Consider the following 72,089-nt stretch of genomic DNA (forward strand, 5'->3'; position numbering starts at 1 on the left):
TATTAAACACTGGGAAAGAAAAGGAAATTTTTCAAAGAAGCCGATAAAACATTTGAAAAAACAACAAACATTAAAAAGACAAAACATTTGGAAATCAAATGAGACATTAGAAAAGAAAAGTGAGAAAAGAGCAAAACTAAACATTTAAGAAGAATCAAACTAAAGACAAAACATTTGAAAAGGCACCAGTTAAACTTTAGAAGATCAAATTAAACAGAAGAGACAATAAAACGATCAAAAAGCAAAAACAGATGAAGGGCTTAAAGCGTTTTCTAGTCTGAAATGAAAACATCAAGTTGTTTCTTCAAACATTTCCTCTTGATATGTTCTTGCTTTGATTGTGATCAGATTTACTAAGAACTCATTTCAGAAAACTGCTTTCCAGATAAAGTCTACTAGTAGTTGAAGGCATTGATCAAACTAATGTTACCTTCTGATCTCCACAAACTGTACTGTTCATTGAAGAGAATCAAAGTTTGTTCAGGATTTCTAAAACACCCACAGGTTAAGGTCTGAGAAGAACTCAGATGGATGATCTAAATGTGAAATCAAGACTCATGGTCACAAGTTTTAAGGCTTCTGTTAACCATAAAGTTCAAACTAACAGAGAAGTACTGAGAAACTTTTAAAACTTCAGTCCTCAGACTGTCTGAAGGTTCAAACTAACAGAGAACTACTCAGGAACTGAGAAGATTTCAGTCCTTGGACTGTCCGAAAGTTAAATCTAACAGAGAACTACTTTGGGACTGAGAAAATTTCAGCCCTCAGACTGTCTGAAGGTTCAAAATAACAGAGAACTACTCAGGAACTTAGAAGATATCAGTCCTTGGACTGTCTGAAAGTTCAATCTAACAGAGAACTACTGTGGGACTTAGAAAATTTCAGACCTCAGACTGTCTGAAAGCTCAGGTCCTAAGGACTCGGGAGGTGTGGAGTCTTTGGAAAGTCTTGGAACTGAGGGTTCAACCCTCCAGAACAAAGGCTGAAGTCCAACCTCCTGAGAAAAACGGTCGAGTCGAGACTCGAGTTAAAAAAAAACTCGAACATGACAAAAAATAGATGATAAATGCGCAAAAAAAAGAAGAATTAGTATCTGAGCGAGTAGCTCAGGAGGATAAGAAGAAGACTACCAAGTGGAAGGTCGCAGGTTCGAGACCCGCCACTGGCAGTTTTCTTTCTTTGTCTTTGTCAGGATTTTGATAAAACTTAAGAAGGGTCTGGTCTTGAACCGGCGACCTGCAGCTCCATAGGCAAATCCTTAACTCACTGAGCTACAGATCAGATGAAAAGAAATAAATTCGTCGTCCCTTTGACATCGTAGTTACTGAGGTGACCACATGGGCTGGGCCAAGGCGGAGTCTGGGTGGAGTCAGGGCGGAGAGTAGGCGGGGAGGTGGGTGGCGGCGTCCCCCCTCTACTCCCCCACCTCCCACCACCACCCACCACACCTTCCCCCGCCCCACGAGTTCTTCGAGTCTCCACGAGTTCTTCGAGTCGCCACAGGTTTTCCCCAGTTTCTGGAGTTTCCACCAGGTCGGAGGCAGAACAAGTTGTCATGAAGAGGTGTTGAAGTCGGCCAGGATGGACTGACTTTTTACATTGACTAGAAGGAAGACGACTAGAAGAGCAGGTCTTTAACCACCATCCATAAAATCCATGGATTCGGCTCCAGAGAAATGAAGGGAGGTCAACTTTTATCAACCTCCATCCAGATGTTCAACTTCATATATTTACTTGGAGATTTTTAGCACCACAAACCTTTAGTATCACACTTTATTATCATTTATTAGGACTTTAATGGAATCCACCAGCGGATTTAGACTTTGTTGACAAACTTTAGTCTTGTCAGTGTGGGACTGCAGTATTTAAAACTCTTCCATCTATTTGACCTCATGTTTATTAGTTTTAGTGGAGAAAGTTATTTTAATTGTCGATTAGTCTCTTAAAAACCAATTAATAAATTGGATTAGTCAGAGGTTTAAATTTCTTACTTTGTCATATTTTAAATATGACAAAAAATATAAAAATAAAGCGTTTTGAGACAATCTGACCTGTAATTGGTATTATATAAATAAAATTGAATTAAAATTGTATGTATCTTGTAATGGTGGAGTAATTCAGCCATATATGTTGGAAAACACATTTTCTTTGTCCATTAATCTGTTGATTGTTTTCTCCAGTAATTCATTTCTTGTTTTGGACCATAAAATGTCAAACCCAAATATATTCAGTTTACTGTCATAAAAAACAAAAAGATTTACATTCATGATGCAGGAATCAGGCAGTTTTTCACTTTTTATCTTAGTTTAGTCAGAAAGATTGTTGATAATGTGTGAATTGTTGCAGCTTGTGAGCTGTAGAAGGTTTTAATCTTTGGGGCCGAGTGTCAGAAAACATTTAGAAACCAACATCAACAAAGCACTCAACAAAGATTTGAACATCATTAAAGGGAAATCCAACTTTTGCATGACAATGTCTAATTAAAGGACATTTATTTCCAACATAAATGTGTGATATTCATCCTCTGGAGCTTTCTCTTCACATCGTCTTCCACCTGGACTGGTTTGGTCGGGAGCATGTGCAACAAACATTTGAAAAACTGCACTTTAACATCAATGAATGACACTGAAGTTTAATCTCTACATAAATGAGACTGAGTCTGGATGTGCTGCTCTGTCATTAACTTCTAAATTTAGGGAAAGTTCAAACAAAAGAGGACAGTTCAGATAAGACGAGATAAAAGAATGAGCTTATTTTGAACAAACATCTCAGACTTTCTGAGCTTCAGCACCTCTAGCAAGATATTTTAACAACAAGCAACTCAAGAGATCCAGAAGTTGGAGAGAGTTAGCTTTAGCTGAGCCAAAGAACATGTGGGATGCTAACCTAGCAAACATTTCAGACTTTTCTCTGTGAATTCTGAGAAATAATTTCCTATTTAATGACAGAGCTACACATCTTAACTCAGACTCAGTAAAACAGACTCTAATTCAGTGTCATCCATCCATATTAAAGTGCAGTTACCCAAAATGTTTGTTGCATGAGCTCCAACAAAACCTGTCCAGGTCGAAAGCCACTTTGACAAACAGGAAGTGGAAGATTCCAAGCAGATTTATAGAAGGGGGAACCAGACTGTACTAAGTGTGGTCGAGTATAGAGGGGTGTTTTGTTGGTTTTTAAGGCTGACAATGATTATGAGTGAGACATTTGGAGAAGATATTTATTTGCAGTAAATGAAAGTATTTAAAATCTTGGTGTTAAACTTAGAAGAACACAAACTTTAACAGAAAACTTTGTTGATACGTTTTTGTTTTGTTGACAGATGTTAAGTTAAAGGAGTTTTATTCGTGACGTATAACCAATCAAATCACTCCAGAAGACAGAGCGACCACAGGTAGATAAAGGTTCAGAGCCAAAGTAGCGCCATTTTTAAATGTATTTATTACCGTAAATCAGTAAAAAATAAAATACTGATAATCAGTAAATCAGTCAGCCCACAATTACTACAATTCTACAGTGTATGTCTCTTTACTTTGACTTGTTATTTATACAATATACTATGTATATTTTACACTATGCTACTATGTTTGTTTCCTCCTCCTCTGTTGTTTTCTGGATTGTACTCAGCTGCATGCCTTCGTCCACCCGGCCTCCGTTGACTCGTCCCGCCTGCCGTCTCTGGAGCTGAAGCTGGATTGGAACAGACCAAAGTACAGTCCAATCACGATGCCAGCTGCCTCTCAAAAGGCTCCTTCATCTGGCAGGTGGTGGCACTTCTTCTGAGGGGAAGCTGAGCTGGACCAGCAGAACTTTGGAGATGTGTTCCAGTGGTTGGTGGATGTGTGGGGAGATAGAGAGGGACCTTTGAATTGTTCAGAAAGGAAAACAGGGAACCCATTGTTAGTTTTAGTTTAGGTTGCTACTGCAGTTTGTTTTTGTGCTTGAAGAGGTGAACAGGAAGAGTTTCTTTTCGTATTGATTATTTTTTACTTTGTTCCTGGTTGGAATGCCCATCAATGTCAACATGAAGTTCACTTTTAGTTCTGTTTATTTATTTTATTTTTACTAACACCCATTTGCTTTTAACCTCCCCACATGTTGTGTTGTTGTAAACTGACTCTGTCAAATAAATAGTCGTCTAACCCTCTGGAAACAAGCGTTTGGACTGTTTTTGTGCTGCTCCTCACCTACTTCTGACAGCCGGGACATAACAACCTTTTGTGGACCAAAGGCTTTTCTACGACGTTTTTACAGCGACATGCTATACTATGACGTTTTTAAAGCGACATGCTATACTACGACGTTTTTTGAGCGACATGCTATACTATGACGTTTTTGGGCGACATGCTATACTATGACGTTTGTAGAGCAACATGCTATACTATGAAATTTTTAGAGCGAAATGCTATATTATGAAGTTTTTTGAGCGACATGCTATACCATGACGTTTTGTGAGCGACATGCTTTACTATGACGTTTTTAGAGCAACATGCTATACTATGACGCTTTTTGGGCGAAATACTATACTATGACGTTTTTAGAGCGACATGCTATACTATGAAGTTTTCTGAGCGACATGCTATACTATGACGTTTTTTGAGCGACATGCTATACTATGACGTTTTTTGAGCGACATGCTATACTATGACGTTTTTTGGGTGACGTGCTATACTATGACGTTTTCAGAGCGACATACTATACTATGACGTTTTTTGAGCGACATGCTATACTATGACATTTTTAGAGCGACATGCTATACAATGATGTTTTTTGAGCGACATGCTATACTATGACGTTTTTTGAGCGACATGCATCACTATGACGTTTTTAGAGCGACATGCTATACTACGACGTTTTTCGAGCGACATGCTATACTATGATGTTTTTCGGGCGACATGCTATACTATGACGTTTTCAGAGCGATATGCTATTCTATGACGTTTTTTGGGCGACATACTATACTATGACGTTTTTAGAGCGACATGCTATACTATGACATTTTTAGAGCGACATGCTATACAATGATGTTTTTCGAGCGACATGCTATACCATGACGTTTTTTGAGCGACATGCTATACTATGAAGTTTTCTGAGCGACATGCTATACTATGACGTTTTGTGAGCGACATGCTATACTATGACGTTTTTAGAGCGACGTGCTATACTATGAAGTTTTCTGAGCGACATGCTATACTATGACGTTTTGTGAGCGACATGCTATACAATGATGTTTTTCGAGCGACATGCTATTCTATGACGTTTTGTGAGCGACATGCTATACTGTGACGTTTTTAGAGCGACATGCTATACTATGATGTTTTTCGGGCGACATGCTATACTATGACGTTTTCAGAGCGACATGCTATACTATGATGTTTTTTGAGAGACATGCATCACTATGACGTTTTTAGAGCGACATGCTATACTATGACGTTTTTTGAGCGACATGCTATACTATGATGTTTTTCGGGCGACATGCTATACTATGACGTTTTCAGAGCGATATGCTATTCTATGACGTTTTTTGGGCGACATACTATACTATGACGTTTTTAGAGCGACATGCTATACTATGATGTTTTTCGGGTGACATGCTATACTATGATGTTTTTTGAGCGACATGCTATACTATGATGTTGTTTGGGTGACATGCTATACTATGACGTTTTCAGAGCGACATACTATACTATGATGTTTTTAGAGTGACATGCTATACTAACACATTTTTAGAGCGACATGCTATACTATGACGTTTTTGAGCGACATGCTATACTACGACGTTTTTTGAGCGGCATGCTATACTATGACGTTTTTAAAGCGACATGCTATACTATGACGTTTTTTGAGCGACATGCTGTACTATGACCTTCTTCGGGCGACATGGTATACTATGACGTTTTTAGAGCGACATGCTATACTATGACATTTTTAGAGCGACATGCTATACTATGACGTTTTTAGAGCGACATGCTATACTATGACATTTTTAGAGCGACATGCTATACTATGATGTTTTTAGAGCGACATGCTATACTATGACGTTTTTTGGGTGACATGCTATACTATAATGTTTTTAGAACGACATGCTATACCATGATGTTTTTAGAGCGACATGCTATACTATGATGTTTTTTGGACCAAAGGCCATGACGTTTTTAAAGCGACATGGTATGCTATGACGTTTGTTGGGCGACATGCTATACTACAGGCTTTTTAAATTGACACATTACTATGACGTTTTGTTTTTGCCATTTTTTAGCCACATATTATAAGAATTTGAACAGTTTTAAAAATTACTATACTTTTACTTGTGCAATGAAACATTACTCTATGGCATTTTTTAGACGACATACTCTGATGTTTTCTCGAATAACATACTATCTTGACAATATACTGCACTATCACATTTTTTGAACCACATATCATACATGACAATTTTAGGCAACATCCTATCATTTTGCACTTTTTGACGACATAATAATCTTTTTTTTTTGCCAAGCTATACTATGAACTACAGGCCATACTATGTTATTCTTGAAAAGTATACTATACTTTGACATTTTCTGAACTACATCCTATACTATGGCATTATACACAGAGTGCTTTGGTTACATGTTGATTTATAATCTAGATTTTTTTCTGTTTTGTTTTTTGACAGGATTACCACAGACCTAACCGTGAACACCGTTGACACCCACCTGAGGGAGATGCTGCCTAAGATCTCAAGGCTGCTTGTTCGTGGTCTTTCTGGTCCTGCTCCAGAACACCTTCATCAACTACGTCTTCTTTTGAAGAGGCCCTCAGATGCTGCAATCTCTGACCTTAAGGAGGAACTGCTACTTTCACTCTGTAACGAGATGGCGGTTATGTTAAAGACCCAGCTCCTGCAGCTCCTGGCGGCTTTGAGTGAAAATCTAACATCCATCAAAACGGAACTGCAGACAGTTAAATCTGAGCTGTCGGTCAGTATTTCAAACATCAAGTCCGACCTGGCTGCCCTAAAGCACGCTGTGGATGAAACGGAAACTTCACTCTCCACATCATCGTCACACTCCAAAGCAGAGCACCTGTCTGCTGAACTTTTAAAAGTGGACTATAAATGTGAAGAATGTGAGCAGCAGGAGACTGTGAGTAGCGGAACAGATGTGATCAGAAAGAAGTCAGTTTCTTTTTTCTTTTCTTTCTGGTTGACTTGATGCTGTCAGATGCAGATGTTGGAGCTGATTCTGATCTTTCAGGATAAAAAGCTGCTTTTCCTTCACAGACTTTTCAGGAAATTATTCTCTCAGGTTTTCTCTGCTATTTATATTTTTATTATCTGTGATTATTTCATTATTTCTTTATTGTAAAACAAAGTTTGAGGCATAAAGACTCAGTTATTTTATTCCTGAAATCTTTGACGTAGCAGAACTAAACTTCCATTTTCCTTCTTGTACTTCTGATACTAGAACTAAACGTATTTTCAACACGGATCATCTGGTTTTAATGAATCAGCAGCAACATCACAACAACAAATGAGACAATTTTCAACAAATTAATGAAACTGATGTCATTTAAAACTATCAGTCTGTTTTAGTGTCAAATTAAAACTGATTACTGACAACTAGAACATTTACGTTACTGTTTTAATCACATTTAAGTTTCCTGAACGTTACATTAATGTCAACCAGCCACAGTTTTATGAACTTAATGAACCACATTACAGGAACACAACACACTTCAGCTGTTTACATGAAACTCAACACATTAGCTTGATGCTACGTTAGCTTTAATCAGGCTACAACTGAGCAGCTAGCTCGGTTAGCATCGCTAACATTAAAGCTAATATTTACTATGCTAACTTTCTTCTCTGGTCAACACACACTGAAACAAACTCCACCAACATCTGGAGTGCATGGCACACATTACATCTAACACTAAAGCTGCATATAAAGTGCATTAAAAGCGGCACCGATACGAAAATAAACATTTACTTACCGAACTATCAGAGTCCTTTCAGTGTCTGCTGGTAGAATCAGCCGAAGGCAGAAAACTGGTTAATACAAGCCAACGGGCAGGAAAACTGTCTGTGGAAAATGTTCTGCTGCTTCACCGATAAATAAACCAACAGTTATTATATCAGAATTAATCCAAACGAGGAGAGCAGAGTCTCTGCTGCCTCCTCCATAGGACCTGTCAATCATTCCGGACCGGACTGTCAATCAAGTAGTCCCACCCCCTGGCTTCGCAAAACTTTAACGCTTTATAAAAAAATAAAAAAAAAAAAAAAAAAAAAAAAAAAAAAAAAAAAAAATATATATATATATATATATATATATATATATATATATATATATATATATATATATATATATATATATATATTTATTTTAAGATCGGCCACCTGATCTCTCATTTTGACCATGAAAACTAACGGGAAAAATTATATACAGTCTATGCACTGTACTCTGTTTGGCTCCACACTTGCTGATGACCACTTCCGGTCTCAGAAAATGAAAAAACGGACCTTTTTTCGTTTCTGTCTCTTACTGATTTTACTTTCTTGTTATAAAACGAAAATCAAAGCATTTAAAAAAAAAATCGTATATCCCTTTTTGATCATGAAAAGGAAAAACGCCTTGTATTTCAATTTTAATTTTTGTATTTTAAAACGAAAATCAAATAACCACTCGTTTTTTGTTTTTCAATACCCGTTTCAGAACGGAAAATCCAATTACCAGATGGACCCAGTATTTACACATAGAGTAGGATTCATTCAGTGTCATGATGAAAATGATAAGGGCATTAGTGATGCATTAATGTGCAGCCAATACAAATACTGCAACTCATTCAATCTGCAAATTAACTTAGGAAAGCTGACAGATGAAAGGAGTTAAAAATGAAATGTTCGCCTTTGAAAAGTAGTGACATAGAAGCATCAGGGTCATTCCCAAATTGGATGGCGTTTGGCCTTCAAAATTTTTGAAAACTGAACTTTGTCTTTTACAATTTTCTGCTCCATATTCATCAATAATAGGTGATAAACTATCAAAGGCTTGATTGGCTCAGCTTACACATCAATGGTACCATTTTTATTCAATGTTTTATTTGTTGTTTGCTAACCCTACTATAATCACAGTAACAGGGTTGCTAATCCATGCTAATGTGATCTTTTTCTCAGCAGTAGAAGCTAGATATTTAGCTGCTGTTACTGCTGACCAAAAGGACAAACTGACTGATGGAAAACAGTCAAAAGAATTAGTCTTTTCCTAATAATGTGAGGTAAAGTGAGACATTCAATCAAGCCTGACAATGTGAGGAAAATATGAAAAATAGAAGAGAGGACATAGCTTTGTTCTACCCATTCTTTAGAAAACTGTTTGATGATGTTAATTCCGGCGTTTCATGTGATTCATTGTTTTCTTCTTCTTCTTCCAGATAAAAAAGTTATGCTAACATAGTTGTGGGACACACATTCCATGCATAATAATTATTATTTAAAATATTATGTTGATTTGAAAAAAAATGTTCCCACAATAACAAGACACATTAATGAAAAAAATAATACCAAAAAAGGAGATTTAAATTCCATTCTAACCGTTTTATTTGAGATTCAATTTGATCATCAGGGAGGTGAGACAAGAGAAAAATGTCATTTCAAGGGGAACTCCAGAATTATTTGGTATTTAAAAAATATTTTCAAACATTCTTTTATCCTAGTTTGTTTAGATTTGGTCTCAGTACAAGTACATTTCCGCAACATCTACAAGTTTTAATATTTTGTACATGGATTATTTGAAATTTGATAGGTGCGACTTAAAATGTCCTCCAATTCTAGAATGACCCACAAAGTAGCACCAAATGAAAGCAGTCGACTGCAAATGCCTTAAGATTATACTTACAGTGTCTATAAAAATAATTCACCTCCAGCTGGCAGTTTTCAGCTCTTATGATTGTTCAGAGTTGAATCGTGGTCAATTAATTTGGCTTTTTTAGGCAAGAATTTACAAAAAGACTCTTTCGTGTCAAAGTGACAACTAGTTTCTACAAAGTAATGCCAAAAAATTAAAAATATAAACTGCAAAATGAATAATTGCACAAATGTTTACTCCATTTCATCTCACTCACCTAATTAATTTTCCATTTCATTTCATATTTTTAAATTAATTGACGCTACTTCATAGAAATTTGTTTTCACTTTGACATGAGTCTTTTTGGACCGTTTTTGTCAAACTAAAAGGAAATCAATTTCTCCATGATTCCGTGCTGAAAAAGCAGAAAACTTCCAAAGAGAATAAGTACTTTCTGTGAGCATTGTAAATACAGTACTTTGGTAAATGTTCTTAGTTATTTTCCACCATTGCCCTGGCTGGATGTTGCTATTTGAACTTCAAACCAAACAATATCAGTGCAAAGGGAGAACACAAGCACATTTTGTTGAAATAAATAGTAGTTAAGAACACAAGCCCTCATTAGTAAAACGAGATGGATGAGAGTTTATTGTGTTTGGAGAGGAAGCAGAACAAGATGTTTGGGTGCACTCAGTGGCTGCTTCATGAGTTTATTGGTAAAGCTTGATAAAAAAATCATTAAAATAGACTATGTTTCAAGTTGGATCTGTGGTATGTGTACATAAAGCTACCCTGCACTCAAAAAATGGATTCTTTGGATGAACTTAAAAAAAAACATGGAAAGAATTTCCACATGATTAAATGGCTTACTTTAAACAATAACCAATTCTTTTGTTCCAACTTAAGGCACTGAGGTTAGTTTAACTTCATTTATTAGGGTCCATTCAACTTGTTTGCAAAGTTTGGATCCAACTTAATTTACTTAGTATGGGTACATGCCTTTGAAATGGGTTGATCCAACTATTTTGAACTAGGGTACTTCAACCCGAGTGGATCAAGTTGGCCCAACAAAATTGCTTAATGCTGAAAGAGAGCTGTTTAATCATGTGGAAATTCTTTCCATGATTTAATTAAGGCAATTTTAAGTATTACATTTGAGTTTTACTCAAAAAGGTTATCTTTCAACAATGTCTACAGTCTACTTGGTCTAAAAGGTGTAAACATAACACATGACAAAGAGATGCTGTCATAAACTGTATTTAAATTGTAAAGGCAGTACAGTTGCTCATTTTTAATTAACTGAATAGAAGTCCTACATGCAGTTACAAACTGCTAGTACTGCTTGTAATACAAACCAAATTTAAAAAAACAATAATAACAATAAGTAAAACAATATTTTACACTTAAACAGCAAATGAAATGTATCACTTCTGAAAACAAATATTCAGCACTGTTCCCTCTAAATTTGTGGTCCTAAACTGGTGGATCGGAAAGTGTGTGGTTAAAAAATATATATATATATTAAGTGCTTAAAATATGTAACAGGTCCACATTGTTTTTACAAACATTGATATAAGAAAAATGTCCTTTAATCTTGGTCTGTTTTTATTCATTTTTTTAACATTTATTTTAATAATTATATTAATTATTTTAATTGTATTTTCATTACTGCCTTACATTTATTTTTGGTCAGTTTAGTTTTTTTTTTTGCCACATACTTGAAATTACCACAACTGACCAAAATAAATCTTATCTTATCTTAGAAAGTGACCAAAAATCTAAACTGAACAGAGTGAATTTAAAATAAATAAAAGGCAAAACTTACTTAAAGAGTACAGAAAAATTTGGAACCCAGTTGAGAACCGCTTTGTGTTTTAAATCACAATTACAAAGGATCTGAGTACTTGGTACAGAAGAAAAGCATTACAAAAGTCTTTGCTGATCTAAACTGAAGATGCTGTTTGGGACATGGGCTAATATACTATTTGAATTCTCAGCCCCCTTATAGAACTCAACATTAAATAATGGGAACTGCCCATTAAAATGTCAGGAGATTTAGTGTTGATAAAAAACCTTGCAAGTGAACTTAGAACATCTTAAAGGAAAACAAAAGGGTTTTCCCCCAGTTGAGCAAAAATTCTCAATGGGAAAGAACTGTCTTAAGGGCCTGAACTTTTGCAGACAGTCTGTTCCCATCAAGCTCTAGGATTATTTTCTGCAGAGCTTCGAATGTATATTTTAGCTCTGGGGGTAACTCAGGTTCAGAGTATACACAAAGGCAAGCAAGATGGACAGTGCAAATGGTACATTCCTCAATTCACTGAGTACCGTCACCCCCTCCAGAATGATTCCCACATCCTCTGGGGTATCACTGGGCTCTGCACCGCTGTGTCGAATGATGTAGATGCCATAGACGGTCTCTGCCATAGCTGCTGCGGTGTTTTCATCATCCGTCTGTGACAAAACAAATTTAAAAAAAAAATTCTAACTGGTATTCATTACATCCATCCTCATAATTTAAAAAAAAAAAAAACCTTCTAAAACAGCTGAAATTAGCACATATCAAACAATCAAAACAACTTATGACCAGCATTACATTTCAAAGGTCTTTAAAAGCCACCCAAAAAACCCACAAGGAATCCCTATTGATCATTTCCTAAAAAAGGTAAAGTAAATTAACATACCTTGTATTCTTTCACCAGCTTGTCTGGATCTTCGTTAAGGTAGACACACAGTCCCTTAAGAATGCATTCTCGTCTGGTATCGATCCCATTGTCCTACAGATCAGAGAATAAAAACATACACACATACATCTGAAACACAGTGTAAACAAACAAGGAGAACGGATTCACGTGTCTAATGAATTAATTATAATATTTATTATACTGAAAAGAATACTGAAAGCCATTTTTGGCAGATGTTTTGCTATTTTAAGGGATACCTTCAGGTAGCTTTTTTGTATTTTTGAACCTGGGCTGTATTTAGGTTTAGCCGGCAGTGCAACTGAATGATAGGAACCAAAAATAGAATGATCGGCGCTGTATTCACTAAGTTTCAGTTTTGCCTGAAAGCAAAAGTAAGTTTGAACGAGCATGTGTGGGCAATTTCTGTTTGTGTTAAATGTATGCCAATAAAAGTGTTTTGCTACCAACAGGCTCAGATTGTTATAATAACTATTATGGTGACGAGTAGTAATCTGAGTAGCAAAAATATCAGAAAAATCGCGGCAGCACAGCTCATCAACTCCCTGCCATTTTCAGCTCTCTGTCGCTGCAGTTTACTCCTCTTCGTCCATCTCATTGTGGATTCTTTGAATATCGTTATTGAATACTTACAATAACAATCTGAGTAATAAAAACAATGTCAGTCGAGAGGGGCAATGTAGCAGAACTTAACAAGAAGTGCAGTTCTTCTAAGAATTCATCAATTTTTTTGCCTGGCCCATGTACAAAATGCTCCAACTTGAGCAATGCAGCAGCAAAATGTTGCTTAATTACTTCAGGCAAGTTCTTATGTCCACTCACATCATGACTTGAACATCCACCGTCTGCTTCAACAACACTGTCATCTTGATTTTGTGCATCTTCCTCAGGATCATCAGGTGAGTCTTGTGAAACTTGAGTGGTTGGAACTACTCCTGGCTTGAAATCTTTCAAAGTATGTGGGTTGTGTTTTCTGTTCTTGTGACAGTGAAATGTTCCATATATGTTTGTTTGAAAACAGCAACCCTCAAACATGCAAGTAACAGTTTCATTACTCTTCAGATGAGGCCAATGTGTGTAAAATAATCCCTCTCTGTAGAAAGATCACAACAAGCACACAAATGACAACTGAATGTCGACAGTTCCAATAGCTCCTGAGTATTTTCTTTGGGATGGACTCTACTTAAATGAATGTACAAAGCATTCCATGTCTTAAAAGTACATGGGCAGTCGGTGTGTAGGCATGGGTAGCGGTGCCTATGACAGTGCTGTAGTCTAATATGTTTTAGTAGCTTGTATCTATTAGATAAAGATACACTGCATTCCTTACACCTCCACATCCAGAGCAAACTATACTTGCTGCAGCAAGACACAAAAAACTAGGGAACTAGGGAAATCTGGTTTAGCTGGAATCTTGGAACTGGTATCCCAAAAAGCAATAAAATGAAACATCCCAGAAGATGCCTTTAACCTGTAGTCACTGATGCAGTTGGACTTCAGACAGTTGTAGCTGGACAGAACACTTGCAGAAGGACAGCAAAGTAGAACACCTTGGCAGTAACCAATGACTGTAATAAATAGAACAGACATGAATTAATATCAGTGAATGTAAAACATTATCATTATCAAATTAATCTGCTTGTTGTATATAATTGAGCCTTTAATTGTATTTGTTTCTTTTACCAAAAAACTATTATTTTTTTAAAACGCTCATTTATGTCAAGGCCTGCAACACTTTAATTACCCTTAAAATAAATACAGGAAAATAATAAATCCATCTCATCCTATCAATTTAAAGTAATATGTGTACCAAGCAAATACTGATGACTAAACTTTGGATTTATAGAGACTGCTAGTGAAATTTCTGAACAATAATCTTGACAACTTCCTCTGTTCATCAATTTTATCCCCACCTCATCCCTCCTTCACAGTGTTTTCCTGTACATTCATTTAACAGTGGCGGGCCGTTTGGCTTCACTGTGACTACGGTGGGAGACGAGGAAAGACCGGTGTGTATTGTGTCTATGTTGGCAGCGGAGCAGACATCATGAAGCCAAATAAATTAAATAACCCTTTATTTACGAGCGTGTCGGCGCCGACACGACAGCACAACCGTCGGTAACCGTCGGTAACGTTACAGCCATGCGGCGGCAATGGCGGACGGTGTTTTTGACCGAATTAAACATTACATTTGGTCGAACAACAAACTATCGCGGGACAGTGTCGCTTAAGATGATGGCACGTTTATGCATAGCATTTGTTTGCATTTTGATCCATTTTAAAGGCAGATAAAGGATTCTTACCAGTCCATGAGCACGCTGACCTGACAAATTCCGCGCCACTTCCTGCAGGTATTCTCTTCTCGCGTGATGATCCCGTCACGTGTTCTCGCGATATCGGCCATAATTTTCCCGGAAGCGCCGGAGTACTCGATAGTCTCCTGTTATTTCGACATGGTTAAATAAAGTAAAAGCTAAGCAGTTCAGTTTCAAGTAAATCCTGCAGGATTTATTCACGTTCATTGTGTAAACATGAAATTGTATTGTATACAATGTATTTTACACTTAAGTAAGTGTAACAGCCAGCCATTTTCCATTTTTTGAGTGTGCTGCATCAAATGACGCAGAATAATTACAAATAATGTATCTGTATATATTTCACTCTGCATCTATCACAAGCTCCCTGAGAAGATTATTATGAATGCAGTGCTTTTACATAACATATCACTTGTCCTCTTCAAATGTCTGCTAAACTGACACCTTGTGACATGAGCACTTTACTATTATTATTACATCCAAAAAAAGTCATGTGGGCTGCATTCCATCCAGTAAAGTCAAATAAACCTAATAAATTTTGATCCTTCATTTCAAACTTCCTATGTGATCCATCCACAGATTTACAGCCGTTGCGGTTCAGCAGCTCTGACCTTTGACGTTTTAACTGCTCGTTGCATAAAACTGTTTATTCTTCCATCACATCCAATACATCAGTTAAACTGGAGGTCTAGATGTGAATGTATATCATGTTACTGTTGTGGTAAACCGTCACAGCAGGATGCAGTTTGGCTTTTTCCGCAAGTTTATGACTGATTCTAAACCTGTCACTGCTCACAGTAAAATAAAAACACACTAATGCTGGCTCCTCTACTACCAGACTATTTCTGTTTTGGATCACGGCACACAGTAAAGCTGCGATGAATTCACTGAATTATGCAGCTAAAGTTATTGTTTGAAATATAGAGGACATGCACTGCTAAGAAAACAGGGACCGCTTCAGTCCCAGACATGAATGTTTTCAATCTTTAGATAACTATTTAGATATTTTGGGGAATTTATTTTCTCGTTTCATGTCTTTCCAGTCAGGAAAACATCCACTATCCTAACCGATTCATGTGTTTAGTCATGGTTATATTGTGCTGGGTGTCATCCTGATGACCTAATGCCGTGATAATTACCAAACCAAGCTTTATGCTTATAAAAAAATGAAATACTGTGTGTTTTTGTGGTATAACTTGTCATACCTGGTCAATCAGTTATGAACATTGGAAAATAACTTTCTTTTCATTTTTGTAACCAAATATTTAATATTATAAAGTATTTTCTATGTATTTTTCCATAGTATTATGACATGAAACGTGGTTCAGAAAATATCACTAGTTGAATTTTGCATGATCAACTTTTTTGTTAATGTGTGCTCAGAGTGAAATTTTCATGATGTTCAATTTTTTTTTATACATACACTACTGTTCAAACGTTTACGACACCCAGACAATTTCATGTCTTCCATGAAAACTCACACTTTTATTCATGTACTAACATAACTGTACAAGGGTTTTCTAATCATCAGTTAGCCTTTCAACACCATTAGGTAACACAATGTAGCATTAGAACACAGGAGTGATGGTTGCTGGAAATGTTCCTCTGTACCTCTATGGAGATATTCCATTAAAAATCAGCTGTTTCCAGCTACAATAGTCATTTACCACATTAACAATGTCTAGACTGGATTTATCATTCATTTAATATTATCTTCATTGAAAAAACTCCTTTTCTTTCAAAAATAAGGACATTTCTAAGTGACCCCAAACTTTTGAACGGTTGTGTTTGACAGCAAATATGCTCAACTGGGAAACAAGTATTCTTTTTGATAGCTTATTTTTCCCACCATCAATTCCTGCTTAGTTTATCTTGCCTTGTATGTTACCGTGATTATCTTCTATTCATAAGCATTGTAATGATGAAGATTTTGTAATTTTGCTCAATTTTTTTCTAAATAGTTGATTGAAAGCTTTTGTCAGGTGTCAGGCCTCCTTTAAGGGAAACACAAGATGACCCAGAACAATATTTTCATCATGTAGTGCTGTTCAAGTGGCAGAAAGAGCTTGTATTGCCTTTGGCTCTGAGCCGACAGCTTCCTACTATCTTCCCACTTGGTAGCAATCACTCAGAAATAGTTGAACAACTTCCAGTAGAAACAGCTGAAGGACTATCTGTCTCTTCTCTTCACATCAGTTTCAGTGACAGGGAGACAAACTAATTTGGGTAAATTTAGCAGCATCTGCTGCTTTCATTATTCTTCTCTGTGTAGAGAGGACCAAAAAAAGATATTTTCCATAACTGGGCCTTTAGGATTATGCAGCAGTAAATAAAGCATATCAGAAATAGCACCAATGTGAAATGTGAACATGGCACAAATTGAATAAGGAGATAACTCACTATAATAGGAATAGGAGGTCATAGGAACTCACCACCTTTCTGCTTAGTTTATGTTGTTTTTTTCAGAGAGGTCGAAGGCTGTTGTATTCACACGATGAGGAGGGTCTCGTCCTTGAGTGTCAGCCAGCCTGGATTATTACTGTTTGGACCATGGAGCTTCAGCTTTGTATGATTGTTATGGGAAAATGACACTGGCACCAGGCTGCATGAGCTACAGAAGGCATGCTGGCTTGGCACAAAGCTGAAGGTTGTGTCTACAACATCAACATCATACTTGTAACCACTGTGGAACATGCACCAACATCATTAGAAATCCTCAGCTTTCCATCCAGAACGTGTAACACATGAGCAGCACCAGAATTATTTTCTTGCGGAGATGAGAGACTTCATCATTTATTGGTGCAAGTATGGAACGTGCAGCACACACAGCAATAAACAAGCCATTTATGTTACATTTTAAAGTCATTTTCAAGTTTCATGCCAACCGTAGACGCTTGACATATTCGAAGGACTGGTTGTTAAAAACCACCTGCAGACAGAAGGCTGGTAGAGGGAAAAGATGTGATGTGTTTTGGAAAATTTGCACAACAGACTAAAAACTGCATGCATAATAAGAGGAAATCTACACACTACACACCTCAGCACTCAAACAGCACTGACAGTGACCTTCAGAAGGTTGCATCTTTGGCTGCTTCTCTGAATGAAGCTCTTTGGCTGAATGTGGAATTTGTGCAGAATGTCTTAACATCATGTGAAGTAAGCAGCACAAAACAGATATTGTAGATTCACAGGAGATTCAAGCTGTAAAGATTGTTTTATCTGTAGCTTGAGTGGATCAGCTGGAAAACGAACATAATCACAGCTAAGTAAAGGAAATCAGACATCTAAATATGATATAAATGTAAAATATCTCTCTCAGTGTTTAGGACAGATGTCCTAAATAGGTCAAACAATACCTCTGACCTCTTTTGTTTTTCCTTCAGCACTGGGATTTTCTTCACTCCCAAAATAGGAATTGTGAGACAAAGAAGTCACTGAATCTTTAACAGCAAATGAAGTTATCCTAGACACACACACACGCGCACACACACACACACACACAGGTCAAAGAAGGAAGTGCGGCCATATTAGAACTTTTTCTTTTCACAAAAAACAGTCTCATACTGTAATTATTGTAATGGATGCTGTAATGAGATATGGCTAAAAGTGCTGTGTTGTTGTTTTCAGTCAGCTTCAAAAATATAGTTGAGATTTATACCTATCAGCCACAATATTAAAACCACACACAGATAAATTACATGAATCACCTTGTTACGGAGGGCTGCACAGTGGTGTAGTGGTTAGCACTTTCGCCTTGCAGCGAGAAGATCCCTGGTTCGCGTCCCGGCTTTCCCGGGATCTTTCTGCATGGAGTTTGCATGTTCTCCCTGTGCATGCGTGGGTTTTCTCTGGGTACTCCGGCTTCCTCCCACAGTCCAAAAATATGCTGAGGTTAATTGATCATTCTAAATTGCCCGTAGGTGTGAATGTGAGAGTGATTGTTTGTCTTTGTATGTAGCCCTGTGACAGACTGGTGACCTGTCCAGGTGTCCCCTGCCTTCACCCTAAGTCAGCTGGGATAGACTCCAGCACCCCCCGCGACCCTAATGAGGATGAAGCGGTGTATAGATAATGGATGGATGGACCTTGTTACGGAGCAATGCTCTGCCAGAAAACCCTGGTCTCTACATTCTTGTGGAGGTTACTTTGACATTAGCCTGACTCACTGGATGTTGATTCCAAGTATAAGCCTGCCACTGTATACAAATTTGCCATAAAAACAATTCCACCATTACTATTTTGAGTAAACACAGAGTTTTGAGTAATCCCCCAACAGTATATATATATATATCTATATCTATATCTCTCTCTCTCTCTCTCTCTCTCTATATATATATATATATATATATATATATATGTGCGTGTACAATACATATACACATACAAAATATATATACACATACACACACCTGCATACAGACACATCCGCACACATTTACTGCACAATGAAAATGTAGCAGCAGTATTGCATTGAGTTATTCTTTCGTCAGTTTTAGTCGGGAATTATCCCTAAATGGATTACAGTCACTTGGAAATCCCCACTGAATAAAGGCAGCCTTTCTATCCTCTCTAATTTTTCCCCATCTTCTAAAAGCTACCATTGTGATATTAATACACCTAAGAGCAGTTTGGAGAGTCCTCCTATAAATAACTGGGACATGATTGTCAGCCGGTATAACCACCAAACCTCAATCTGCTAATGAACTTTTGGAAGAAGAAGAAAAAGGGTAACCTTTGTTACGTAACAGATTTTGTGTTGTGCACATTCTTCAGCACCTTTGTTAAACCCCAGTATCTGTCTCAACCCCAGGCCAAACGCCCAGCATCTGATCTTACTAGAAGTGGTTCAGCCGTCATCTCTGTCACACCAAACCAAACAAAATATCCCTCAGCAAAGACTCTCCACCCTGAACAGCAGATGAGCTACATAAGAGAAATTAATTGGCCAAATGGTAAGTGTTATTTATCAACTGTCCAAAACAGAATCCTGTGCAAAACAAATCACTACTTCCAAATTAGTCCAATAAAGTCAAATTTCATCTATAGTACATTTATGCAAGAGTGAATATTAAGTGTAACTATCAAGCTTTGATAGTGGTGTGTCACTTGTTCTGTGGATCAACAATAATGCTGGACATATTAATGGACACTTAATACCACCAACATTCATATGCATTATTATTATGTTGTGGTTTGGATTACTGGTTTGTGTACTTGTAATCTGATATACATTATGCTCATTTGCAGCCGTGATCTTTTAGTAGGTTAATCTATGGTTACAGAGAGCGAAGCTGTGGGCAGCTTAGGGGTCCTATGGGATGTGTCATTCAGTAGACTTCTGACAGCCTACAAAATGCAGCCATGTTGTGCTAATGTGCAAATGTTTATGTATTTTCAAGTACGCAAAAGTTGCAGCATAAATGTGTAGCTAATGTGCAAAAGGTTTAGACTATTACTAATGTTAAAATGACATTTACACAGGAGTTACAAGCTAAACGAAAAAGCATATTTTCTAAAACAGTGCTTTACCCAACAGTTTACTAAGGTGGGCGGCCTGCTGGAGTATAACTTAAAAGTAAATTTTCAGAATGAGTGTGTTTTAAGAATTATAGTGGAAGCAGAGACTCATGCAAATTCAAGGGTGGATATGAAGATTTATTGTGGTAGGTATTCAGTAGACTCCTGATAGCGTGCCATGCTACTGTGCTTGTGTTTCTGTATTTTCAGAGAAGCAGAGTCAAGGAAGTATTGTTTAAAACCTTTGCACACCAAGGACTGACTTCATGTCCAAGTGTGCAACAGTTGAGTTAGGTAGTTAGGCTAGCTGGATTGACTGCAAATGCAAATGAGAGCCAGAAGGGTTCTCTGGTGTAATTTAAAACTATAATATGTAACATTCCTGCATTAAAATGGCTAAAAAATGACTTAAACAATGTTGTATATGTTGTTGACATTTGTACTTCCAGAGAACAGAGTGAAATATGTCATTTCATTCAGTATAACAGTGAGTTTAATTTGTGTGTCAATGGTGTCATGTCCCTTTTACCCACAGTAGCTAATGAAACATGGTAAATACCAGATGATGCATCACAGAGTGCAACAGGAAAGAAGAGATGAAGTTGGCGAACTAGCAAGCTAGTCATGGACAATGGACACCAGTGCTAGGCCACCCCACGAATGAATGCGCCACATAGGCTAGCTGTATGGGTAGTTGATTTAGCAGTAATGTTAGCTAACGTTACGTGCAGCTATTTTATCAGAGTGAAATATCAACATGAATATACACAACTTAACCTAACATGAATAAAACTTAAATTCATGAATCAATCAGTGAACACAATTTATGCCTGACTTACACTATAGTTTGGTGTCACTTACAAATGTCCTTATTTTTGAAAGAAAAGCATTTTTTTTCAATGAAGATAACATTAAATGAATGATAAATCCAGTCTAGACATTGTTAATGTGGTAAATGACTATTCTAGCTGGAAACAGCTGATTTTTAATGGAATATCTCCATAGAGGTACAGAGGAACATTTCCAGCAACCATCACTCCTGTGTTCTAATGCTACATTGTGTTAACTAATGATGTTGAAAGGATAATTGATGATTAGAAAACCCTTGTGCAGTTATGTTAGCACATGGATAAAAGTGTGAGTTTTCATGGAACACATGAAATTACCTGAGTGACCCCAAGCTTTTGAACAGTACTGTATGTTAGGTTGACTTTTACTGCCAATAGTAGCTTCGACAACTCCAATGATGCCACACTACCTCAGATCAAATTATTAGTATTAGTTTCACCACCCCCAGCATGTTGCTCTTTATATGAAAGATGAGTGAGCTTCTTCTTGATTCCTAACAAATGAGCAGTCATAATGAGCTTAAGATGACTGTCAAATTCTGGAGCAAAAGCTGAAAATCATTTGTATGTATGCTGAATCTGATTAGGAATACATGTAAGTCTGGGATCACTGATCATAGATTATCGTCATGCTAAACCAGCAAGCTGCTGCCAATCCACACGGCACTTTTGAGGTTCACAGAAATCAGATAGGAGACGCCATGAGACGTCCTGCAGAACTACTGAAAATGGATTTATTACAGGCAGTCATGTGTCCTAATATATATGGTAAAGACTTATGGTTTAGTTCATAACCCACTTTCACAGTAAAAATGGTGACACCATGACCATTCACATGATATCGACAGCCCACATCTGAGAATATCAGTTCAACAGAGTGTCAACAACTTTAACAACAATCCTAAAAGCAATTTTACACATATTGGTGCTCAATTTTACAAAGATCAATAATTCCCCAGACACTGGAGCCATGAGAAAATAAACCTAATACAACCCATTCCTCCTGTATCATTGCCATCATCATAGGGAACAGCAGCCTGTATGGTCCAGACATGCTGACGTCACATCAGGGACACTTCCACTGAGACACTCACTAGAGGATATGGCTGTGACCTGCAGACCACTTCATGAATGGACGTCTGTTGCTCAGCAAATGAAAAGGCCTCATAATCCGCACGTCCAGATCAGATATTAAACCCTCCCACATCCGCTTCATCTCCCCTTTTCTTCCAGTTTTTTACACTTTCACCAGGTTTCCCTCCGCCGTCCAGTTTTCCACTGCTTCATGAGAGTAGTGAGAGCTGGCATAAAGCCCAAGCGGATGTGTTCACTCCAGTAGAGACAGGAGGAGGGCGGGTGTGGTGGCGGTGATGGCGGGGGCTTCCCTGATGATGATGAAGCAGGATTACCGACCCGCTCTGCCACCTCTCTGCTAGATTATGACCTTCGGATTATGACTGTATTGACTTTGAACCCCTCGTGGCACAGCTGTGATTTAATAAAACAGCAGCCGGTCGTGTGGGCTTTTAGTGGTCAGACAACTGTTGGCATGTTGTGTGATAAGAGCGTGAAATTTCAGTTTCGATCCCTGTGTTTTCATCCGGTCTGGTCAGCAGAAAAATCGGAAGTAACAGTGCATGTCCACACAGTAATTCTGTATTTTATCTATTTATGACTTCTACAAGTACACTTATAAATAACGTACTCAAATAAAACTGAAAGAAAGGGGATGACAGTTGGATTACTTAAAGCTTTAGCATGTTAAGATACATACATTAGTAAGCAGAATATATGAATATGAAGCAGATGCATGTGTGTGTCTGCATTAGAGTGTGTGTAATCTGTGCGTGCCGTCAGAGGACGAGTGATTAATGCTCATCTCTACTTCCTGATGGATTAGTCTGCAAGCATCGCGTGTATCGTCACGACAACGGAGGGAGGACGTGACCCATTATGGGGACAGAGAACCATCCCTCGTCCTGCTTCTCTCTCTCAACATGGACTGTTGAAACATCTCCATTAATAATAACTTGGACCTTTCTGAAAACACCAACCATCATTACTGCATGTCTTGGCTTTGTGTTTGGCTGTTAAAGCTGTGACCCGTCACAAAGACATTACGATAAGCAGACTCTTTGGTGGTGTGAAAATGATCATTTTCATTTCATGCCACTAGTATAGATAAGACATAGTGAGATGTTCTGTCCTCATCATTCTGCTTTCCTAAAACACACAGCTTGCTGCATTGGTCTTTATATCTTTGATGTCTCCATCATAACCAGGACATTTTTCGTCGGATGACCTCAGATGAAAAAACATATGAAGTGCTTTTGGGTCATTTGCCCGGAGGTCTGTTTCATGTCTGCTGTGACAGATCTTCAACCAAAACTTGCTTCCAGCCGTGGTAAATGAATCGATACAGCGTGAGAGTTGAGTGTTTAGCCCAGAGACACATGCTGATTATATAAAATATAGTTTAAAAAAACAAAAACAAAAAAAGAACAGCCTGAAATTCTGGGAAACACACCTGCTGCCAAGCCTGTAGTCTCATGTGAGGATAATTTTAGCATCTATTACAGATTAAACTGATACCAGTCTTTAAGGGTCAAGTCAAACAAACATATTTCACTAAATGTACTTTAACACAATGTTTGTTCACCCTGTCATCTGGTTGGTATTGCAGAACATTTAAGATTCCTGGTAATGTATCAATTTATGCTGCAATGGTGGGATACTGTGTAGTAGTGCTGTACTTCTGGCACATTAAAAACCCGACAAATCAAGCTAATTAATCAAACTGACACACATTTTTAAATGTTACTTTTTTGGCAGTACGAGGGGAGATACAGAAGGGAAATGAAGTGAGAGAGAGGCATGTGTGATATGCAACAAAGGTACAGACAGCTGGCAGCTCAACCACAGACTCTGAAAGTCATACACAAAGAAACGTCTGTAACGCCTGCATAGCAAAAGGTATTGTATAGAGTGTAGGACAGCTGTGTTTTGGCACTGATAAGGACCACCTTATCAGTGGAAGGAAAAAAATGGACTTGAGGCATAACAACACTTGATGTGTGGATTTTATAGAACACCAGATGTGGACTGTATAGAGAGCAGTTATAAAGAGCTGGACTGATTAAAAGAGGAGTACGTCTGTTCTGTTTTATGTCAGATAAACCAAAAAGCCAAAACACTGCTTGTTTAGACAAGCTTTAAAGCTGAATTTATGGCTGGAGAGCTTCAAAAATATTTTCCTGATGTTGATTATCGACAATTCTGAAACCAACAATCCCACATTTACACCTACATCACTGACATGGTGAGAGAGGAGATGGACATTGTACCTATCTAATATATATTTGTGGTACTTCTTATGTGAATAACCTAGTCTACGCTCTCAGTGTCTCCCTGGAACAATTGTCTGAAAATGTCCTCTGTTATCTCCCATTTTTAAACTAGAAAAGCACTCAGAGAGCGCAGTACTCCACTAAGGCTGCTCATTCCTTGTATCATTAACGATGGATAAGTCTCGATCAGTCCGCTGCGGTGGATTTGTAGTAGGATCACAATCATGTGATCGTCAGCAGGCAGCTGATGTAATGTTCACTTGTTGTCATAGTTACAGTGACTCCATGCCGTTATCAATGATACAGAAATCATGGATCCAGACTATAAGCTGCATCACTGTCAAAATCTAATCAATTGGTCCTTGTGTCATTTCTGATTTTCCCTGAAAATTTCATCTATATCTGTTAATCCATTTTTGAGTAATGCTACGAACAGACAGTCAAACCAACACCGATCATCACATAACTCCACCACGTTCTTTGGCGGAGTAATAATATTTCCCACTCTGACAGCAGGGTTTCTGTGTGTGGCCGATCGCCAATGTCCTGAGAACCAATTGTACAGTTGTGACAGATTATACTCTGGCCTGATGAGTCTACAGTGATGCAAGCAGCTAAGTAACGTTCTACTGTAGCACAGTGGTGTTTTGAGTTAAATGCTAATCTCATATGCTAACACACTCACAAAGACACTGTGTCTCCATGTAATTATGAAATGAATTCAAAGCTAATTTTGTCGCAATTTAAAAAAAAAAAGTGAATTAGGCTTGTTTCCATTAACTGCTTTGGATCAAATAAACTAGGCTGTGTAATGTCATCAGAAGGTGGGCTAAATATGTATATCTTAGGGTTAAATTCATCCTTAATCTCATGGATATCTATCCAGTAGTTTTACTACTGGATAGATAATAACTGGACTGATCGAACACATGGCATATTTTTATCTGCAGATCTTTCTGAATGAACAACTAGACAGCAACCAACATGTTTTGGGGCAATTCAAGTTGATTTATCTTTGAGACATGTACTTGGGTTGTTTTTATGAATATCAGTGGAGTCAGTGTGGTATCCGATGACACAAGAAGCATTTTCATTGCCGATATAATGTAAATAGGCTCTTAGTGAGATGGCAGCCTCAGGACACTGCAATGGACGGCATGTGCTCTGATCATGAAAGGCACTTCTCATGGCCATTTCAGTTATGTAACACATGGTCCTTTAGCGCCAACAAAACTCATCACAGGCCAAGAAATTATTTCAGTGGGTTCATGTGGTGTGAAGATAGCATGAAAAACGAGTGTATTTATGCACCTAGCAACATTTTGCTGCTCAGGTTTTAGTATTTGCCAGTTTTTAGGCTACAAAACCCTGTAGAACTCACCATAAAGAGACAGAGGAGGTCTAAACCCAGAAAAGAGAACTTGGGCCAATGAATGGAGGCTGTCTAAGTTTTTTCAGTGAATTCCCCTTCATGCCTGCTTTGAGGGTGGTGAACAGGATTGCATAACATCACAGCACAGTCATTAATAATGGGAATTTATCCCATCATGCTGTGGATTAAATGGGCTCCTATGACATGCGCAAACACTGGTTTTTAAAATGCTATTTTATTATGACTGTTCTGAAATTATGAGCCTGTTTTGACACCTACGGTCAAATCGGGATGCTCCTCACGAGGTTCACCAATGGTCGATAACAGAGTCTTATTGTAACAGCTCAACAGTACACTTGTCTGCTGTTTCCATTAATCTCTGAACACACAACAGTCTTTCTTGCAGTACTTACATTATTTTAAAACCTTTTGAAAGGTAGTGTATATTTAGCAAAAAAGCTTACTTTGTCCACTAGTTATGACCAAATATTGGAAAATCTCAAAGACACTTCAATTGCCTGTGCTCTCTTTGGTGTGTTAAGTGTTAGATAGTAAATGGTAACATGCTATGTGCTGCCATGTGTGATGCTGAACTTGTCACTGACCCTTTCTGAAGCATCAATGAACTGGACTTTACCACACTGTGCAATGACTGACCTTAGATCACTTCTGTCAGCGGACAAGTTTGAACACGACGTGGTTAAGCACAGTACATATGCATGAAAGAGGTTCACTATTGAAATCATGATTGCATAATAGGGACTGGACTGGCTAGAGGCTCTGAAACATTAAGTCTTAGACCTCTTTTATAGCCAAGACACCCTAGAACAACAAAACATTTGACATCAGCGTTTCAAGACCAAACTAACTTTGACACTACGCAAGAGCTTACAATAACCCTTCAGAAGTGCCGTTATGCTGTTTGCATGCAATTCCAAGACCCTTGACGTCACCAGAGTTTCTGTGTGACAAACAGTGTCTTTCTATTAATGCAGCATGTGTTGGATTTAGGGGAATTTGGAGAGTTCAGTGATAGATCAGCCGGTTTGTTGGCATGCTGATTATGAAGTTCCCTAGTCTTAGTCTTCTGAAGAGCAGAAAACTGGTTGGAACTCAAAGACGTGAGCATAGATTCTTCATGAAACATTGATTTAGATGTTAGTGCTCAGCGCTATCTTCAGTTAGAATGTCTCCAGTCGTCTGTCTCTACTCTAAACCATGGGTATACACTCTTGGCTTTTACATGCATTTGTTCCCAGAGATACTGGAGTGGTTCAGAGACACATGTTCTCATACTGGCCTGGGACTGGATCCCACTTGTAATTTTTCTGTTGTGACTCCACTGTTTTCTTCTTCTACTTTCCCACTATCTGAATAAAGCAGACAGACTTTAAATAAGAAGCCCACCCTCAGATCCTTTTACTGCTGTGTCACATCCTATAAATGTCTAAATTTGGCTGCAGTTTGGAATTAAATTTAATGAAGTGGTCCAACTTATAGGATTAGTTTGACATTTTGGGGAAATATGCTTCTTCATTTTTTTGCCAAGAGCTAGACATAATACTCTCATATCTGTCCAGTACATATACAGCGCCATGCAAAAAGTATCTGCCTCCCTACAGAAATCTTCTATTTTTGCATACTATTCACACTTAAAGGTTAGAGATCATCAAGCCAATATTCATAATTATTGAATATTATACATAAATCCCACAAAACACAAAATGCCATTTTAAAATTATGGTTTATTGAAGAATTATTGAAAACCTGTATCCCCCATGTGAAAAAGTAACTGCCCCATTGAACCTTAACAACTGGTTGGTCCACCCTTGGCAACAACAACTGCAGTCAAATGTTTGTTCCAGCTTGTGATCAGTCTTCCCATCACTGTAGAGGAATTTTGGCTCACACTTCTCTGTAAAATAGTTTTCATTCAGTCATATTAGATGGTTTTTATGCACAAACTGCCCTTTCACGCTGTTGCCGCAGCCTCTAAATTAGATTCAAATCAAGACTTTCACTCAGACACTCTAAAACCTTAATTTTATTTTTTTGAGCCACTCAGATGTGGACTTGTGTGCTTTGGGTAAGTACTGGGCTACATAAACCATTTATGCTGAGCTTTAGATCATGAACTAATGGTGGATATTCTCCAGGAGCATTTTCTGATAGAGAGCAGAACCTTTTATGTTTTTTTTTTCCATCGCTAATATCTCCTCCTCCCCGATAAAGCAGAAAATGTAGCTCCGCTCACATTCCTCCTCCTCTGAGTTAGCTGCATATATAGCTGTGTTCCTGTGAATGGAGCCACTGTGGACAATGCAAACTCCTAGATGTCATCAGTTGTTCACGTGAAGGCAGAGTGGACAATTTGCACATACGAACGGCTCGAACCAGTTCTCACACTTCACTTCAAAGTGCCGTTCAAACGACTGACTCGTTCACAAGCGTCACATCTCTAAGATAAATACTGCCGCTGTCTGATGCTGCAGGTGTTAAACTCTTAGGCGCTGTTACTTAATCATCTTGTATTTTCTTTAACTGTTAGTGTCGCATGCAGTTTATTATTGTGGATAATTCATTTTGTGGCCGAATAAATTTGAAATTGTAGAGCAAAAAGAGTGAGAAAGGTGTGTTAAGAGTTCGTTACAAAAACTTTGTAAAGGCCTCTCTGTGATGAATATTGGATCTTAATTAGGGAATAATCCTTCCCTAAATTGCTCCACACAACTTGAAGTACTGTTGCTTGTTGTGTCTGTATGAGGCGGTGGAAATCAGACTTGTGCCTTGTTGAAAGTGACACAGAAATGTTAGTGGGTCCAACCTTGTAATAATGCTGGTGTGACTTTTCCAGGAATGTAACCAGGGTGCTCATTCAGACATTCCATCATGTTAACAAAACCAAGGGCATGTCCTAAAGGGCCTTTAGGCAGATTAAACAAACATCATATGATGTTTTTACAGTGTGTCTTTGGTACATTTAACCAGGCGATCTCTTTCTCACTTTCAGGTCTTCGTTCTTTGCTGTGCTCACCCACTGCTGACAGTTGTTTCATATTTACCATACAGCCATCAAAAATCCCATCAAGTTTAAAAAAAAATAAAAAAATCTCCAAAAGCTTTTTTTTGATCTTTGTCATCTACTTCTGTTTCCAAAACTGAATTCCCACAGAGAATCAGCTCCAGATAGATGGATTGCTGAAACATCTCCTTATATTGATCAATGCTGCTGGAACCATGTGGAGGTGATATCTCTCCCTTTTAAACCTAAATACACAACACTTCTCACCTTGGCACTTCCGCACACAAATCAGTAGTCACACTCCAATGATGTTACTACAGTGCACTATGAAACAGCAGGATGACTCCAAGTCGGCCATCTACATGGGAAAGAATTCAGGAGCTATTCCTAGCCAAGTTGTTCATTTTCCCATATGTCCCAGTTTCTGTTCACTCACAACCAGCAGAGGTGATCCAGGGTGACAGTATTAAAATAAGACTGAGGAACCTTCTAGATTGTACGGAATAAATTTAATAAATGGTATTAATGTGATCACTGATTTTTGGATACAAGGCAGTGTTGTTCTGCTTTTTGTTTCTGTCTTTTTAAAAATTTTTTTGTAGAGGCCAGCAGTTTTATGATGAACTTAGCTTCTGGTCCCATAGCTTACATGGGAAATGCAGAATTTCCCTCCTGGGAGCTAGCAGTTTATCATTTTCCCCATAAAACAGCTCCACAACAGGCTACTGTTTCTTCCATGCTCATTATATTATATATGCATTAGGGCTGGGACTTTAACGTGTTCATTTCGATTAATTACAGGAAAAATAACGTGTTAAAAAAATAATAAATTTTACCTTTCTCAGTTCACTAATTTCTGGCACACCGGTAACACTGATGAACACTCCAGCCCACTAGGTGGCGGTAATGAACCTAAAATCTGTTTGCAACCATGAAGAAGATCCACAGGACGCACTGAGTGAAGTCAGCACAAAGCAGTGTTGCCAACTTAGCGACTTTCCAAAGCCTCCTGGCGACTTTTTTGGTCAAAAGCGACTAACGACAAATCTAGCGACTTTTTCTGGCGTTTTGGAGACTCTGACATGAAAGCTTGGATCGTTCTGTAGTTACTGTCCTCACCGAGCAGCAGATGGACTAACAAATTTTGATGACATTTTCAGGGAAGGTCAAAAATGACACAAGGACCAAGTGATTAGATTTTGGCAGTGATGCAGCTTATAGTCTGGATCCACAGATTTGTTAAAGATTTATGTGTCATTGCGAGATAGCGGCACAGCGTCACTGTAACTATGACAACAAGTGAACATTATGTCAGCTTCCTGTTGACAATCACATGATTGTGATCCTACTACAAATCCACCGCTGTGGATTTATCAGGACTTATGCGTTGGAAATGACACAAGGAGCAATTGATTAAATTGTGGGAGTGTTTCTGAGTCCCATCAATTCCCACCATCCGCTACAAGTTTAGGTCACATGATTCGTATCCGTACATAACGTACACATGCATAACACACGCCTTTGCTCAGCGGAATGTCATTTTGTTTGTGGGTACATCTTTATTAAATGGCCACATTCTATAGTGCCATGATTTCTGCCACAATTTTTTTTAAAGATTTCAGCCATCGGAAATGTTACAAGGAATGAGCAGCCTTGGAGGAGTACTGTACTCTCTGAGTGCTTTTCTTGTTTTATTTGCTGCATCCTGAACAGGCCAAAACACAATATAATATTCATAATTCTGAAAATTTCACATACCCCTGATCAAAACACTGTCACTTACATTGATTAGTATTAGGGAGAAACTTGTGTGGTAAAAAACTCATCCAAAAGCCATGTATAAATGTATCCCACAATTTTGCTTGCTGCCATGCTCTGAGGGAAATTTGTGTCGACGTTCTTGACTTTTGTCCTTGTGTTGAACTGGAATCAAATCTCCTCCCTGTCATCACATGGCCTGCAGAGGCACTTCACAAGAGAAAACAAAACAGATATTTCATTATAAAGTGTCAGCAGCTCACACTGGGAGGCACCGAGGACAATTGACAAAGAAGGAGCTGGGCAATGAAAGATGAATGAGGGCAACCTTAAAAAAAAGTCCCATCCTCCTAAGTGGAGGCCTTAATCACTCTCTAGTTTTTTCTCTCCATGCATCATTTCCCCATCAGACTGAGTTTTGACATTGCTGTCTGCCAGCCGCCCCAACACTTCACTTCAACTCCATTATCTCTCTCCTCTTTTATCGCGTCGCTGCACTCACATGCTGACTAGTCCTTTTCTCCCTCCTGATCGTTCACTTTCAAGTCCTGATAGTTCTCACAGGGAACTTTGGAAAACCAAACTCCAAGTCATCCGAGTCAGCTCCAAGAAAAAAATCGGAATGTTTGCATATAGCATACATTCATTCATGCACATTTCTACTGTTTCTTATCTTCTCTACACATTGTGTGTGTTGCATGTATTGTTCCGTTTATGGTACAGTGGACAAGATGTGTTGTGACAGCATTTTTGTGACACATTTTCATTACAAACAAGTAGCACTAAAAAAGAAACAAGGCGTTGGTGCACAAACAGTAAATGTAGCATTTCATCACACTTAGACAAAACATTTCGGCCATAAATAAGTCATCAGGCTGGGGAATCAAGAAAGTAGGTGAACCAGAAATATTGACACTATATACTAATATCACCAATGCATTATATCTTTAGCATTGCGTATAAGCTTTATATCATCTTTGTACGTGAAAGATAACAATACTGCACAACGTAGATGTGAAAGGTCGATTGAACACTGGACAGTTTGCAATCTGATTTTGGTTAAAGCATTTATGTCCAATATTTTAGTGTTATGTTTTGGATTACATAAGTCTTTGTATGTATGTAAAGTTTATCTATAGTCATGAATTATCACCAAATCTGCTGGTCTCTTCAAATCTACAGAGCATTTTTTTTCGTATTTTAGCTCATTTACACATTATTTTGGTTTGTTTTGGTTCACTCTTCACCATCAGTTTTAGCTGCCACAGTAAAAACAAGAAAAGCACTCAGAGAGCGCAGTACTCTGCCAAGGATGCTCATTCCCCCATATGGCATCGTCAGAAATGCAGTGTTTGTTTAATAAATGCAGTATTTATTTATTAGTTATTGATGATCAGAAATCATGGCAACATAGAATGTGGCCATTTAATATAGATGTACCCACAAACAAAATGACATTCCGCTGAGCACAGGTGTGTGTTATACATGTGTACGTTATGTACGGAAACGAATCACGTGACCTAAATATGTAGCGGGTAACAGGAATTGATGGGACTCAGAAACACCCTCACAATTTAAGTAATTGTTCCTTGTATCATTGCCGATGGATAAGTCCTGATAAGTCCACAGCGGTGGATTTGTAGTAGGATCACAATCATGTGATCATCAACAGGAAGCTGACGTAGTGTTCACTTGTTGTCATAGTTACAGTGACGCTGTGCTGCTATCTTGCAATGATACAGAAATCCTTAACAAATCCGTGGATCCAGACTATAAGCTGCATCACTGCCAAAATCTAATCACTTGGTCCTTGTGTCATTTCTGACCTTCCTTGAAAATTTCATCCAAATCTGCTAGTCAGTTTTTGAGTAATGTTGCTAACAGACAGACAGACAAACCGATGCTGATCGTCACATAACTCCACCAGGAGAGGATCTGATTCTTACAATAAAATGGGGAAACAAACAGACATTCTTGGTTATCATGGTTACAATAAAAAACATGCAGTTACAGTTATGACTCGTGATTAAAACTGTCAACAATCTGTCAACAGCCGGTTTGAAAAAATCAATTAACCAGAAGTGCAAACACAGCCATAGGAATGTTCGTGATGCCTGACTTGCTTTGAACAAAAAACAAGACATTGTGCAACCTTGCAGATGTGTTCATTAAATGCATTCATTTACGCTAAGGCAGAAATTTTCTTTCAACATGCTGTAGCCAATTTTTTGTATGTAACTAGGTTGTGCAAGGATGACAGGTCTGGCTTTGCCAGTGCAATCAATAAAATTAATTTCCTTTTTGCCTTTATTTTAATTGGCCAGTCTACAGTCAAGAGTTACACCTAGACATCGGGGTTTTTTTTTGTTTTTGTTTTTTTTCACAAAGGTGATTAAAGACCCCTTCTGGCAGAGTTGAGGTTAGCCGATGGGCTCTCGGGTTAGAGAGGAGTCAGGGAAAGAGAGGTGGAGACTGCATGGATTCATGTATTTTTTTAAATAAAATTAACAATGCAGAGTTACATCTGAGACATTTAAAGACAGAAAAGAAATTATTTTCATGGAAAAACTCAAACCATGAGTTTTTACTGGGTTAATCAGTGACTTTAGAAAAATGTTTACCTTCACTGATGGTTCATTAAAGACAAAGAAACATTTTGACCTTGATGTATGCAAGGCAACTCTTAGCAACTTTGAACTGCAAACTAAGAAGACAGAGTATAGCATGTGATGTAGTGCACTGAGCTGAGTTTCCTGCTGTGAGATGGAGGATGTGGACTGACTCTGCTGTCCTGAATCCTTCCCTCTGCCTCTGCATACAGGACAGGACCATGGAAATAATTCATGTTGTGTGTCTGTCCTCATTGGGAAAAAAAAAAAAAATGCTGCCGACATGTCTGGGACAAGAGGAGATGGGAGGAGAGCGACGTCTGAAAATAGAGGAGGGGATGACAGAGGGAGAGATGGATGGTAGAGTGAAAGAGTGAGGCAGAAAAGAACGTGTGTGGTACAGAGAGACTTGTCAAAACTTGGCCTCTTTGCTGCTTCGCCAGCTGCTTTTAGCCTGCTGCTCGCTCTCACTCAGGGCAAATCCGATATTCAACTTCTGGCAAGAGTTTTAAGTCAAGAAAATTAAACGATTAAGTAGAAATAAGCAGATAAACAAACACACAGTAGTACTGAAAATTACATATACAGTATAATATTTAGTGGACTTGGAAAGGTTTCAGACTTTTTTAAGTTTTCCACATTTTGTAAGTTTTTAGACATCTTCAAATTCAGTTCAATTTTTTTTTTTTGTTTTTTTTACACTTCCAGTCAAAAATTTGGACACACCTTCTCATTTACTGTTTTTTCTTTATTTAATTGGAGATTCTCACTGAAGACATCAAAACTATGAATGAACACATATGGAATTATGTAGTAAACAAAAAAGTGGAAAATAAGTCAAAGCATGCTTTATATTTTAGATTATTCAAAGTAGCAACCCTTTGCTTTGATTACTGCTTTTTACACTCTTGACATTCTCTAGATGAGCTTCATGAGGTAGAACCTGAAATGGTTTTCACTTCACAGGTGTACCTTGTCAAGGTTCATTTGTGGAATTCCTTTTCTTCTTAATGGGGTTGGGACTATCAGTTGTGTTGTGCAGAAGTCAGGTTGGTCCACAGCTGACAGCTCTATTTGACAACTGTTAGAATCCATATTATGGTAAGAACCAATCAGCTAAGTAAAGAGAAACAACAGTCCATCATTACTTTAAGGACTGAAGGTCAGTCAGTCTGGAAAATTGTAAAACCTTTGAATGTATCCTCAAGTGCAGTCACAAAAACCATCAAGCTCTATGACCAAACTGGCTCACATGAGGACCTCCCCAGGAAAGGAAGACCAAGAGTCTCCTCTGCTGCTGAGGAGAAGTTCATCTGAGTCTCCAGCCTCAGAAATGGAAAGTTAACAGCAGCTCAGATTAGAGCCCAGATAAATGCCACACAGAGTTCTTGTAGCAGACACATCTCTACATCAACTGTTCAGAGGAGACTGAACCAATCAGGCCTTTATGGTCAAATAGCTGCTAAGAAACCACTACTAAGGAAAAGCAACAAGCAGAAGAGATTAGTTTGGACCAAGAAACAAAAGGAATGGACAAGGAATTCCTCCACTGCATTCCTTGGCGGAGTAATTATAATGGTCCAGCCTAGGAGTAGCAGATGCATGGACTAGCATTATTAGCACTTTTCAGCATCACTCTGAAACAGGATGTTGCTAGTTTTGGTAACACCGTGTAGATAACAGAACACTGTTGTAGACACTTGTGTGTTTTCCAGTGACCAGTGGCTACCACTGATCTGCTCTACCATAAAATCAACACTACACTTTCTTGGGTCCCCAGCTAAAAAACATCCACCAACTTGTACGGTTGTCAAGATTTGTGAAGAACAGATGCACACGCACACGCACACGCACACGCACACGCACACGCACACGCACACGCACACACACACACACACACACACACACTTCTTTAGAGCGTGATACTAGACATTGCAATAAAAAGGAATGGTTTCATGTTACTCTTACAGAATCACAACTCTTTTCACAGACCTGACAGACTGTTTTTTCTGAGCATATCTAATCAGTCTTAAGAATTTTTGTCTATTTATGGTGTGGTATTTCATGAATTTTTCTTAAGAAGTTCAACTTTTTACTGCAAGTCCACTTATTTGCTGAGAATAAATAAAAATGGATTCTGATCTCATGAAACTCTAGGTTGGTCTGATCCAATGTGTGCTCTGTCCATGGCTGCAGACTAGAGGAGATGATGAGGAGGGAAGTCACAAGGGAAACGATAATGGAGGGGAAAGAATTAAGAATGACAAAAAATAACTCTCTGTTCTCTCTCCCATTCTGTTCTTGGCGCTCCAGTCTGAGATGCTAATTCAGTAATTGATCCTGAGATGCTGTGCTGAGGTTACTGTGTGTTCGTGTGTCTGGGGTTACAGCACTTCTTGTTCTGAATCAGGGATGTGGAAGAGGAGGGAGGGTCACCCCTGGGAACAGAAAGAGGAGGAAGAGGAAACTACGGAAAGAGAAAGAGAGGGAAACAATAATGAAAAGTTTCTGTGACAGAGAGCTGAGCAGCCTGGGTCTAAAATTTAATGTTATAAATTGCTGAAGAGGCATAAGGCATGAAAAATGAGAGGTTGTAGGAGCTTCAAGGCACCAATAATGAACTAAAACATCTTGGGTTGTGGCTGGGAAAATGTGTAGCATCTCATTCCTCATTGTTCTCCCCTCATTTACTGGCATCTCTACTGCCAATGAAATGCAACAGAAATACTGAAGAAGAAGGCGTTTCTAAAGACCCTCCAGCTGTGTAGGTGTAGAAGAACACAATGTTGTGTGATAGATATCAGCAATGGCTATATAAGTTACTTATGTGTGTGTATATATATTTATATATTCAGTATACGGGGTTACAGCTCCCCTTGTCTTGACCACATCAACAATGTCTAGACTGGATTTCTAATTCATTTAATGTTATCTTCATTGAAAAAAATCTGCTTTGCTTTTCTTTCAAAAATAAGGACATTTCTAAGTGACCCCAGACTTTTGAACGGCAGTGTATATTCTGTAATTACTTCTCTATTTTGGTCATCACATCAAAATTATGGAAACAAAATAAATCCTGTAATGACCAGTTCAAATTTAAAAAGCAACTAAGTTAACCTGTAGGTATCGCTACAATAATGTTCATGTGGTAAAATGTATCAACAGCTTTGTCTTTTTGGGAAGTACCAGAAATGCTCCCCTTTGTCTCAGTTAGCTGGAGGAATGTGTTGCTGTTGTGTTATTGGCAGCAGCTGGCAGGCTGCATGGTGCAGGTACAAGAGGCAAACTAAACAAACTTGCCCTGTAGCCTACAGTTCACGGGGTGACAGCATGTTGTTAGCAGTGAATAAACCGAAGTGACATTTCCAGATATGTTTACCTGCTGTTTAATCTGCTGCAGCTGAGCTGCTAATTAGCTGTCCAGTCTGAAAACTGATGTCAGTATTGCACTTTTTCCAGCTGGCAAAATGACCAGAAAAGACAGCTGGGTCATTGTTTGTTTGTAGACTTTATAAAGCCGCCATACGCCTTGATGAAACAAATCTGAGGTGAAACCCATGATAGCAGTGTTCTCACCAAGTGATGCAGCAGAGGCACCAGCTGTAAAACCACATCTAACTGCCAACTCAAGACATGCTCTTCTACCAACACTGTCTCCACCAATTATGTTCCTACATAACTAAACTGCATTCTCAGTTATGTTTAGAAAGAAATATATTTTCTCACCTGTGATATAATAGGAAAGACTTCCAGTTTGAAAGAACTGAAACACTGGAGACCAGGGCCAGTGTGGGACCATGATTCTTGGACTTGAGCTTTGATTCCATTCAATCTTTACATTAGAATGTTGCTTGATGTTTGGTTTTGTTTAGGCGTCAAAAGTCATCTGTTTAGGATTTAGGTTTAGGATAATGTCACACTTTGACCATGAGAATTACATATTATGTAACTACATATTGTGTAAAAACCAGAATTGACTTTTAAAACTTTCTCCTCACCCTGTTGTACTTTATTATCTGAATAGAGTACTTTGCATTCAGGAGTCATGCCTCCACAGACTTACAGCCTTAACCTGCTAAACAGCATTCTCACTGACATTTTGACAGGAATACAATTTCATTTTAACCCTCCTGCTGTCCTCATTTATGGGCACCAAAAACTATTGTTTCCTTGTCTGAAAAAAATCCAAAAAAATCTGCAAAAAAATTCCCCAAATTTCTGAAAATTTGCAAAACCTTCAGGAAGAAAATTCCAATAATTCCTTAAAAGTTTCCCTTAAAGGTTTTATGTAAAAAAAAAATCCCCCAAATTTGGCAAGAAAATTCTTGTAAATATTTACAAAAAATGAGTAAAAATCTTCCAAATAAATCCTAAAAATATCTAAAGTGATTCCATATATATCAGTAAAACTTCTAATATTTTCTTTAAGAACATTCACATAAAAATCTACCAAAATCCAGCGAATTTCGCTGGATTTTGGTTGATTTTTTTTGTGAATGTTCTTAAGAAACATTTTTAACATTTCTTTTTTTCCACCAAAAAATGTTCAAAGATTTCCCAAAAATGTTGAAAATGTGGACACCAGAAGTTTCACTGTGAAAATATATACTTTTTTCCACATTTTCAAACTTTAAAACGGGTCAATTTTGACCCACAGGACGACATGAGGGTTAAAGAAACCTATTTTCTCACCTGTGATTAATTAGTAGGGGCTTCTAGTTTCCAGAGGCACAAAGTCTGCATTAAGGGGGATAGTCAGCAAGAGGACCTTTACCCAGGAGATCAGGAGTTATGCATAGACTTCAGTTCTGTTTTCACCAGCTGTTTTGTTAGCTTCAGGCACCAAGACTATGCCATAAGGTTAGAAAAATCATGATTACATGCTTTGGTTGACTTTCAAAACAATAACTGCTAGGGATGTCCCAACAAGTTTATTTGCCGCTAATCTGAGTCAAGTAATTTGATATTTAGTGTCCCAATTGCCAAGTACCAAAACTTTCTTTAATGATAAAGTACATTAAAGCTATTAAGATCAGTCCAGTGTATATGTCTGACAGCTTAATAGATCTACAACGCATTCAGGGGAAAAAAATGCGGCCAGTTTGAAATTTTCTGTGAAGATTTTCTGGATAATGACAGAGCTGAAGTCACATCCTCAAGACACAGGGATATGGTATAACTCCAGATGGGAAAATACATTGACTGTTAGAAAGGGTGTAAGGTGAGTTATTAAACTATATAGACTGTGGACAAATAAATATAAATAAATGCCATATAAATTAGAATTCATTCTGTCTGAGTGTTTGTACACTGACAGCCTCATTCTATAGTTATTTCCATTGTTGGTGGTGTGGTCTGCCTATCTACACCAGAAATAAAAAAAAAAAACATGTATGAAATGCTACAGAACTGTTTTTAATTCTGTTTTAGCCTCAGTGTTCAGTACAACCATAAACTGAACATTTCCTACTGATGCTACTCCACATGAGGAGTAGTCATAAGAAACAGCATGTAGCTATCACCACGGTTAGCGCTGACAGTGATAGTGAATGAAAATGCATGTATAGAACATAGTGTGGTGAGTAGAGGAACAGTCCCAACAAGGTAACCCACTTTACTGTGTCCTTCCATTGTATTGAAAACTACTTGCACAGCATGAATTCAGATTGTGGCTGCAATTACTTTGACTGCCATTGTTACTTAAACAAATTGAATTTTTTGGCTGCACTTTAAATGCACCAGCTGTTCTTCATTTCTGCCTCTGCTCAGGTGGTCTCTGCTGTAGTATTAAACTGCTACCTACTGGTGGTAACCACAGGTTTTACCGAATTGCTCAGGGCTGAAATCTTGTATTTTCTTGAATTATCCTTTCAAGGGTAGTCTGTCAGCCACATACACACTGACAGTATTCATCATGTGTCTTCCAGTTCTAAATAAACACCATATGGACGTGTTAACAAAAAACTTGATTATCACCAGAGGGAGTCTTTAATCTTTGAGTGACATATTACTGACATACTTAACAGGAAACAACTGCAGCAGTCGAGTGTTCAGCCAAATCAAACTGAATTTGAAGTTTTTCTTTCATTACTGTTAAGCTAATATTAGAAAATTAGTTACACTGTGATAAATAAATCATGGCAGAAGAAAAATGCACAGTACATAAAGCAACAATATTTACATGCTGAACCATGTGTAAAAGTTTATAAAAACGCAGTGTTTCTTTTTAAAAATTTCATATGATAACTTAATGAAAGTCATAGTCTCTGTATTGCTCCACAGAGGTCTGATTTTTTTTAATCTGCTATCATTTTCTTTCTAATCAGTGAAGAGTCACCTTTTTGGTAAGATTTCAAATTTGTTTTGATGTGTTGCATTTCTACTCAGTTTTTTACTATGCAAAATTTTAAATCTATATAAAAACAAATGGATGAACATCATGACTTACTCTCTTCTCTTTTTCAGTGTAAAACCTTCATTTTACATACAAATCTACTCTGTTCCTGCATAAAACTGTCTGTTTGCACTCAGATGTCCTGTGCATCCACTCAGACTGTTTCTGTGCCCCATGAAACTTGTGCTTGGAGAATCTTTGTCAAACAACCCTGTCAAAACTCCGCAACCAAGAATGACAAACGAAACCATCGCTTCAGGTGGATCACTTTACTTTTTACGGAGTCCCTCACAGGCCCCCTTTCCTCTTCCAATGCAACCGGTAGCTGTGTTCAATGTTTCTACTATTATATGTACCTATGAACTGCTGTATGTATTAATTCGAAAACTTCCACAAGACCTGTAGGATGGGAGTGGATGAACCCAGTAACTATGCAGGACACTGTAAGAAGCAAAGCGAGCTCATCTCAGTGAGGCAGTGATGATTTACTGGTTGGTGTCGTAGCTGACATTTTAACAGTTTGGGACTTCTGACGGGGTTGTTTCTCAAAGACCTGAGGTCAAGAGCACAGTTCTCAGAGCAGACGTTTAGTGAGTGCACAGGAGCAGTTTGAGTGACTGATTTGTGCTGCAACAGTAATTCTAAGTGGTTTTGAGTAGAGGACATATGAACCTGACAGGAGCTATTTGAGAAAGAGGCCGAAACTTAGAGGTAAAGCATTATAAAAAATAGAATAATAATGTAATAAATGACATGTACATCTGAATACATTCCATATAATTCCTTCCATTGTTGGTGGTGGGGTCTGCCTACCTACACCAGAAAACAAAAAAAGCATGTATGAAATGCCTGACATTCCCTCAAAATGTCATCCAAATCTGTTAGTTCATTTTTGAGTAATGTTGCTAACAGACAGACAAACAGATAAACGCCGATCATCACATAACTCCAGGCGGAGTATTCAAAACATAAAATAAAAAATAACGCTCTTACACTGAAGGAGCACGCTCTGGAATAAAGCGAGGAAAGAAACTTCACAGGAAATGCAAAGCAGAAACATGATCCGAGGGTGGATCGGTTACTGGACATACCCAGAGGCCCTGAAGGGGTCAAGATTCAGAGTGTGGGTCACAGTCAGGGTTGGAGTGCTGCTAGTGTAGGTATATGTTCACATGCAGGGTGACACTGACACATCATCACCCTCTCTCCCACACACTCGTCACTTTCCTGAGAACACTTCTATCAACAACTCCTCTGGCTGTCCTTAATATTTAATTCTACCTGTCTGTCTTGAGTGTGAGCAGCTGCGTGTGAAAATAACAAAAGAAGAGGCCGGTCTGTCAAAAAGAATCAACGGAAAACACATATTTGAAGACTCAATAATTCTGCTTTTAATTTAGTGACCCTGAAAAATCTGTTTCTAGTGTTGCCCAACATCTGTGAGAGTAACACACACTAAGAGAAAAACTGAAATCTTGACAGACAGTGAAGCAATAATGGAGGTCAGAGTAGAAAAAAAACATTGTTTGGCTTTCACCCAGACGTATTCACATGCACATTATGGATCTAATAAGCTACACCAAGGACAAACGCTTGGTGATATCATAGTGGTTTCCTTTTGCTAGAGAATAGCTTTTAAAATGAGCTTGATAACGGCAGATTACACTCATGAATAATAACATTTACTATATCCACTATTGAACGGCTTCATTTTGATGGCATGCTGAGATCTTATCAACCGATGCTGTAACCCATGTCTGTGTTTTTAATGTTAATGCTTTGCAATCAGTCATTTTATGAATGTGTATGTTGTCTTTTTAAATGGCGGATGTTTTACTTGGGGCAAAAACTCTTCAAGCATCCATTCATCTCCTTGTATGGGTGCATAATTCAAAAGTGGTTTTGAAGCAGGATTTAGGATAACAGCAGAAAAGCAAACACATGGTGGAAAAAGACGGAGATGTGTTATTGATGAACCCCAGAGGTGAGAAATGTCTGTTTTTCATCATTACAGCTCTAGTGATGGAAGTTTTAGTGCGGGACAGAGGGTAAAATGTCAGCAGGAAGCAGCAGCCGGTCAAATCATCTGAAACGAAGCCCCGCTGAGACGAGCTTAGAATTGACAGTAGTGACTGACCTGAGCCAAACTGGGGCTGCTGTAAAAACTGCAGGAGATCTGAGTTCACACAACCACAGAAACTACTTGCAGCTTAACTAGTGTCCTGATGCGTTACTGCTCTTCTTTTAGGGAGTCAAAATATCACATTGTAAACTAAACTCTGCTGTCTACAAACTGATTGGCCACTAGAAAACTGGTTTAGTTATGTGCTGTGTCATCATGAGAACTTACTGGAGAGATCTTGAATGAGGAGCATTCACATTTGGTTTGTCATGATGGATCTGGATTCACTCAGCTCTTCTGTTCAAAATACAAATTGATGTTGATATCGGGGGGATCTGAGTCTTCTGTAAGAATTCAGCATATTTAACTTCATGTAAACTAACAGTCTGACAGTTTGTAACACTCTTTCTATTGAAGTAGTGCAAACAGACATGTAACAGACACACACCACTAAATCTGCCAGCCTGCAGCCGTCCGCTCTAAGCCGAGTAAATCCACACATGCATCTTTTTCTTCATCTGCTTTGGCACTTCGATTAAAATGAAACATAATTTTCTTCACTGAAAAGTGAGATTTTCTAAAGCATTGTGTGTGCAATGAAAACTGAGCTTTGTAGAAAATATTGTAGCTCAAAACAGATGGTGACAGTGGAGCACATTTGATTGTTTCCTTGAACACTAAAGGGGGAATAGGAGGATGAAGAAACACCACAGTGATGCTTAGGCATCTTCACACTCACTGGAAACTCTTAAAATCTGTGTAAAGCAGGAATAAATATTTGCTTGGAGTTTGTCATGCTACAGAATGGTGTTCTGAAACACAGCTAACTCTAACCTTAACCCATAAGAAAATCTTAGAGTTTATAAAATTAAGTTTAAATTCTTTTTTTTTTTAAAAGGAAGGATTCTGTGCTCTGAAACACTGCAGCCATGTCTTATGATGACAGTGACTGACAGCTTTGACAGCAGCCAAAATGTACCGAGTTTGTTTTAACCAAACAGAATAGACGTGAAATCCACTGTAGATACGGAACTTTTTTTGTTTTAAAAATGATCTTTTTGGCCTCTTTTAGCGCTGCATCAGGGACTATAACCCCTGTTTATGGGTCACCCACTCAACCAGTTGAGCTACCAGGGACCAAGTTCATCAGGCTGGCCGCACGACCTTTTCCCATTCTGTAGGTTCTGGTCTGGGTGTTCACAGAGATAAAGACTAGGACAGCATCCCTGATGGCTGAGTCTATGTCAGTAGAAAAAAATAAATTTCTCCCTCTGTACGATTCAACCACCTCTTTCAGACCCGGCTCATAAATGGTTAGAGTGTCTGAGTTCCAGGCTTTGATACGAGACTCACTGACATCCACAACAGTCACTGTCATCTCTGGACACATCTCTGCAATCACACGGCATATTGGGCCTCCTACATATCCAGCAAATTAACAGCAAATGTTTCTATGAACTGAATTGCCACAACCCAGAAAGAAAGAAAAACACAAACTTCCTGACTTTTTATAGATGACCTGTCGGAGTCTCTCTAAATCACTGATGAGCTTAATTTCAACACTGACAATGAAGTTCACTGTCAGTTTTCTTTAAGTACAGTCTGTCAGTTGATCATTTCTGCATTTCATGTTCCATTACTGTGCTGCTGCCTGGTAGAGCTTCAGTCCTCTCCTGTGCTTCTATAATACCGTCTCTGTATCTTTTGTTTGTTTAGGGTTAAAGCGCTCTATTAACTTTTAAAAGCACCAGAAAGGACTATAAAAATAAAGACATTATTATAATTTAGTGCGGAAAGTGGAACCACTCCCCAGAGGAACAGCTCTACGTCTTAGCCTGACACAGCTGCTGAATAAAGACGAGGGAGTGGTGCTCCGAATAAATGGACCAGAGTGATCCGTCATCTCCATACACTCCACCGAACAATACTACCTGACTGACATTAAGTATTAATAAACAAATACCTGCACTGTTTCCTTTTTTTTAGATGACTAGGTTGGCTGCTGTTCCAGGGAGCAACAATAGCCAGTAATCTCAGTCCAACACACACACACACACACACACACACACACACACACACACACACACACACACACACACACACACACACACACACACACACACACACACACACACACACACACACAGGGTGAGATCAGAGACAAACCCGATAATGAGGGTGAACACAGGGTCATGATGCGTCTGCCTCCTGGAACAGTTTCTATTATGTCGAAATTAGATTACTGTTGATAATCTATGCTGGATTTACACAACAGGAAGTTTTTTCTGACTCACTGCTGATGGGTTTTCATGTTCAACCTGTAATTGAAAAGATCAGACCGGGGTCATGTGTCGGTTAAATATCTAAATTTGTTCCTTCACTTGTGAAAAATCTGTCCTGATGCTGAATATTTAAGTCTGAATGTGACATTCAGCAGGCTTTGTTTTACTATTCAACATATGGAAGTCAGCACACACTTCTGAGCTGTCAACATTATATTGTTAGCTGCTGAAAAGCTTTCAATTTGAGGTAGTAAGTCAGAAAATCAACCGCAAATAGGACAAGAACCCACAAACACCGGGGGAAAGTTGGTGTGAATGTGGAACTGTGTGAATATAAAGCTTCCAGACTAATTTTGCAAGCTGGCAACTTGTCCAAGTTCTGTTTTAATTTAAAGATCTTTACCAAAATGTCCATACAGAGAAAGCAGCATGCTAGCAGAACAGCAGCAGCAGGTTTAGTCCCCATCTGTGTCTATACGGGATGTTAGGGCTGCTGTGATTGGTCGACATAACCGATGACGTCACTGCTCAAAACGCTCATGTTTATTAAACTTAATTCATTATAACTGATCTTTAACTGGTCTATAACTGATCTGCTGAATCATGTTCAATCATCTGGATGTGTGTGCATCTTTGCCAGGATGCAGTTTGAGAAGAAGGCAATATTCTGCTGGGAAACGTTGAGTCCTGTCATTCATGTTGATGCTACTTTAAACATACTTAAACATTCTTGCAGACCACATATGCCAGCAGGTATGCAGTTAATATATTCATGTACTGGCTGAAAGCAGCTGTCTTTTTAAACAACTCAAAGCTACACATTTATTTTTTGTACTGTAACTCCAAACATGAACTGAACATGTTGTAGGAAAGTCAGATGTAATAAATGGCTCCTCTGGATCTTTAAACAGTGTTGCTTTTTAGGAAATTGGTACACATTTGTCTTTACTGGAGTGCCAGGCGTTATTAAACGCTACAGCAGCCGTAGCCTCATATCAGTGACCGAAGTGAACCCACATACAGCAGTTACATCATGCTGCCATTTCTGCTGAGTGTGCTGTTGTTAACTGCCAAGTACAGCATTAAAAAAATAAAGGCAGTCAATACACCGTAATTGTTGCTCATAAAAAGTGGCTAATATACAACAGGCCTGAGCTTTATGATATACAGGTTTACCTCAGGATCTTATTTCTTTCATTTTCTTTGGCAGATTTTAACTTTAATGATGTCTCCTTTAATTAACTTTTATCGTCAAGCATTTTTTGGTTATTCTCCGCATTTTAATTTGCTTTCCTTATCAGTATGGAATCACCTTTTCTGTCTCCATGTTTTCCTGTTCTTCTGCCTGCCAACTGTAATGAAACATCATAAAATACTGAAATTAGCCGCCCTCCCCCAAGAGTTTATCCTCCATCAATTTTACTTTATTACTGCAGGCAACTTTCCTGAGTGTTATAAGGAAAACCATTTCATTATGGTCCAGAGACAGCCAATTATCAAACAGTTCAGTGTAATGTCTGAGTATAAGCTTCCAAACCATTCCTTTTATTTATTTTTTTTAATGGAGCAAAAACGCAGCATGCTTTTTAGTGAACAGGAGGCGACTGTGTATTAATCTACAGTGGCTGCTTCTGTAGCTGAGACATACCACACAGCTGCCAACAACAGTGAAGAGCTATAAAATCTGATGTGAAACATGACAAATTAAAGATTTTACTGTGTAGCTGCTGCACTGTTGTTCCGCCTTAAATAGAAACGTACAGCAAAAATTCTCCAGTCTGTAAGGAAACAACATTCCTGTGAGATGATAAAACCTAACGACTGATGAAACATCTGCAGACCCAGTCCAGCTTCTGTTTCCAGTGCTGATGATATGATTTTCAATGGTTAGTTTGTTGAACGTCTTATGGCTTAACCTGGAAACTGAACCGACTCTGCAGGAACTGTGATGTGGACGGATGTGGAGTAAGGCAAGAACATCACGCTACAACTTCTGGACAAAAAGACGAAAACTCACACTGTTCTCATTTTCCACGACTAATCGACAAGAGAAGTCTGTCAAAACACAAATCATCAGTTAAGTGGCTACAGGAAAGATGATGTTGACCAGAGATGGGCGCTCTGTCAACAGGATCTAGCTCTATACGAGGCCACATGATGAATTAGTTTGTTCATTTAAATTAGAAACACAAAGCTCCGTATGACAGCGTTGCACCATATGAGGAAAGTCCCAAACAGCAGAGAGAAATCACTGATGCTGTAACTTTTCAGCTGACAGGAGACATGACACTTATAATACAGTTACCAATAATGGTTTTAAAAACACGATCTGGCTGTTTGATAAGCAGCACCTGCTTTTGTGAAGTCGCCATCCCAGAGCTGTATGAAAAACACAACACAAGCTGAAACACAGCTGTAACAAGTGAAAAAATATACAGCTAACACTAACTTGTGGTCCAGCTGCTCAACAGAGTCCTGTATAAGTTGTGTTTTTTACTTTATTAATGACAACTAACTGCATTATTCCTGGATGATCACACAAATCCTGAGGATGAGAGAAGTGCTGGATTGAGATAATTGATTTAATTAGCAACTCGTCCCAGAGTACAACAGTTTTCTTAAGCTTCATCAGTTTAATACATTTCTAATAAATTTTGTGAACGATTTATTGCTCAAGGTAAAATAATTTCAGACTCTAGGGTAGATCACTAATGACAATGAGGAATAATAAAGGATACAGACTGTGAGGTTGATGGTCTGAGCTCTGGATGTCAGGACTGATAACTTCTGGAATTGATGTGAATCTTTACATACCTCTGAAAGCCACTGTTGTACTAAACCACCCCAATCATTCTGGAATTATTCGTAACTACTCTGCCATGGAACGCAGCAGAGTTATGTGACAATAGGCTTTGGTCTGTCTGTCTGTCTGTCCACAACATTACTCAAAAACAGACTTTGTCCAATAGGTGTGGATTAAATTTTCAGGGAAGGTCAGAAATGACACAGGGACCGAATGATTAGATTTTGGCAGTGATGCAGCTTATAGTCTGGATCTATGGATTTGTTAAAGATTTCAGTATCATTGTGAGATGGCAGCACTGTAACTATGACAACAAGTGAACACTACATCAGCTGCCTGCTGACAATCATATGATTGTGATCCTACTACAAATCCACCGCTGTGGACTTATCGGGGCTTTTTCCTCGGAAATGATACAAGGAACAATTGATTAAATTGTGGGGGTGTTTCTGAATCTGATCAATCCCTGCCACCCGCTACATATTTAGGTCACGTGATACATTATCCGTAGATAATGTACAAATGTATAACACACGCCTGTGCTCAGTGCAACATCATTTTATTTGTGAGTACATCTATATTAAATGGCCACATTCTATGTTGCCGTGATTTCTGATCATCAGTAATTAATAAACAAATGTTACATTTCTAAAAACAAGAAAAGCACTCAGAGAGCACAGTACTCCACCAAGGCTGCACAGCTGTTGTATTATTTGACTGATGAAATCTTTAAAAAAATTTTTTGGTCCATAGCTGGATTTGTAGAAGGTTTACTATCATGTGATCGTCAGCAGGCAGCTGTTCGCTTGTTGTCATAGTTACAGTGATGTGGTGCCACTATCTCACAATGATACAGAAATCTTTAACAAATCTGTGGATCCAGACTATAAGCTGCATCACTGCCAAAATCTAATCACTTGGTCCTTGTGTCATTTCTAACCTTCCCTGAAAATTTCCTCCAAATCCGTTAGTCCATTTTGAGTAATGTTGTGAAAAGACAGACAGACAGACAGACAAACTAATGACGATTGTCACATAACTCTGCCGCATTCCTTGGTGGAAAAAAAATGCTGCATTTCTGACTATGCCATATGAGGGAATGAACAACCTTGGCGGTGTACTACACTTTCTGAGTGCTTTTCTAGTTTCCATATGGAGTTATTGAAGTCATCTGGTAAAAATTCCAGTTTTTTAAAGATAGAGATAAATATATTGCATTGTCAGTTTTTTTTTTTTTTTTTTTTTTAAATTGTACAGCTCTATTTGAGAGGAGACTGAAAGTTCAGCTGTCTGTGTCACTGCAGAAATACTTTCGAAAATGTAGCTTTTGTGGACGCTCCTTGATCAATGAAAGAGTTCACTACTGAAAAGCTATCTGATTCCAAAAACAGCCCAGTTAATCCCATGCTGTGAGAAATGTAGTTAAACTAGTACTGCTGCCACTTAGAATGAACCTGCATAACACTGACTGTAGCCTGCAGAAGCTTGGACAGCATCCAAGGGAATACCTGTGTTTGGTTCAGCTGTGAGATAACAGCTAAAATGACAGTTTGCTATCCGCCAAAGGCACAAATCATTGTAAGTTTTAAACATTTTTATAAAGGTCTTCCAAGAACAACTCACGCAATTGCAGTGATTCCAGTAAAATGAACAGATCTCACAACGGAGTTTCACAGTTTCAAAAGCTGGTGACCAAGGGCCTCAACACAAACTTTACTTGATGCAGTTTAAAGATGAAAAACGCTGAAGAAAACAGAAAGAATGCAACATACGTCACCAAGCCATGCTAAAAATAAACTTAACGACATGTGTGCAGGAGGTAAGCAGCCCTCCGTCGGGGTTTTTAAGTGTTTCTGCCTCATCAACAGAGCAGACAAAGCGTTCAGCTGCACCCAGAAATGCTCTGCTTCTCCTGGTTTTACTGATTGAAATGATGAGATAACATTCAACTCAAACACAGTGTGCAGCAGCATGTTGTTCTCAATGAGCCGGAAACACACACTTTTTAAAATGTAAATATGTAGAGGGGTGTAGTGGTGTTAGCAGGGGTGCTAATGGGGGACATGTGGCAGAACACGTCTGCAAAACTGCCGGAGTTTGTTTATACCTGTGAATAAATGTGAATGCCAATGGTGCTACTGCATGTGTTTGTATATTGCAGCACTTTGTCCTCGTCTCATTTTCTGTCTGGTGTCTAGTCCTACACTCAAGTTCATGTGGATTACGTGCTTCATTGCTCTCTGCAAATCAGTCAAGGGAGGAGACACAACTTCACAGTGAGCAGTGCAGCATATGGACAGTCCAGACAGGCAACAAGAATGAGAAACACTCTTAATGTGCAGCAAGTCCAATCACTCACCGACTTTAAAACCATTTGTGACAGTCAAATAAATTTAAATTTACATGCCGGTTAGAAAAAATCATCGTAGGGTTTTGACGGGGATAAGCCTCTACAAACTAAATGAACCCAACGGCATCAGAGGGCAAAGCATGATGGAGCAATAAAGAGCAGCCGACCAGCAGGGAGTTTTTTGTTCTGGAGTTCTAGATTTTAGTTCTGTCCACAAACAAAAAATACACATCTCACCAAACCAGCAGGACAAAGGAGTCACCAAGGTGCAGTGGACTGCAGCAGATTGCAGCAGCAGAACAGAGAGAGCCTCAACCTGAACTCTCCTCCTCATTGCACCAATCCCTCACCTGGCCTGAGTCTCCTCCCACCCCAGTGAAATTACTGTCAGCTGCCCACACTTATATTTAAAACACACACACATATATATAAAGTTTAGAGTGGTGGGATGCTATTCTAAAAATGTACCTAATTAGAGGCTTTGCAATTAATCGCATTTCTGTCAAATAGCAATATTTGACACAATTAGCAAAGCTTTTCATCTCATATAAATTTTGGTTGATGACTGAATGGATGAATAGAAATATACGTGAACTTTAACAACAAAAATGTTTGTTTCATTTCTATTGATCTGCATTTTTCATCCGTCTACTACATTCACAGATTACTGCAAACTCAAAGTGCAATTATAGCGATTATATTCAACATTTTAAGACTTTTGTAAACTCAAGCACTTCCATTGTCTTGAAAAGTGGTCTATTATGGGATGGCTACACCGTTTGCCTGTACTAGGACTGTCATAGCTAACGTTAGCTCTGGTGCTAACATCAACATGTTTTACATTGAGGTGATACCGTCGGCTTGAAATGCTACGGTGGTAAGAAAATTGTGGGCAAAGTAAACTTCCTGCATCAGTCTGTGTTGTCCATCTTTACTGTCAATATGCATGTGTGTTCCTTTTTCACTTTAGTGAAAATCACAAAGACGTTTTTCACGTTTCATTCCTGATTTTGTCAAATAGTAAAATCTCTCTGTATTAAGCAGCCAGTAGGCAATTAGAGTCAAAATGTCAGTCTATCCTCCTTTTTAACATGCCATCACCCCTGTGTGTTCTTCTGTGGTATAAGAGCATCCACCCCGTTCAAAAAATAGCACCTCATTTACTGTAAGTAGTCATTTATCAATTAACTCAGGAAATATAATGAAAGTTGTTGTGGAGCCATTTCAATTTACTGTGCTTTACGATTAGAAAACTTCACGAGGAGGCCTGTAATAAATTAAACAGTGTAATGAAAAGAAAAAAAACATCCATAAATGCTTCCACATGCTCAAACCCATATTTTGTCTCCTGCTTCCCTAAGCCACTGTGCAACAGCTGGGGAAGTTAACCACATATATATTTGCCAGACCAACCAATTAGACCTCATCCTTGAAGTCTTAAAGTTTTAAAACCCTCACATAAAGTGTAATTTCACTTTTGCACGTCTTGCATTACTGCAGTGTCTTTTTGCCTCATTGTGCTGTAATATGCTCATAGATATGGACAGTGGGTTGTGTTTACTGTGTGAATGTGAACATGACAAAAAGGAAAATGATGTGTACAACTGCTTACAAATAGAACCATACATGTGGAATCCACTACATAACACATAAAAATCACAAGAAAAGTTGAGGTAGAAAGTCAGCTTTCTAAAAATGTATTTCTAACAACTATGTAGTGTTTACATGTGAGAGGAAGTTCTATGTTAAAGTCCATTTGGAGATAATTCAAGAAGTTCTTTCTAAACACATAAAGCATGTCAGAAAATAACTAAGAAAAACACATGAACATGCTGCAAACTACAGAGTTATGGAGCCTGTACAAAGACCATTTTACACTGGGTGGTTTTTATAACTTTCATCATTGAAATCCCCAAATAATCCACTGTGACTGGTTCATGGGGCTGAACTGACCATCTATGTCCTCAGCTGTCATCCTGCCCACAACAGTAGCCTTGTTAGCCTTCATAACGTAGATAACATTGTTCAAGTTTTAAAACCTGCCTTTCTATATCTGACAATTTTATTAATCCTAGGTTAATATATTTTACCACCTATTACCACCCATAACAGACAGTTTTCTGTGCTCTGACAAACTCAGAACATATTCATTGCTGCTATACACAAAGTTTAAAAGTCCCATATTGTGAGTCTTTTAAGCAAACTAAACAAGGTCTCACATGTCCTCATAGCATATCTCCTGGTTTTTCAGCTTCAAATATTGCAAAGATGCTTCATTTCACCATGACTGTATAACTTCTGGTTTTACTCCTGATCTAAATGGGCTGTTTTCTCTAAAAATCAATGAGCTGCTGCTGTTCCCACCAGCTTCAGGAATAAAACTCTCTCTGTGGAGTTGTCAGTCACAGTTAAAGCTGGACAACTATTGGATAATTAGGTGCTACGTTGCACCTGGGTTGATTTCTTAGAAATAAGAAGAAATTATTGTGTTTCATTACAGTTGGCTAACTGGTTGTGAAAAGACTTGAAGAATGGCAGAAAAAAACATCCTCATATCTGAGCTGCAGCCAGTTTATAACAAACACAAAAAAACAATTAGCTTCAATTTTATGCTACATGGGACCTTTAAATATGCAGTCTTAGCAAAGAGACACCTATAGAAGAACGGTGAAGTATTCTGTTCTGGTATTACTGCTACACAAATCTGTTAAGAGCTCTCTGGCTTTTCAGGGCAGTATCCAATCACAAAGGAGTTCATAGGACACTAAGAAGGTCACTGGATTGAGCCCACACAATCTCCCCCACACATGCACTTCACTCAGTACTGCTGATAGTGTATCTGCATGGATAGAAAGGTACTGTGTGATGTCAGCTGTGACTGGCCCTGATTAAAGGGAGTGTGGGAGAGAAGGGGGGAACGATGATGCAATTTAGTGTACGATGCCTCATCCTTTAATCACGTATAAGGACCAGTGTCACAGCTGTTTGGATGTGAAGGCTCAAGGTTGGCCAGTGTCTGTACACCCTCTTGACTCCATGTCTCGATCTCAGCATCCCTCTAGCTCTGTTCTCTTTACCCGCCAGCGAATAACTGACATTCAGATGTGTGTCAATTAATTAAATCTTTCAGCTGCTTCTGTTTGCAATTTAACACGGTGACGCCCCACAGCAAGATATCTTGTTGTTGTCACATGTTAGATGAAATCACGCATTAGAATCGGTTTGTTAGCGCTACACAATGAAGAGACAGAAGCATGTCATGGTGACATTGGTGCACTGGCTTTGTTTGGTGTAAAGGATTGTTGCATTTGATTGTATGTTTACAGAAACACAAAGGAATCTTAAGTGGTTTGGCCAGCTATTCTCCAAACATAAGAAGTGTGCTAATCTGGAGCTAACACCAGGGTACAGAGTGCTTACATAAACGCATGTTGGTCAGTTCCAGTAGCCAAACCCTGTTCCCAGCAAGACTAAGGGCCCATAGCCAACAGCTCTGTGAGTCTGTGCAGCGCTATGTTGGGCCATATGATACTGTTAGCATGCCAGTTTGACCACTACAACATTTGACCAAGCTAATGTTTAGTAAAAACAATCAATGTTTAACATGTTCATCATGGGGCTGCACAGTGGCTTGGTGGTCAGCACTTTTGCCTTGCAGCTTGAAGGTCCCTGGTTTGCATCCCAGCCTGTGGTAATATTCCCACGCTGGCACGGCAGTTAACAATGCGTTTTATGTGAACCAGCAAGGACTAGTTTGCTAACCAACCCTGTGACGTCACTGGATGTCCAAGATGGCAGCACCCTTTGGAGAGGAGACATAAAGGAAACTTCTGTTCATTTGATATGTTTACATTTTCTGTGTTTGTCATATAACATATGAATAGAGTGCAAATGCATGTAGTGAATTATCCTAACTTGACTGAGTGCATCACTTCCCTTTAAAGATAAATCCATGTGAATCATCAAGAGCTGCTCTCAACAAACTGATGCCATTTTTTAACCAAAGCTTTAGCTAGATTTAATGGACAGGGGTAATTTGTGCTATACTATTGTAAGAACTATTATGTTTTTAAAAGAATTGCATACTTCATGTGAATTAATAGATCACTTTCCACTTCCTGCAGGATTACTGAATACATGTACAAAAAAGTTTGAGTTGCTCTTGACACGATTTCCTTACATTCCCAGGTTGAATGGAACCTGTATGGACAGTTATGGAGGTTTTACATAATACAGCTATGCATTGCGTACGTGCTGCTCACGCCCAGGCTAGACTGTGGGGAATCTCTGCGTAGAAACAGGGTGGTGCTGCAAAGTGCTTTCTGAGCAAATAATACTTGAAAAGATATCTGACAATGTCACACAAAAACTCTGTAGAGGCAAAGACGACAATGCTGAATATGAAGGTCCAGCCACCTCCTTTAAGTAGCAGTGGAAAAAAAAAAAAGAGTGGGAGTTCCTTTTACTTTGAAAGGCATCTAGAAGCACTGGAGGGTGGAAGAACCGTGCTAAGAAAATAAACTGAGAAAAAGCACTAGAGATTATCTGGAGCTGAAACGCCGCAGAAAACACAAAGTGACAGATAATGGGCCACAAAGAAAACAATCTGGTCTGATGAAAGCGTAGCCAAGATGCTTACCGACTTAGTCACCAGGTGTATTATGTGTTGAAGGAATTCCTCTCTCTCACGCACACACACACACACACACACACACACACACACACACACACACACACACACACACACACACACACACACACAGAGGGCTGGATTTTAAAAGACATAGTGGTGACTGTTTGACCCACAGCACGAAATCCAAGGTGCCAACAAAGGCCTGGTATTTGTCCAGATTCCACTCTTAATTCACAATTAAACAGCTCCTGTGTTTGCAGTTGCTCTGCTGCTCACAACTGCTACTGTTGTGGTGTCGAGACAGCATGGGGATATCTTTGCTAATTGACCAGCTATCGTTTGTAATCTTCCTTCTTCAGAAATTGTTGTACTTTACCAGCAATATGCAAATTAGATTCCTTGGCAGACACCAGCAGAGGAAGTTAACCGACCTGAAGTCAAAGAACAGGATGTGAACTTTTATTTGGATACCAATTATGCAATTAGTCGGATTTCAACTGCCAGGAGTCTTCAAACACGAGCAGACAGGGAGGTGTCTGCACATCCCAATTCAAAGATAAGATCAAAACTTTAAGCTTTTATTTCACACAATTAATATGCACATACACTACTGGTCAAAAGTTTTAGAACTCCCCATTTTTACCATTTTTTTAATTGAAATTCAAATAGTTCAAGTCCAATGAAAGGCTTGAAATGGTACAAAGGTAAGCGGTGAACTGTCAGAGGTTAAAAAAAGGTAAGGTTACCCAAGACTGAAAGATAATGTACGTTCAGAATTACACAAAAAGGCCTTTTTCAGAAAACAAGAAATGGGTTAACAACTTAAAGTTTCTAAATAGATTTTTTTTTTACCTTATTTGTTTATTTGTTCTATGCTTTCATTTCAGAGTACAGTGAGACATTAACATGCAGACTTTACAATAAAAAATGGAAACATTGGAATGTTCTAAAACTTTTGAACAGTAATGTATGTTTTGTAAAATTAGTAATTTTATACAAATATCTATTTGATTGGCTAATTGATGTCTTTTTAAAAATGTGCTAAGTCTAATACTTGGTTGCATAACCCTTTGATACAATGACAGCCTCAACTCTGTGACTCACTGGCATAACTAAGTGTTTAGTGTCTACTTTGGAAATTCCTTTCTAGGCCTTTTCACAGCAGCTCTCAGTAGATGTTTGTTCCAGGAACTCCGTCTCCTTGCAGTCAGGTAAAATGCTCAGTAGGTTTACATCTGGAGAATGACTTGGTCAGTCTGAGATTTGCCACTTTCTGTCACTGATAAAAAAGTTTTTTAATATTTGTTCACTTGTTAAATTCATCCTGCTGTGGGCATCATTTGTTCCATCATCATTAAAAAGTGAGTCAGGTCCAGAAGCAGCCATACATGACTGAACCAAGGCACGATCTCAATGTGTCACTGATGAGCTGGAACACTTTGGATTGTGGTCACCTCCTGTCTTTTTCTGCACTTTTGGTTTTCCATCATTTTGGTAGAGCTCCATTTTACATGAAGCTTTGTCTTTTTGTTTTTTGGAAAAAAAAATACAATTCAGCCTTTGAGTTCTTGGTGCAGATAAGAAGTTTGCATCATGCACTACAGCCTCTTTTATTTTACTTTTGAAGTCTTCAGTGGATTGGGATACTTCCTGTAATACTTCTTGTTTTGTTCTTCACAGCTCTGAGAGTTTTCTGTCAACAGCTGAAATTTTAATGCTGGTGGTTTCTTTATTCATTATTTAATATCATAGTCAGTAGTCTTCATGTTAGAATGTGTGGTCTGGATTCAACTGCGATCACAACCGATGGAAAAACTGAACTGAAGTCTTTATATCCATTGTCTTCTTATGTGGGAAAAATCCATAGAAAAGGAAACACCTTCTAAGTTTTACACTCTGGCTGGTGATAATTATAGATATAGTTGCACCTGCTTTCTACAATGGTTTAATGGCACAGAATTCAAGAGCAGCTCACTGTTTATCTTGATGAACCAGTCTGTGGAACAGACATAGATGTAAACACGCAGTATTTGTCCTTTTTTGGTTATAAGTTGTGTCACACACATAGATGGAAAGCTTCCTGAGACTTTCTGGGACACTTGAAAAAAAAAACTTACATGTTGTTAAAGTTTTTTAGCAACAGTTTTGCCTTTTGGTTGTTGCTCAGGTAGAACAGATTGTCCACTTACTGCAGAGTGGTAAACATTGTCCTGTGTTTTGAGCGTTGCTTATGTAGAAAAGTGCTATAAAAGTGTTTTTCTTGTGTGTTCTGACAAGTGTAAATGTCTGCTGCACTTATTTCTCTTAAAGTAGAAGCTAGCATGCTAGACCATGTAGCTTCCACCTTGAAAGCCTAACTTACTAATTTTGCATTTGATATTACTTTTCATTTCATCCTGTGTTCACTAAAGTGTAAAGTGTTGAAACCACGGATAAGATTAGCAATAGTTCACCATAACGGCCCCATCAGGTGGTGCACATTACCATCCAACAAAAATCAAATAATAGTACTAACATTGTCAGTGAGAACCAGACCTTCTGCCCCCTGAAGAACTGAGAAGACTGAAAATAACTGTGGATGGTATCACTCAAGAGCAGATCCCAGAGATATGGGAACAATAGGTATGGGAAGAAATCACATTTGAGCTAATGCTGTTCTTCGTCAAGTTGTTGATTAGATTTATTTTTTTTGGCACGGATCAGGACGCTGACACTGGCGATTAATCATACTGACGCCAGGTAAGAAATAGTTGGCATCAAACAACCAAAACAGATGCCACTTGGGGATTTTGTGGGGATTCAGCTCTGAAATTGAATATAAGAAAAAAATGTGAAAATGAAAAATAGGGGAATTTCGTATAATAATACATTATAGAGGAAACTTCTGTAGTAACAGTGATCATATCAAAAATATGATGAGCTGCTGAGATTCAGGATGTTTCATCAGTTTGCTTTTACTATATGTTGTAGTGGAGAAAACTTAAAATGTATTTAAGACAAAATTTCTGCTAAAACATTTTTATAACCATATACAGATCAAGTTTTTTGCCCTCAATCTGAACCAAGTCATTCAACATTTAGTATCTGCCAATAACTGATCAGGAAGATCAGACCATTCCTATCTGAATATGCAGCACAACTCCTGGTCCAGGTTCTCGTAATATCAGACATTGACTACTGTAACTCCTTACTGACAGGCCTCCCCACATGTATGGTCTAACCTCTGCAGATGGTCCAGAATGCAGCAGCACATCTGGTTTTCAATCAGCCAAAAACAGCACATCACCCCGCTGTTCAGATCACTTCACTGGCTTCTAGTTGCAGCCCGCATTAAATTTAAAACTCTGACACTAACATTCAAAACTAGGATGAAAACAGCTCCCTCCTACCTGAACTCTCTCATTCAGGTCTACAGTCCCTCCTGCTCACTACACTCAGCCAACAAAAGGCGCCTGATCCAACCACCACAACAGGGATGGTCCATAGCTGGACTCTTCTCCTCTGTGGTTCCCTGGTGGTGGAACGAGTTACCAAACTCTGTTCAATCTGAGTCTTATGGTTATAAAATAATAGATATAAAATTAATTTGATTCTGGAAATCAATAGGCTTCTCTCACATTAGCTAAGAGTAGAAACACCACAACCAGATTGTGACAAATTCATGTGCTCCATTCAATTTAAATTCCACAATCCAGGCATTGGTTTCAACCTGTGACACCTCCTGTGCCCTGGGAGGAAGCTTCCTGCCCCCTCTGACCCTCCAGCAGGTAAAAACATCACGCTGCCCTGAAAACAAGAGACGGAAAGTTAAGTCGACAATGGAAGTCTGTTCCCTTCTCTCTTCCTTTTTGCCTTGAGGTCGATGTTAAAGGTAGAAACCTCTCTCTCTTTCCCTGCTGTATCACTTTACATACATGGCAGCAGCTTTATTGAAACTTCACTTGGATTTGACACTTCCACGTCTGGTTCAAGCATTTAATATAACGTGTAATAACATCTACCGCTGAGGCAACGTCACGTCCACTGCCAGGACTTCTCTCCTGAAATTGCTCGTGACCTCCCTGTTTACTCTGTTCAGCCAAGCCAGTGCAACTAAAAAGGCTACAGCTGAATAACAGTGCAGCTAAAGGGAAATGATTAAAAATGACCTTGCGCAGAGCACAGGCATGTGTTATGAATGTGTACGTTATGTACAGATACCAAACCTCATGACCTACATATGTAGCAGGCGGCGGGAATTGATGGGACTCAGAAACACCCCCACAATTTAATCAGTTGTTCCTTGTGTCATTTCCAGTGGATAAGTCCTGACAGTGGTAGACTTCGACAGCAGGCAGCTGATGTAGTGTTCACTTGTTGTCATGGTTACAGTGTCGCCGTGTTGCTATCTCGCAATGATACAGAAATCTTTAACAAATCCGTGGATCCAGACTATAAGCCGCATCACTGCCAACATCTAATCACTTGGTCCTTGTGTCATTTCTGACCTTCCCTGAAAATTTCATCCAAATCCGTTTGTCCATTTTTGAGTAATGTTGCGAACAGACAGACAAACAGACGGACAAACGTACGCTGATCGTCACATAACTCCGCCATTCTCTGGCAAAGTAATGAGGTCTGCCTACTTTTCCCCCCACTGGGATGAGTAAAATATTTTTTTTTTCTGTAAAATAGATTTTTTTGGACCATCCTTCTGGTTGTTATTATTTTAAGGTGTTCAACAAGTTTACACTGCTATCTCCTGTGCATCATTACATTTGTGTCTAAATGCTGGTATTTTTACTTGCTGAGAATTCAGTCAAAATGGTGAAAGAATTCTACTTCTGTGCACCCTAACGAAGATAAGCTGCAAGGAGACTGAACTGTGGTGGGCAACATGAGTAGAACCAGATATGCTTGACTTTTCTGTGCTGTTTTGGGTTTGTTTGATATCTTTGGCCCATGCTGTGCTCATGTTTTAGTTGGAAACACACCGGGTTCATTTGTAACTGTCTGATTGTTTGGATGGCTGAGCCCACGGCTGTTAATATGAACTGCATTAACAGAGCAATCGCATCAGAGTTCATTTTAATCGAACCAAATCTGCCATGTGTGACTGCACCCCAAGAGCCACACCTACATACAGTGGAGTGAGAAAATGCAGTATTTACATGGGAAATTTATTTTAAAAAATCTCCAAGACACTAGACAATAATAACATCATAGAAAGTCAACAATAAATACATCCAAACCATAGAACTCAAGTTCCTTAAAAATAGAATTTCAGAGAAATAGAACAGATTATTGCTTAATAAACTTTTCAATCCAGTCCATTTACCTATTGTCATCCTGCCTCTAGGTTTAATAAAACATTTGAATAATCTATCTTTTTAAACACAATGGTAGCAGATCGCACTGTCACATTCCCCTCAGGGTGATGCCTCACCCAGCCACACCCTGCAACAGACCCCAGATGGCCAGCATCACTCACCCTGAGGTGACACACATGGCAACAGGACAAAGCGACAGATGCTTTATGTACAAGTGCAGCTTGGCAGAGTTCTTCTGGTGTCACTCCGTGTGACTTGTTGACCTGTTAAGTTACATTGTTGTTGTTAAAACTGTGTCTTCAGAAAACGCTCTCTTACTTACTTTTAAAATCACCATGTTTCATTAGAAATCTATACAATCAATTTATGTTATTAGTTTTAGTTATTAGAGGTCAAGGCAAAGAACATTCTGACGGCCAGTAAAAGCTGCTTTGCTGCACGTCACATCTCAGCGTCAGAAATAAAAGACATTGTCAGGTTGGTGGGAGAGGACATTTAATAAATCCCTCCCTGTCTATCCTCAAGGACCAAGGCTGCAAAACATAGTTTGCCCTTTTGCATTACACCCTTCCTGTCTGCATTTACCTCAGCTGTTGATTGCCTACTGTTTTGTCACTCTAAATTCCCACGTAATTCTCCTCAGGCAACACCCTTTTCCTCTCCATTGTATGTTTCCCCCGTTCTCAGCATGCACTTTATGGCCTGTTGCTTAATCAGACCCAGTGTCTTTGTGTGAAAAAGAGCTATATGGTGTTTGTGCATTAGGCAGTTAATGCTTTTATGGAACTGTGGGACTATTTTAAAGTTCTGTGCTTCCTAAGACTAAGATTGGTGGAACAATATCAATCCAGCTATGACACAAATGATAGAGTTCAGTCAGATCAAATTGTACAAATCCAAGGAGTTTTTGAGACTGTACTGTGGTCTTAGTGATCTTTCACAATATGTAAAACGTCTCTGCTTTTGTTCATCCCATCCACTCTCACCTCACCAGGCTTCTTCTCCTCACAAGTCCAAATTGTTTAATTTCTTGACAATCCATCATCTAAAGAGATATTTAACTCAAAACAATAAATGCCAGCATTGTGGCACCATTAAAATGGGGACCATGAATGTTTATTTGCAACCTATCCATCAGCTGTGGAGGTATTTCAGTCCAGACCAGACCAACATCAGGGGCTAACTGACTGGCTGACAAACTAATACTGTAATCCCTCTAGCCAGGCAGCAAGCATGGATAAACATGGCTGTATTTTTTTTTTTAATGTATTGGTGATTATGCACAAAATGTCATCCAGGCTAAACACAAGTCTACAGCAGGACTTTCATTAGCTCCGTCTTCTCTAATGAGCAGATGTGGAACACATGTCGAGGCTTGGTTTAATTTGTCACGGCTCGCTAAAAAGCTAACAGACAAATGTTTCGGTTAGGGGGAAGACTTTTCTTCCCCACTGACTGTTTTTTGGCGTCTGCCATAGTCTATTTTCTGAAGAGACAACCATGGAGAAGTAAATCAGGGTCCTGCTTTACCTCTTTACCAGCTGCACAAAGTATTTCCTCCAGTATCTACCCAGTGACAGTGTTTTAAATCAAAAAGGAAAATCAATGACAAAAACATTTAAAACATGCAAAAAAATAAATAAACATTGGGAATCTTGACACAATTGCAGTGCAGTTTTATTATCATCACACACCTCAGTGCCACTGAGAGAAAGAAATGAAAGCAAATGTTGACTACATTTTTCCAATTTATTGATGTTGCTCCTGAGTTTGTTCCACCCAACATCCTGTTTCCAGCTGTGTGTTGTATTCAGGCCACTAAACTTTCATTTGACCAACTTCTTTGTTGTTCATCAGATTTTTTTAATCCCAATCTTCACTCCTTATTCTTTCTGACAGAAAGCTAAGCAAATCCCTCCTTGTGTCATCTAACTTTCAATTCTCTTCCCCTCACCATTTAATGTACCAACTATCTTGATTATACTCCTTTGGGGACGAATGTTCAGACCCCCCCCCCCCCCCCCCCCCCCCCAAAAAAAAAAAAAAATTCATCATTAAGTATTTTATACATGTTTTCACTCGACTCTTCAGTCTACCAGCATTTGCCATAATTACATCATCTTTTACTTTTAGCACATCGTACCCAAAAAAATATTACACTACAGGGGCAAAAATCAGTATTTGAATCAACATGATCTCTTTGAATTCAAATTTTACAGTCTATAAGTGCTAGTGCTTTTCCTTTTGGTTCCACATCGGGTACTTTCAGAACGCTTTTGTGACCAATCAGTAAATGAAGCTGATGAATAAAAATGGAGGACACCACAAAGCAGCAGTCAGGCTGCACTACCTGCTGGAGGGAGGTACATGGTAGTTGGACAGACGGGTGGGGTAGGTAGTGTTCTATCAGAAGATACTGAAAAAAATCACCATTAATGGATTAATTTGGACAAACTCACCCTTTCAATCACAGGCTTCCTTTATAATAGAGAGGCTGGACACATGTCCCCTGTTTTATGGAAAAGGCCGACTTAGTTCTCATCTCTTTGTAAAGCAACATTGATATAGAGAATCTCTCTGAGTGCTTTTCTTGTTAACCCTGTTGTAGCTAAGGTTGTCTTTTTTTTTGCCTTTATATCTACTCTGACCTTACAATGATATACTCAATACATTGTCAAAAATTGCAGATATTGGAGGCTGTTTTAATGTGGATTTTTTTTCTTTCTCAGTCATTATGTCCCCACCACTTTTCAACACAAAGTGATGCCTTTGCTATAATAGCCCAAGAGGAGAGCCTCATAACAGAATGTGCAATAATAATTTATCTAACCACAGCAACAATATTTAATGCTACTCAGGTATCAGTATTTGGTGGGGCACCTGGATAGTTCAGTGGGTTAAGTGGACGACCCATGTACCGGGGCTTCTCCGACACAGCAGCCTGGGTTCGATTCCCACTCGCTGCATGTCTTCTCCCTCCTTTCCTGTCTGTCTCCACTGCATCTATCAAATAAAGCCAAAAAAGGGAGAAAAAAAAAAAGTATCAGTATTTGGTAATGATTTTTGTATGGATTTCAAGCCCTGTATAAAAGTGTACTGGGGCTGCACAGTAGCTTGGTGGTTAGCAGTGTCACCTCACAGCTAGAAGATCCTCAGTTCATGTCCTGGCCTTCCTGGGATCTTTCTGCATGGAGTCTCCACGTTCTCCCTGTGCATGGTTGCGTTTTCTCCAGGTTCTCCAGCTTCCTCCCACAGTCCAAAAACATGCTGAGGTTAATTAGTGATTCTAAATTGTCTGCAGGTGTGAATGTGAGTGTGATTGTTTGTCTCTATATGTAGTCCTGTGATAGACTGTTACCTGTCCAGGTGTCTCCTGCCTTCACCCTAAGTCATCTGGGATAGACTCCAGCCCCCCATGACTCTAATGAGGATTAAGCAGTGTACAGATAATGGATGGATACATGTTATATTAAAGTTAGTAACATTAGTAAATGCTTATTTTTCTCTTAGTTTGGGCCATCTTTCGTGACTTCGGTTTTTTACAACTTATCGTAGCTTTGACAAATATTAGCTTATAGTCATATCTTTTAAGTTCTCTGTTTCCACATTTTTTTTGTCACAATATAGCTTTATAAGGCAATTTTATTTACTCCAAAGATGCTGTCTTATTTCATGCTGCTTCAACCCCTAAGACTAGAAGCTCACTCCAGAGCTCACCTCGGCCCTATAAACGTTTCAATTGCCTTCCCAATTCCCCTTCCCCTTTTCAGTGAAGAGAAGCCTTTATTTATTCCAGGAGGACCACTTATTCTAGTGTTACCTGTTACCTTCCTACTCCCATACGGGAACTGCGGAGCTATCAGACTGGGCAATCTAACCCGACAACTCTCCAGCGCTCTTGTACACTCACACACACACACACACACACACACACACATGCACAAATAAAAAAAGCCTCTCTGCTTCTCTGCTATCTGGCAGAGTGATCTAATGCAGCAGCTCTCCTGCCGTCTGGCTGCCACGACAGGTAAACTAAACCTGCGGCTTTGAATTACCCTCCTCTTCTCCCGTCCTCCTCCTCCACCTGTCTTCTCCTCCATCTCTGTCCTGCTACATGGTCTCACGCTGTAGGTTAGCGATCCGTGGTATTGGACTTGCCCTTACAACAGAGGGTCTTATATGTAGGTCTATGCATATGTAAATAAAAAGGCGGAGATAGAAAGATAGATTGATAACACAAGGAAACACATCCATCTCTCTCAAGCTGCAGCTCTGGCCTGTATTTCTTGAGTGCAGAGGTTTATGAGACTATTTTTTATCTTTGGGTAGAGGTCAGTGATATAATCGAGCTGTTGAAGGAGACGTTATCTTTAAAACCTCAGACCAATGTCTGATTTTACACTTCTTAGAAATTCCTTCAGAAGTTACCAGCCTCACTTCGGTTTTATTTGCGAACAGAACTGTACAATTGTTCAGTTATTTTACATCTTGGATGCTGTTACACATTCCATGGTAGTCAAATAAGACTTGAAGGGCCTTCTGCTGCATTCAAGAGTCATGCCAAAGGAGGGTAGTTTTTCTAAAGAATCGATGGAATCTCCTGCTGGTAGCGGCGTGCAGTTTAATGTCACTTTCTACGCACTTAATAATAATAATAATAATAATTAGTTTAGAGTAATAAAATAATAAAGCACTTGAAAGAAAGATTAAGGCATCAAACAGTTACCACAAATCATCACACATGAAATCCCATTTACATGTATTATTAGGGAGAGAAATATCAAGAGATGCATATTTCAAAAACTATTTCAACGTATGTCAAAAACCACCCTGATTTCACTACAAGTAAGTGAAAATTATGTATCCCCAGTCACATAATCCCCCCAGTCTGTCAATCAGTTGGTTGCTCCACCACTTTGGTCCAGATTGGATGAATTGTTTGAAGTGTTTTGCAGATATTTGTAGGCTGTAGGGGATGAAACTCCCCCGACTTTTCCACTTGTGCTGCCATGTGGTTAATGTTTGTTGGTCTTAAAAAATGGATCAAAACATGTTTGTACCAAATTTGTACTGAACTTGCAAGATTATCAATACAAATATAACAAGAAAAACACTCAGAGAGCGTAGTGCTCCGCCAAAGCTGTTCAGTCATTGTATCATTTCAGACGGAGTCCCAATAAGTCCGTAGCGGTCGTTTTGTGTAGGATCGCAATCATGTGATCGTCAGCAGGCAGCTGACGTAGTGTTCACTTGTTGTCATAGTTACAGTGATGCTGTGCCGCTATCTCACAATGATACAGAAATCTTTAACAAATCCGTGGATCCAGACTATAAGCTGCATCACTGCCAAAATCTAACCACTTGGTCCTTGTGTCATTTCTGACCTTCCCTGAAAATTTCATCCAAATCTGATTTTGAGTAATGTTGTTAACAGACAGACAGACAGACGGACATATCAGGACTTATCCATCAGAAATGATACAAGGAACAATTGATTAAATTGTGGGGGTGTTTCTGAATCCCATGAGTTCCCACCACCTGCTACATATTGAGGTCACATGATTCGGTATCTGGACATAACGTACACATGCGTAACACACGCCTGTGCTCAGCGTAAGGTCATTTTGTTTGTGGGTACATCTATATTAAATGGCTATATTCTATAGTGTCGTGATTTCTGCCATGAATTTTTTCAAGATTTCATCCATCAGAAATAATACAAAGCCTTGGCGGAGTACTGAGTGCTTCTCTTGTTCGTCTTCATCATGTTTGCGTGCAACTGATGTGAATTACATCTTTAATCCTGCTTCAGGTTTAAGACAAATTCATCTGAAACTTTTCTTCCTCTTGAAAATTCACATCATTTGACCTTAACATGAACCCAATCTAAACAGAGCTAAATGATTTGAAATGCAGCATGTTGAAGACAGTTACAGAGACTATGTGTAAAAATATGCAGATCTATAAACAACTAACCCCTACAGGGGCGGAAGATCCCTGTTAAAATATCATATGACTGGGTGTCCGTGGATATGCTTTTGTGTGTGATTTGATACAGAGTCTGTACACTTTAATTACATGGATGAGTGTCACTGTGTGCTTTACACAGTACAAGTGTTCCAGTTGTATTTATGTGTATGTGGTCATGACATGGTGGACATGCAAGCAGCAGATGAATATAACCTCAGCCTCTGATGAGATGTTGAACTTAAGCAAGGTAGTGTTTTTGCTCATAGATTTAATGTTGCTCATGTAAGCGAGAGCATGTGTGTGTGTGTGTGTGTGTGTGTGTAAGCAAGAAAAAGGCAGAGATAGTGAGATAAAGGCAGTGTGTGAATGAGAGTGTGTGTGTTGGAAGAGTGTAAATATGAGACTGAGCCAACAACTGAGCCGAGAAATCGAGAGGCCCTGAGGGAAAAGTCGCAAACTTCTCGCTGGGAAAACTTCCATAGAGCAGCCCTGTAATATTTTATACGTGTTTCATTTCCTTCGTTTTCTAAATTGATTTGTTTTTCTTTGTTTTTTGGTGCTTTTATTTAGTCCTTTGTGAGACTTTTTCCACTTTTGGAACTTTAAAAATATTTCTCAAGCTTCTTGTAAATCTTAAACAGTTGTTTTCAACCTTGCATGAATTGCGGGAGTTTCTGGACCAAAACCTAAACTGCTTTGTGTGTGTGGTTCATGTGCTTGTATGCACGTGAAAGTGGGGTAAAAAGCTAAGTGATAACCCTTGAAACTGGGCAGTAATCTGATCCAGACAGCAGTAAAAGCTGTTCTTCTTCTCTCTGTCCTTGCCTCACCTGTTTTTTCGCACCTTTTTGCTTTTCTGTTCTTTCTTTTTTTATGCATTTAATCCTCTCGTCTTTTTCCCTTTCCTTCTATCTCTGTCATCCATGTGTATGTTTTCCCCCAATTTTTCCTGCTCCAACCCAACTGGCCTTAGCAGCTTCTTCCTGTCTTCTCCTTTCTTTTCTCCCACACATCACCTCCTCCTGTCCTATTCAGCTCCAGGCCGAGGATCACTGTCACACATCCACACAGAGGAATGCAGCAGTAACGGGAGAAGAGGGTTGGGGGCAAATAATCTGTAATCTGTTTTAAAAAAAAAAGAAAAAGAGATGTAACCTGTGTGAGGAAATCATAGCTGTGTTCCTTGATTTTATTTCTGTGTTGCTTCTTATTGTTTAGAGTGAAATGTAATACAGTATATGTGCTGGTCACTTATAGAGCTATCTGACCAAAAACATTCAGACAGAGGATGCTACAAAAACCAGTAGGAAGTTAGCTAAGACCACAGCATATACCAACATGTTCTGTAATGATACCAGTTGACTAAATTTCTGCAGAGGCAGTAAATGACTTCCTAATGAAAGAATGACCCTGAAGCAATGTAATCAAAATGAATCATGCCAAGTATAATCACACACTTTTCAAACTCAATTAAATATCTGTTCTGCTGTTCTTTTTCAGCGGTAATTGACTGTTGAACCTTTCTGCTGCAAAAAAGCTCAGGTGTATGACATTCTTCAGTTTTAAAAAAGTAAAAGCAGCTGAAGAGTTTTCTGGATATAAGCTTAAAAAGCTTAAAGGTTTATTTAGCCAATCAAAGTCATTTTCTTTGGTTTTTATTGAACTCATTATGAAACTAAGTCAAACTAAAAACAAAGAAGCGTGAAGCAGAGATCCTGGGTGGGAAGCCAGTGAGGGATCATGCTCATGTTACTCTTCTGGTTAACTATGGGCTTGTTTGAAAAGCCACAAACAGTCGTCCATCTCGTAGTTCATAGTTGAGATTTTATATGTATCAGCAAAGTGTTGTACTAAACTGTAGTACGCTCGAGTCATAAGCTCTGGGTTGATGATCAACAAGACATGTCACTTTGAAATGGGAGGCAGCTATTTGCATCCCAACTTCAGCCAACTGCTAACTATGGTTTCCTTTAACCACTGCCGCTGTCTTCCTCAACCTTAACCCTTTGATGCACAACATGGGTCAAGAGACACCCATTTTCCATTGAATACGGGTCACTTTTGCCCCATGTTGTGCATCACAGGGTTAAACGTCCCACACACTGGAGCTAAAACAGAGACAAGAAAAGCACTCAGAGAGCGCAGTTTTCCACCAAGGCTGCTCAGTCGTATCATTTTCATCCAAGTCTGTTAGTCCCTTTTTGAGTAATGTTGCTAACAGACAGACAGACAGACAGACAGACAGACAGACAGACAGACAGACAGACAGACAAATGTACGGCAATCGTCACATAACTCCGCCGCATTCCTTGGTGGAGTAAAAACCTTTTGTGTAAAAAATAATTTGTCTCAAACTTGAAGAAACACTCTGAAAAGTGACAATGACAAATTATTTTTTTCAGTGGCAAATTTTATTTTCAATGACACTGACAACCTATACTGTCTCAGTTTTAGCTCCGTACCATACTGTCCCCCTTTTTACAAGTTAAAAAAGTAAAATCTTACATCTCACCAGAATGTGTCCTTCGGGTTTCCACTTCATTTTACTATTACCTGTATATGCCTGGTTTTAGCCCTCTATCTAGTGGGTTGTTTCTGTCTGTAGCTTTAAATGGAATGAGCTGCTGCCCATATCTCTTTCCCCGCAACAACAAGGCGGAACGACGTTGGCTACGTACCAAAACTTAAGATTCTATGAGTATAAGTGTATCCCTCCAACTCTACTGGTACCAAAACTCCAAAGTTCAACTCTACACATTTGAGCCAGAATTGGACACAGATCAAGGAGATTCTCCTGCAGAAGTCAGTATGTTACACAATGCACAAAGTTACCTGTAAGATAGTTAACATTTCCAAAATTACTTACATAATACACAAAAGGTGATATAAAAAGACATGGACCCACCTAGTCTTTGTTTATTGGTCTGAAATTGGTCTTACAGTTTCCACAATTTCTGTCCGTGTCCTTCAGCAGTGCAGTTTTGATACAACATAATCAAATCTAATCACCATATTAGCTGCACAAGATTTGCCTGTTGTTGTGGGGAAATTGCCATTAAAATTAAAATAAAGAAATTTGGACTACGGTTCCTCTCATACTGGGAGTACATGAAGACTCTTGTGTTTACTCTTGCAGCCAGCAGTAGAATATTTGGTGAGCTTTACTCACAGCTGAGACATTTTAGAGTTTGAATTAGAAGTGCAACATGGCTACACTCTCTACAACAACAACTTAATAATAAAGGTTGGACAGTGCTGGGTGCTCTTTGCTGAGCATCATATGCCTGATGATGATGACTGTATAGTTGTGATTGTGTATTACTCTGTGGATTGAGCATTTTGATACTTATATAGCATCCAGACCTGCTTGATCATCAAAAAACATCTCACTTTATACAGCACAGAACCTTTAACTGAGAGGTTATACGCTCAACCAAAGAGTAGCTGATTGGCTGTCCAAAGACACATTCTATCCTTTACTTTACAAAGAAATTTTTTTTCCATATGTTCTTCTTCCTATAGCTTTTGTCCACCCACCACCTTCAAATTCCACAACAACAGACAAATCTATCCATCAAGAAGGGTCTGTTTAATTTCTGGTAATTGGCTGCAGATGCTGACTGAGATGGAAAATCTAGCATTTCTCAATAAGCACAAGATGTTTTAAACAGCACAGAGACACCTACACAAATACTAGATTCAGGTTGGGCAGAGCACAAAGGACTGTTAATAACAACACAAAGCTACAAGCACCAACACAGAAACCCACTCGGGTACATGTGACCCAAGCATCCAGGCCTTTCATAAAACCAGAGGACGTATTTTGACAAGAGTCAATGTGGATGAAATTTCCACCCACTTGATAATTCAATTACTATGCGATCTGAGTTTATTATCCTGTCACTGACTCCACATCATCTTCACGACTGCAGAGCTCACTGAATATTTACTGAAATAATAAAGCTTCTTGGACTAAACAGTGTTTCTGCTCTTTTTCTTCACTCTGTTTATCATAGGTTGTAAGATGATGATGATATCACTGACAGTTCGTATTTTTTTTTTAAATGTTTGCGAACGTTTATAATTTATGAAAGTCATGCTAAAAGAAACATATTTGGGCAGGAATGAAGTCCAGTGCCAGAGTAAAGAAAAAAATCAAAGGACGAAGCCCTTTGCTTCCAGATGTAACCACATTGGTTTTAACAATATAATTTCATTTATTTTCTCATTTCTGAAATGGTAACCATAAGCGGAAAAATTAAAAAGATTGTATTCAACATTAAAAAAATACCTTTGTTGAAAAAATTTAATGTAAAAATGCATCTTAAAAGAGCATTTCCTGTTTCATTGACAGAAGTAATGCACAAATATTGACCAAACTGTCAACATGAACACTGTTTACGAGGTTTTCCTTCACATTGTATTTCATTGGTACCCCTGATTCTTCCTCATATGACCCACAGAAAACCTACCCAGGAATTAGTCTGATTCTCAGACCCTGTGAGCATTTACAACCCCATCTTTATTCCAAATCTGGACCAGATACAGCATCTGACCTAAAGCAGTTTTTGAGAAAAACAAAAACTCCTCTACATCCTATCAGAAAGCAAAGCAGCAAAATGTACACTACTGTTCAAACGGCTGGGGTCACCCAGACAATTTCATGAAAACTCACACTTTTATCCATGTGCTAACATAACTGCACAAAGGTTTTCTAATCATCAGTTAGTCTTTCAACACCATTAGCTAACACAATGTAGCATTAGAACACAGGAGTGATGGTTGCTGGAAATGTTCCTCTGTACCTCTATGGAGATATTCCATTAAAAATCAGCTGTTTCCAGCTAGAATAGTCATTTACCACATTAACAATGTCTAGACTGGATTTATGAGTCATTTAATGTTATCTTCATGGAAAAAACTGCTTTTCTTTAAAAAAATAAGGAGTAACCCCAAACTTTTGAAGTATATTTACTACTTCTGTAGTGTATTTGTGCATTTTGGTGAAATATGAAGTGAGTTTCCCTGCCTACCTGTTCATACTGCTGTCCCAAAATGCTGCTGACAGCATTTCAGAAGCTCCAGCTACACGCCTTCATCCATGTCTGGAATCATGACCTACCAGAGAGACATCACTATTGTCACTCCACAATACTGCAGAGTAGAACTCAGTGTTTCCTTTTACAGAGTGACAGCAGTGTTCAACTTACATTTTTCTTGGTTCACAGGCCACAACTCATAAACACAACATTCACCAACAACAAGCAAAGGACAAGTTAGGACAACTACAATAATTTAATGTGTTTAGGTTGCTCATTCATACCTCGGTGTTAATTACTATTATCAAAACAGAACAGAACTACAGGCTACCACTCAGTAACAAACACAGTGACAGTACTGGCGATCGCATGCAGTGGTATAAAGTAACTTGAAGTGGTAAAAGTAAATATACCGAAGTACTGCACTTAAGTAAAAGGTTGTAACTATACAAGATAAGAGAAAAAATCTGAATTAGGGTTAGCCCAAGCTCTCATCATTTGCAGTTGGAACTTGAAGATTGGATATTACATCATACATGTCATTGTAGACAAGAAAAGCACTCAGAGCGCAGTACTCCGCCAAGGCTGCTCAGGTATTGCATGATTTCTGACAGATGAAATCTTTAAACAATTTGTGGTCCACAGCGGTGGATTTGTAGTAGGATCACAATCATGTGATTGTCAGCAGGCAGTTGACGTAGTGTTCACTTACTTACAGTGATGCCACGAAGCTATCTCGCAATGATACAGAAATCTTTTACAAATCTGTGGATCCAGACTATAAACTGCATCACTGTCAAAATCTAATCACTTGGTCCTTGTGTCATTTCTGACATTCTCTGAAAATTTAATCTAAATCTGTTAGTCCGTTTTTGAGTAATGTTGCTAACAGACTGACAGACAAATGTACGTCGAACATCACATAACTCTGTCGCATTCCTTGGCAGAATAATATTAACAGCAGCAGCTAATGGTCATAAAGCATCACTGGATATAGGGAAGTTGTTCTTGTGAGTACATTCACATCTTTGTATTCCCACCAACAGACATTCAACTCAACTTTAAACAGTCTCATAAATTAGTCAACTAAGGTATCTGTGTTTGAAGGCTTTAAGCTCCAGTTATACTTGTTAGCTGGCTGAGGCAGATGGTTACATGTAACACAGCTGGGCTACTTAATGTGGCTTCGTTGCTAACTGACTGACAGACTGACAGACTGACATGACATGTATTGTCATACAAGAGCAAAATTACAGTGTCATGTCATCTAGCTGAGTTCCTCACCGCCAACATCCTACATCAGTTATGTACTGAGAGTCAGTGTTTGTCTGTTCTTCAAAAGGGGAACATCCTCTTGCAAAGAGATGAAGGTGAGCTCCCTCTTTATGGTGTAGGAGGCAGTGTTGCCTGCTGGATTGTGTCATTATTTGCACATTGTGGCCCAGCTGGGAGGTTGTCTTCCACCTGCTCAGCCAGCATTACAAATGTTGGCGACTCTTGTCATGTACATCTAAAGCCTGTTTTCTGTAGTAATTAGTCCCGTTAAAAAAATGACTCCTCTCACTCACCCTTGGCAGGGTTATCTAGCAAATGGAGCAGTCCGTACCATCATCATCACCTTCCACCCAGGAACACTCTGCTCTCCATGACACGAGAAACCTTTTTTTCTTTTAGTCACATTGCACGCTTCCTTTTTTGAACAACTGGCTGAATGAGGACAGTCCATGGCCCAGAGACATTTCCGTGACCTACCTCAACTCCACCTCTTTGCCCATTTATGACTTTGCTAAAAGTGAGGTGATCAGACTGTGCCAAGATGATGATGGTTGGAATCACCTCACTGAGCTTCAAAACTGCTGCTTAGGAA

General features: G+C 38.8%; 1 protein-coding gene across 1 annotated transcript; it reads right to left on the reverse strand.

Moving 5' to 3' along the window:
• Nucleotides 1-11,071: 11,071 nt before the first annotated feature.
• LOC118471370 (uncharacterized) lies at nt 11,072-15,935 on the reverse strand. The gene is made up of 6 exons (XM_055006853.1): nt 15,916-15,935; nt 14,836-14,972; nt 14,004-14,100; nt 13,355-13,505; nt 12,515-12,607; nt 11,072-12,284 (listed from the first exon to the last, which is right to left on the reverse strand). The coding sequence occupies exons 1-6, from the start codon at nt 15,933-15,935 to the stop codon at nt 12,069-12,071; spliced, it is 714 nt and encodes a 237-aa protein (XP_054862828.1). The 3' UTR covers nt 11,072-12,068.
• Nucleotides 15,936-72,089: the final 56,154 nt, after the last annotated feature.

The sequence above is a fragment of the Amphiprion ocellaris genome, chromosome 21, assembly GCF_022539595.1.
Source record: "Amphiprion ocellaris isolate individual 3 ecotype Okinawa chromosome 21, ASM2253959v1, whole genome shotgun sequence".
NCBI lineage: Eukaryota > Metazoa > Chordata > Actinopteri > Pomacentridae > Amphiprion > Amphiprion ocellaris.

Coding starts and splice junctions, on each gene's coding strand:
- LOC118471370 (XM_055006853.1), bottom strand. CDS start 15,935: ATGACTAAACACATGAATCG. Junction 14,101..14,835: donor GTCAGCGTGCTCATGGACTG/GTAAGAATCCTT, acceptor TATTTATTACAG/TCATTGGTTACTGCCAAGGT. Junction 13,506..14,003: donor AACTGCATCAGTGACTACAG/GTTAAAGGCATC, acceptor TCACAAGAACAG/AAAACACAACCCACATACTT.